The sequence below is a fragment of the Bufo gargarizans genome, chromosome 8, assembly GCF_014858855.1.
Source record: "Bufo gargarizans isolate SCDJY-AF-19 chromosome 8, ASM1485885v1, whole genome shotgun sequence".
NCBI classification, from domain to species: domain Eukaryota; kingdom Metazoa; phylum Chordata; class Amphibia; order Anura; family Bufonidae; genus Bufo; species Bufo gargarizans.
Genome location: NC_058087.1, coordinates 168825757 through 168897845, shown reverse-complemented (window position 1 = coordinate 168897845; position 72089 = coordinate 168825757). Strand labels below are relative to the sequence as shown.

Genomic DNA, 72089 nt, shown 5'->3' with positions numbered 1-72089 from the left:
GCAACCCTTTGCTCATCAGTGGAGGTCCACTCCCGATACTGCCCCAAAAATGGAAACCTTTTCTGCCAATGCAACGTCATTAGCTGAGGTGCAGTGACCATCCATTTGCTTCAGAGCCCTACACGCAGTAGGGTTAGCTAATCTGTTGGTCGCCTCCTGGTTCATTCTGGTGGTGAGCTGCTCCACTGTAGTGTGTTGGTCCAGCCCTCGTGCACTTTCCTAGTGGACAGTCACCTCTCACATCAATGGTACGTGGTGCTCTGCGGTTTCCACGTCACTTATTCACAATGCTGCCATTTGTCCACTCACGAAACACTTTCACCACAGCAGCCAAGAACAGTTCACGTTGCGCAGTGTCAGAAATACTGCCACCCTCGGCATGAAAGCCAATAATCATCCCTTTTTATAACTCTGATAAATCGCCCCATTCACCCATGACAGCAATGAGGGATATGTGTGCAGACAGCCTATCACCTACCAAATGAGCCTCTAGGAGCAACGGATGCGTTGCTGTTATACCTAGAGGCTCAGCTCTCTCTACAACTGCCACACCCTCTGCACTAGGCCTGATCACATTTACATTGCCGGGACATGTCAATCAAAGTGCAGAGGACGCTGAAGTTGCAGAGAGAGCTGAGCCTCTAGGTGTAACGGTAACTCCCCCGTTGCTCCTAGAGGCTCATTTTCATATATTAAAACTACATTTTTCTCAGCAGTGCGGGCACATATGAACATGGGACCAACACAAATGTCTTCAGCTGCCAAGTGCACATACAACAGATCATCCAGTGTCATAGGTACAAATCTGCTGACAGATGCCCTTTAATGGTGTCTTTATTGTCATATATTGTACTTATATGTGAATAAAGCAGTAATATGTATATTATCTGTGCGGTGAAGCTATAGTACATAATGCATATGACATGTAGATACTAGGACACATCTCTGCCCTCAGCATGCTGAAGTCTAGTCCTGTCAATCAAGGGGAGGGGGGAGTGTTCAGAGCACAGGGGGTGTTACAAAGCAGTGCTCCAAGGGTTCAGCTCCGCCTCCTGGTGCTCCAATTTGCTCATATGCAAATGAATTAAAATACAGATATCTCTGAAGCTGTTTAGCATACAGACAAAAGAAAGGTATGACTAGTTTAATAGGGTTGACCATGATTACAGAACTTCTTCAGTATTACAAGAGACAATGCTACAGACAAGAATGTATTTTATTTTATTTATTGCTTAAATATAAAGAAAATATCCCAAATAATCCAAAAAGTTCATATTCATTGGCATCCATATTTCCACATAATCAGTAATAGCTGACGACAGGCTTGACGCACGTGCAGCCCAGTGTGACCACCTCGGTCTCCAGTCTATAGGAGAAGCTGCAGCCTTTCTGCTCCCGACGTAGGACCATCACCTCCTGCTGGATGGGGTAGGAGATCAGGGATGGATTTTCATTGCCGTTGGCGTCTGCGCAAGCAAAAGTGAGACAATTGGCCTCCGCGATGACGAAGGGGAATCTGTTGGGATCTGAGTTGAGACTGAAAAAAGGAATTTAAAATAATAAATAAAATGTTACAATTCCACAATGTATACATTTACATATTGTTCTTTTGGCAGCTGAAGATCTATGTACCCTGCAGATTTTGGATATTTTCCTACCCGCTCGTCTAAATTTCTCCGTCCACGCTCACTAAGGTTCTTCTTGCTGATGTCAGAACTGTGCTTTCTGCTCTGAGGCTTCTGCGATTCCTCTTCACCTCTTTCCCTGAGAAACTGCAGCTGCATCTCCCTCCTCCTCTGTGTTACACTAGAAGGATTTTTTGGGGGACTGAAGACTTTTTGAAGATTTACTAGGAGTGGGATAGGGGAACCACAGTCTGCTCGAAGACACTATCTAATACCTTCTCATGTGTGGTACTCAGGGAGGAAAGAGGAAAGGCAGGATTGGTTGACTGTCGGTTTCACGTGTATTATCTATGGCTGCTGTGATTATATATGTACAGTCTATAGTTTCCAGCCAAAACATTAAAGTGTTTGTGGACTTTTCTCATAAATGTATTTTTAGATATGATGAGGTTTTGGTTGCATTGATTTGATTTGAATGTATCCTAGGGGATCTATAGCCACTGAGTGTGAATAGCTCTAATCTGCTCCGACCACAGGTTCTTCTTCTGTGATCAGGAGTAGATTAGCAAGAAGGTGATGGAGGATAACACTGCATATAGGCATTGTTTGTAGTCTGTTACCATGGAGACAGATAGCACTGCATAGGAACTGTATACACTGCATTATGTACTGCATAGGAACAGTGTATACTGCATTAATGCAGATGGTGATTTGAATCATGTCAAGGCTAAAATTCTGGGGCTTACAGAAAGTAGTCTTGTCCTGAGGACACAAGTCTAGATGAACCTGCAAATCCAAGCCCTAATAATGCGGGAAATTAGTGCTCCATTCCATAGAAGGTACACAGGACTATAGCCCTATTTCCGAAATGTGGTACGTTGTGACATTTACCTGTATTCCCAGGGTGACAAAGAGCGAGTGTGAATGTCCTCCATCTGTACCAAACTGTCCAGGTAGCTGGTGTCAATGAGACCGATGTCCACTATCATAGCGCTTGGCGAGTGGCGGTTCCTTCTTCCAGGACATCTCTGTTTGGCCTCTAGGGGGAGCTCTTCATCCTTAGATCCTTCCTGGGTATTAGTGAGGGACAAATACTCCTCTGGGAGAAAGGCCGATGAGCAGAGGGACACCAGGGCGGCCATCTTAAAGATGGAGAACATGGAGAATAATTTGCATAATTTCAAACAGGCAAAGAGGAGCAAATTGTTTATTGTACACAATGTTTGTCTTATTGGGGTTGTCCTATGAAAATTTTGAAACCAGCACCTGGACCTGAATACTTTTGTAATTGCATGTGATTAATAATTTTGTATAGTCAATGAGTTATTCAATAAAATGTTTCTGTATAGCGCCACCTGCTGTTTGTTTTTTACATATTTCTCCATCCACCTTAGTAACATTGCTGATGTGGTCACACACACTCAGTTCCATCCTTCAACTGCCACTAGCTGTATCTACTGTCAGAAGCTGTGACAGTTACAGGGAGAGAGCTGAAGCAGAAAAGACAGACCCCTGAGCTCTCATAGAGAGAGAGCTGAAGCAGAAAGGATCCTTCCCTGAGCCGTGATAAGGAGATAATTGCAGAACAAAGGACACACCCTGAGCTACCAGCCTGAAATAAATCTATTAGAGCAAATGGAGCAATGAATTGGGAGATCTCTGGATCCATGTGAGGTTCAGGGCTGGTTCTAGCTTTGTTAGAAAGAGACTGTCATGTACTTTATGTTTTTCAATTTTATACATTAATCATGGGATAAACTCTTTAATGGTTTTCACTAAAGCATTCAATACATCCTATGCAGATATTACAGTAAACTTCCATTAATCCAGCATCCATGAAACCTCTAATCTGCTCCCTTATCAAAATTTTAATGTTCTTAGGGATGCACAATGGAAGTAAATCAGGGAACACTTTCCGCCCTATTGGAATAGTCTTATTGCTGTATTCTATGATATAAATTCTACTGTCATCGTCCTTAATACAATATATACAATGGACACTTTTATACTCACAAGTATCAGTGAGGTTCTTGTATGGACCATTCTTCTCCTCCTGCTGGGTTCTCCGTATAGTTCTGGGATCTGCTGCTCTAATTCTTGGATCCCATTCCCTCTCTCTATTTATACCAGTTGTGGCTCCCGGTGGAGTCTCCATCTCAGGAATCATAGCTTTTCAAAAAGTTTCTGTAAGTTCCAGTCGTGTCTATGACCATTGAGGAATGTGGACTGTCCAGCTCTACCCTGTTATGTCAGATTATAAGAGAGAGAAACCAGCATAAGATCTCCGGCACTTCCCTAATCAGGGGCCATAATTTATCTGAACTCTCGCCGCTTATCTTGGACCATAGAGATAGCAGCACATGGTAATTATTGTCTTCACCGTTTCCTAATATAACTATGACCAAGTATATTTTTTCTTGCATTGTAACTACAGTTGTGTTCAAAATAATAGCAGTGTGTTTTAAAAAGTTAATACGGCTAAAAATCCTTCTAATAGCTTTTATTTCCATACATACAAATCCATTGGGAACACTACACATTCTATTCCAAATAAAAATATAAAGAAAAATATATCAAATTTTTGTTGTTCCTCTTCCTTTAAGAAAAGTGAATATTAGACTGTTCAAAAAAAAAAAAAAGTGTTTGTATTCTTCTTTACAAACTCAAACATTCACTATTTAAACTGAAAAATGTTTGAAGATTTTGCTTTCCTTTGAATCACTGCACTAATAATTAGTTGTATAACCGCTGTCTCTGAGAACTGCTGGACATCTGTGTTTCATGGAGTCACCAACTTGTGGCCCCTGTGACCAGGTATTCCAGCCCAGAATGATTGGACTACATTCCACAGTTCTTCTCTATTTCTTGGTTTTGCCTCAGAAACTGCATTTTTGATGTCACCCCACAAGTTTTCTATTGGATTAAGATCCGGGGATTGGGCCGGCCTCTCCAAAACGTCAATCTTGTTGGTCTGGAACCAAGATGTTGCACGTTTACTGGTGTGTTTGGGGTCGTTGTCTTGTTGGAACAGACATTTTAAGGGCATTTCCTCTTTAGCATAAGGCAGCATGACCTCTTCAAGTATTCTGATGTATTCACACTGATCCATGATCCCTGGTCTGCGATAAATAGGCCCCACACCTTAGTATGAGAAACATCCCCATATCATGATGCTGGTCCACCATGCTTCACGGTCTACACAGTGTACTGTGGCTGGAATTCAGTGTTTGGGGGACGTCTGACAAACTGTCTCCGGTCACTAGACCCAAAAATAACCATCTTACTTTCATCAGTCCACAAAATGTCTCTTTAGGCCGGTCAATGTGCTCTTTCTCTTTAGAGAAGCAGGACTCACAGGCTTTCTTTATGAGTAGGTTAGAGAAACAGGACTCACATGCTTTCTCTATGAGTGGGTAAGAGAAGCAGGACTCACAGGCTTTCTTTATAAGTAGGTTAGAGAAACAGGACTCACATGCTTTCTCTATGAGTGGGTGGAAGAAGCAGGACTCACAGGCTTTCTTTATGAGTGGGTGGAAGAAGCAGGACTCACAGGCTTTCTTTATGAGTAGGTTAGAGAAACAGGACTCACATGCTTTCTCTATGAGTGGGTAAGAGAAGCAGGACTCACAGGCTTTCTTTATAAGTAGGTTAGAGAAACAGGACTCACAGGCTTTCTCTATGAGTAGGTGAGAGAAGCAGGACTCACAGGCTTTCTCTATGAGTAGGTGAGAGAAGCAGGACTCACAGGCTTTCTTTATAAGTAGGTTAGAGAAACAGGACTCACAGGCTTTCTCTATGAGGAAGCCAAGGTTGCAGGGTCCACATACTTTCTCTTTTAGTGTGTCTAGGAAGCAGAACTTACAGGATTTCTGTATCTATGGCTGGGGAAAGCATGACTCATAGGCTTTCTCTATGAGTAATGGAGAAAATTAGGCTTCACTGGCTTGCTCTATAAGTGGGAGAAAGAAGCCGGACTCACAGGCTTTCTTTATGAGTAGGTGAGGGAAGCAAGACTCACAAGCTTTCTCTTTGAGGGGACGGAGGATGCAGGACTCATAGACTTTTACTTTGAGTAGGCTTAAGAAGCAAGACTTACAGGTTTTCTGTATGTATGGGTGGGGAATGCAGAACTTACAGTCGTTCTCTATGTCTAAAGGTTGGAATCAGGACTCACAGGCTCTTTCTATGAATGGGATGTGAAAGCAGGACTCACAGGCTTTCTTTCTTTATTTATGGTTGATGGAAGCAGGACTCAGACTTTCTCAATGAGAAGGTGAGGAATGCGAGACTCACAGGCTTACTCTCTCACCTGGCAGCATTCATACAACCTTTTATATGAAAATATTGAATCACACAGAAGAAAAATAAAACAATATTTTATGCGTTCTCCCCCTCCCTCTCTGTCCTATACTGCCCTTCAATAAGGGTTTCTATAACTATGTAATTTAAAAATCCAAGATGCACAGTCAGCCCCTGCTCGTCATTGTCTAAATGACTCTTGCAAAGAAAACAGTGCCCCCATCTTGTCCACCTGACATCATGTCCATGAGGTCACATGACCTAATTATGTTACAGATTTTTCTGTCCAGAACAGTTATTGCAGTTCGGCCATGTGTTCACTAATGACATGTAAAGCAAGTTCTATTGCCTGCTTTACTTACTATACTATACTGTACTATATAGTACAGTAGTAACAAGTGATACAACTAGTCGTACATACTGTAGCTATAGGCGGTTTAATGAAAAAAACATTAAAGTCCCATTAAATATAGATTAAAGGTATGTACAGTCGTGGCCAAAAGTTTGGAGAATTACATAAATATTGGAAATTGGAAAAGTTGCTGCTTAAGTTTTTATAATAGCAATTTGCATATACTCCAGAATGTTATGAAGAGGGATCAGATGAATTGCATAGTCCTTCTTTGCCATAAAAATTAACTTAATCCCAAAAAAAACTTTCCACTGCATTTTCATTACATTTCATTACTGCTGAGATCATTTCAGTAATCGTCTTGTTAACTCAGGTGAGAATTAGAGATGTCGCGAACATAACATTTTCAGTTCGCGAGCGGCAAACGCAAATTTCCTCAAATGTTTGCGAACGGGCGAACCGCCATAGACTTCAATAGGCAGGCAAATTTTAAAACCCACAGCGGTTTCTTTCTAGCCACAGTAGTGATGGAAAAGTTGTTTCAAGGGGACTAACACCTGGACTGTGGCATGCCGGAGGGGGATCCATGGCAAAACTCCCATGGAAAATGACATAGTTGACGCAGAGTTGGGTTTTAATCCATAAAGGGCATAAATCACCTAACAATCCTACTTTTTTTTTGAACAACATGGTTTAAAACATCCAGTGTGTGTATACGATCAGGTATGATGTTGTATCGATCAGGTAGTGTAAGGGTTACGCCCGCTTCACAGACATTGACAGACCAAACTCCCCTTTTAATGCACCGCAAACAACCGCCAGTGGCCACAGTACAGTCTGTGTGGGCCAGACACTCACCGGCTTGCAACTGCGATTATATTTATTACAGAGAAATAATAAATTGACTTGAGTTTTATCTGCAAGGTATTATGACACCCTGTATGAATGGTGTGCACACAGTACAGTCTGTGAGCCTGCAGCCTCTCATTGTCTGGCAACTGCGATTATATAAAAAAAAAAAAAAAAAAAATTGACTTTTTTTTTATCTGCAAGGTACTGTGACACCCTATATGAGTGGTGTGCACACAGTACAGTCTGTGAGCCTGCAGCCTCTCACACACGGGCAGGCAACTGCAATATATATATATATATACAGACGTGGACAAAATTGTTGGTACCCTTTGGTCAATGAAAGAAAAAGTCACAATGGTCACAGAAATAACTTTAATCTGACAAAAGTAATAATAAATTAAAATTCTATAAATGTTAACCAATGAAAGTCAGACATTGTTTTTCAACCATGCTTCAACAGAATTATGTAAAAAAATAAACTCATGAAACAGGCATGGACAAAAATGATGGTACCCCTAACTTAATATTTTGTTGCGCAACCTTTTGAGGCAATCACTGCAATCAAACGCTTCCTGTAACTGTCAATGAGACATCTGCACCTCTCAGCAGGTATTTTGGCCCACTCCTCATGAGCAAACTGCTCCAGTTGTGTCCGGTTTGAAGGGTGCCTTTTCCAGACTGCATGTTTCAGCTCCTTCCAAAGATGCTCAATAGGATTGAGGTCAGGGCTCATAGAAGGCCACTTTAGAATAGTCCAATTTTTTCCTCTTAGCCATTCTTGGGTGTTTTTAGCGGTGTGTTTTGGGTCATTGTCCTGTTGCAAGACCCATGACCTGCGACTGAGACCAAGCTTTCTGACACTGGCTAGTACATTTCTCTCTAGAATTCCTTGATAGTCTTGAGATTTCATTGTACCCTGCACAGATTCAAGACACCCTGTGCCAGACGCAGCAAAGCAGCCCCAGAACATAACAGAGCCTCCTCCATGTTTCACAGTAGGGACAGTGTTCTTTTCTTGATATGCTTCATTTTTTCGTCTGTGAACATACAGCTGATGTGCCTTGGCAAAAACTTCGATTTTTGTCTCATCTGTCCACAGGACATTCTCCCAGAAGCTTTGTGGCTTGTCAACATGTAGTTTGGCATATTCCAGTCTTGCTTTTTTATGATTCGTTTTCAACAATGGTGTCCTCCTTGGTCGTCTCCCATGTAGTCCACTTTGGCTCAAACAACGACGGATGGTGCGATCTGACACTGATGTTCCTTGAGCATGAAGTTCACCTTGAATCTCTTTAGAAGTCTTTCTAGGCTCTTTTGTTACCATTCGGATTATCCGTCTCTTAGATTTGTCATCAATTTTCCTCCTGCGGCCACGTCCAGGGAGGTTGGCTACAGTCCCATGGATCTTAAACTTATGAATAATATGTGCAACTGTACTCACAGGAACATCTAGTTGCTTGGAGATGGTCTTATAGCCTTTACCTTTAACATGCTTGTCTATAATTTTCTTTCTGATCTCTTGAGACAGCTCTTTCCTTTGCTTCCTCTGGTCCATGTCGAGTGTGGTACACACCATATCACCAAACAACACAGTGATTACCTGGAGCCATATATATAGGCCCAATGGCTGATTACAAGGTTGTAGACACCTGTGATGCTAATTAGTGGACACACCTTGAATTAACATGTCCCTTTGGTCACATTATGTTCTGTGTTTTCTAGGGGTACCATCATTTTTGTCCATGCCTGTTTCATGAGTTTATTTTTTTACATAATTCTGTTGAAGCATGGTTGAAAAACAATGTCTGACTTTCATTGGTTAACATTTATAGAATTTTAATTTATTATTACTTTTGTCAGATTAAAGTTATTTCTGTGACCATTGTGACTTTTTCTTTCATTGACCAAAGGGTACCAACAATTTTGTCCACGTCTGTATATATATATAAAAAAAAAAAAAGCAGACTGATGTACCAACCCTAAAATGGGCTTTGTGGGGTGCTGTCAGGACGCTGTCCTTACAGCAGATGAGTCTGTGGACACAGAACACTGCCCTAGCTAATGCTTTCCCTATTAGATCAGCAGCAGCAGCTACACTGTCCCTCCTCTCACTAAGAATGCAGCTTCCGAATGAATCTAAAATGGATGCTGTCCAGGAGGTGGGAGTGTCTGGGAGGGAGGGTCTGCTGCTGATTGGCTGGAATGTGTCTGCTGACTGTGAGGTACAGGGTCAAAGTTTGCTCAATGATGATGTATAGGGGGCGGACCGAACATCGCATATGTTCGCCCGCGGCGGCGAACAAGCCATGTTCGCCGGCGAATAGTTTGGGACATCACTAGTGAGAATGTTGACGAGCACAAGGCTGGAGATCATTATGTCAGGCTGATTGGGTTAAAATTGCAGACTTGACCTGTTAAAAGGAGGGTGATGCTTGAAATCATTGTTCTTTAATTGTTAACCATAGTGACCTGCAAAGAAACGCGTGCAGCCATCATTGCGTTGCATAAAAATGGCTTCACAGGCAAGGATATTGTGGCTACTAAGATTGCACCTCAATCAACAATTTATAGGATCATCAAGAACTTCAAGAAAAGAGGTTCAATTCTTGTTAAGAAGGCTTCAGAGCATCCAAGAAAGTCCAGTAAGCGCCAGGATCGTCTCCTAAAGAGGATTCAGCTGCGGGATCGGAGTGCCACCAGTGCAGAGCTTGCTCAGGAATGGCAGCAGGCAGGTGTGAGCGCATCTGCACACACAGTGAGGCAAAGACTTTTGGAAGATGGCCTGGTGTCAAGAAGGCCAGCAAAGAAGCCACTTCTCTCCAAAAAAAACATCAGGGACAGATTGATTTTCTGCAGAAAATATGGTGAATGGACTGCTGAGGACTGGGGCAAAGTCATATTCTCTGATGAAGCCTCTTTCCGATTGTTTGAGGCATCAGGAAAAAGGCTTGTCCGGAGAAGAAAAGGTGGGCGCTACCATCAGTCCTGTGTCATGCCAACAGTAAAGCATCCTGAGACCATTCATGTGTGGGGTTGCTTCTTATCCAAGGGAGTGAGCTCACTCACAATTTTGCCCAAAAACACAGTCATGAATAAAGAATGGTACCAAAACACCCTCCAACAGCAACTTGTTCCAACAATCCAACAACAGTTTGGTGAAGAACAATGCATTTTCCAGCACGATGGAGCACCGTGCCATAAGGCAAAAGTGATAACTAAGTGGCTCGGGGACCAAAACGTTGACATTTTGGGTCCATGGCCTGGAAACTCCCCAGATCTTAATCCCATTGAGAACTTGTGGTCAATCCTCAAGAGGCGGGTGGACAAACAAAAACTAATTCTGACAAACTCCAAGAAGTCATTATGAAAGAATGGGTTGCTATCAGTCAGGATTTGGCCCAGAAGTTGTTTGAGAGCATGCCCAGTCGAATTGCAGAGGTCCTGAAAAAGAAGGGCCAACACTGCAAATACTGACTCTTTGCATAAATGTCATGTAATTGTCGATAAAAGCCTTTGAAACGTATGAAGTGCGTGTAATTATATTTCACTACATCACAGAAACAACCCAAACAAAGATCTAAAAGCAGTTTAGCAGCAAACTTTGTGAAAACTAATATTTGTGTCATTCTCAAAACTTTTGGCCACGACTGTAGATACTTCTCATACAATCTTGTTTGTTACTATGAGCTCTCGCTTCAGTTTATTACTCTTTTATCTCTATCAGGTGCTTGAGAGGATTATTACTGTGTCAGCTTTTCTGGTTAATTAGTAATTGAGGGATTCCATAGCAGCAGATGTTCCCGTCCTTTAAATTCTCCCAGTGTTTCATATTCACTTCCGAAAGATTAAAATATATTGATATAAAATCCCAAGAATCATTGAAACCTGATTTTAGTATTTCAGGAAAGTCCAGAAACAACCGTGTCCCTTATATATTGGGGCCCGAAGTCAGAGTCCCAGCACAGTCCACCAGTAGAACCTCACCAGAGCACGTCTATGGGAACAATGGCCGCCCTCCGGGGAACATTAATGGTAGGAACACCTATTCCTATTTATTTTTATTAACCAGGTCCATTAAGGGGTATGAGGTGTGGGGGTTTATTACTTGTTATTATGTTCTCTGAAAGTAAAATAATCTTCCTGGGTTTACCTGAAGACTTGTCTTAAAGGGTTTGTCCACTTCTGAGCATAATTTGACAGTTTAAAAGCTGATCAACATTGTATGTACTTTGCATTACTTATGGTTACAACCTGTGTTATGCTCCAGAGTAGAGATGGCCTTGTGGTTCGCCCGGTGGTCGTTTCGCAGAGAACTTTGCACGTTCGAGATTCGCCGAATATGCAAACATATGGCGATGTCTGCCAGCGCCATAATTTTTTTGCATTGCGCCGAACTTTGACCCATGACACAAACATCAGGTGGGACAGGACAGCCAATTGAGACATTTCAGCACATGGACACACCCCCACCCTATAACAGAACTCGATCTGGCAGCCATTTTACATTCTGTGTTTTGCCAGTGTCGGGAGAGGTTGCTTTGTGGAGCAGGGACAGACTGTTAGGGACACCAAAGGCTAGCTAATAGGGCCACAAAAGTCCTTTTAAGGACTGGTATAGGTGTGCTATCGATAGGTGTGATATACTGAGGGGTGTGATATACTTATAATATACTTTTTAACATAGAAAGTATATTATAGTGCATTTGTATTGTGCAGCAGTTGTGTGCGGTTCTGCTGCGATACTGCAGCTATACAGAAGGGCAAACGCTATTGGAACAACTAATTGCAACTGGTGTGATATACCTGTTGCCCCCAACAAAACGGATTGAGGCCTGCGAGATACCTGCTTCGGCAAAATACTGATTAATGGGTTTGATATACCTGCTTCCACAAAATACTGATGGAGGGGTGTGATATACCTGCTTCCGCAATATACTGATTAAAGGGTTTGATATACCTGCTTCCACAAAATACTGATTGAGGGGTGTGATATACCTGCTTCCACAAAATATTGATTAAGGGGTTTTATATACCTGCTTCCACAAAATATTGATTAAGGGGTGCTATATACCTGCTTCCACCAAATATTGATTAAGGGGTTCTATATACCTGCTTCCACAAAATACTGATTGAGGGTAGCAATATACCTGCTTCCGCAATATACTGATTAAGGGGTTTGATCTACCTGCTTCCACAAAATACTGATTGAGGGGTGCGATATACCTGCTTCCACAAAATATTGATTATAGGGTTTTATATACGTGCTTCCACAAAATATTGTTTAAGGAGTGCTATATACCTGCTTCCACTAAATATTGATTAAGGGGTTCTATATACCTGTTTCCACAAAATACTGATTGAGGGCTGCAATATACCTGCTTCCGCAATATACTGATTAAGGGGTTTGATATACCTGCTTCCGGAAAATATTGATTAAGGGGTTTGATATACCTGCTTCTACAAAATACAGATTGAGGGGAGCGATATACCTGCTTCCACCAAATATTGATTAAGGGGTTCTATATAACTACTTCCACAAAATACTGATTGAGGGATGCGATATGCCTGCTTCCACAAAATACTGATTAAGGGGTTTAATATACCTGCTTCCACAAAATACTGATTGAGGTGTGCGATATACCTGCTTCCACGAAATATTGATTAAGGGGTTCTATATACCTGCTTCCACAAAATACTGATTAAGGGGTTTGATATACCTGCTTCCACCAAATACTGGTTGAGGTTTGCGATACACCTGCTTCCACCAAATACTGATTAAGGGGTTTGCTATCCCTGCTTCCACCAAATACTGGTTGAGACTTGAGATACACATGCTTTCACAAAATACTGATTAAGGGGATTGATATACCTGCTTCCACAAAATACTGATTAAGGGGATTGATATACCTGCTTCCAAAAATATTGATTGAGGTCTCTGATACACCTGCTTTCACAAAATACTGATTAGGGGGTTTGATATACCTGCTTCCACCAAATACTAATTGAGCCCTGTGATACCTTTTCCACAAAATACTGATTAAGGGGATTAATATACCTGCTTCCACCAAATACTGATTTAGGTCTACGATACACCTGCTTCCACAAAATACTGATTAAGGGGATTAATATACCTGCTTTCACCAAATAATGATTGAGGTCTGCGATACACCTGCTTCCACAAAATACTGATTAAAGGCAGAGGAAGAGGCAGGCCATTCTGCAGGGTTGGTAAGGGTCGGGCAGGTGCACCAGGCCGGAGCCTAAGTGGGAAGTTGGAGAAGGTACGTGCGATTATGTCAAAGGACGCCCCAGAGTTGGTTGAGTGGCTCACTCAGCCTTCCGCTTCTGCACCCTCTTCACTCTCTGCTGTGTGCACCCCCAAAGACACCACCACTATAGCCCCTTCACTCGAGTCAGAGGAATTATTTTCCCATCCATTCCCAAACCTTACCGATGCGCAGCCATTCTTAGCATCGGATGAGGAAGAGGACAGTACCCAGATCAGGGTGGTCCCCGCTGTTGCTGCCTACTCTGAGATCTCTAATGTCAGTGGTGGTGAAGGTGACGATGATGACGTGTCGATGGACGTCACGTGGGTGCCCACAAGAGAGGAAGAGGAGGGGAGTTCAGAGGAAGAGACGGAGCAGCAGATAGGGAGGAGAAGGAGGAGAAGCAGGCAGAACTCGCAGTGCACAGGAGGCAAAAGGCAGACTGCAAATGTATCTGGAGCGATCCATCCACCATGCATGGTCACATCTTGCGCTTCCAGGACGCTGGCACATGGTTCCTCAGTGTGGGCTTTTTTTTAACATGTCAGCTGCTGACAATAGTGTTGCCATCTGCAGCCTGTGCTGCCAACGCATAAGTCTCGGTAATTATGGTAAAGCTGTCCCCCTCACCTCCTTCACTACAGAAGCTTTTTCTAAGACGGCTCACGGATAACATTAATCTACAGTAACGTCTCTTCACTGCTGCTAATAAAAGATCATGGGGAAACTGAGAGAATATGCGGAGGAAAATAGATCCTCTAAAACACCCAAAAAATCCAATAAGACTAAGACTAAGACTCCAATAAACCCCTAACCTCAGTTCCATCAGAGTCTGAATATGTAGGCGGGGCCGTGAGGAAGAAAAGCAAATTCCTTCCCCCCCGAGGTCTGGGCTCGGGATCCGACAGTGAAGAGGAAGCCTTTTCGCAGGATCAAGACGACCAAGATGATCTAAGAAGGGACCTGGCCTCCCATCACCGAGTCCAGTGGGAGCAATGCCGTCAGAACCCACAAAGCCACGCTCCCGACGCTCCACGTTCTGCCTCTTCTCCTTCTCCTCTCTCCTCCAATTTGTCCTCCACTCCACCTTCCACTGTGCCTTCGTCGCGTTCATCTGTCAGAAGGCAGGCTTCCGTGGCCCAAATGTTCGAGCGTAATAAGTTGATGACGCCAGATAACCCTCTTGTCCAACGGCTGACCGCTGGCTTGTCGGAACTGCTAGCCAACCAACTACTGCCATATAAACTGGTGGACTCTGAGGCTTTTTGAAAATTTGTGGCCATTGGCACACCACAATGGAAAGTACCCGGAAGGAAATATTTCTCCCAGAAGGGCATTGCAGAGCTATATGGCCACCTTCAGCGGCAAGTGAATATATCTCTGGCACACAGTGTCGGTGCCAAGATATATCTGACCACAGACACGTGGTCTAGCAAACACGGGCAAAGAAGTTACATAACTTTTACTGCCCTCTGGGTAAACCTTCTGATGGCCATCAAGCATTTAACCTGTGGCACCCGTGTGGATTTGGTGTTACCGCCATGGATTGCATGCAGGCCTGCCTCTTCTTCTCCTCCTCATACTCCATCCTCCATCTCCTTCTCAGCTGACTTCCCCTTTTCCACTGCTACCGCCTCTTCCGCTGCACCACCCAAGCTCCCCAGAACCCATTCGACGTGCCAGGTGAGTTGTTGCCATGTTGTGCTGAGGCTGTTGTGCCTGGAAGCCAAAAGCTTTACCGGTCCTGCACTGCTTTCAGCTCTGCGGTCACAGGCTGATCAGTGACTAACCCCGCTCAATTTGACAGTTGATAAAGTGGTGTGCGACAACAGTACCAATCTGCTGAGCGCGCTGAAGCAGAGCAAAATGAGACACGTGCCATTTGATGAGATCACCAAACTGGTCAGTCGCAGCCAGGGCATTATCAGTGACATCGTACCTTACACCTTCTTTCTGGAGCATGCATTGCGTTGTGTCATTGATCAATCCGTCGAGGAGAAGGAGCTGGAAGATGAGGAAGTGGCAATGCTGAATGAAATCCCAGGGGGGACTACTCCATCTGAGACAAGTCAGCAGGCGTCTGAAGAGGAGTCAGAGGAGGATGGTGGCTAGGGGGAGGAGGAGGAGCAAGAAGAGTAGGCTTTAAGAGGGACTTTAAACTTTTCGGGGATCCCTGGTATTGTCCGTGGCTAGGAGGGAGGAGACCGAGGATGACATTCTCCTCGGCGATGAGCAGGAACCAGGGCACTTCACTGCTTCCAATTTAGTGGCCTTCCAGTGTTTGAAGAGGGACACCCGTATAAAAAGCATAAAGTGCAAGAACCTGTACTGATTGGCAACGCACTTAGACCCCTGGTACAAACACAAAATGGTGGACATGTTACCAGCATCACAGAGGGCTGTCAGAATGCAGCATTTTCAGGCCTTGCTGCGAGAGATGCTGCATTCTTCTGTTGCGGGCGCTGGCAGAGGAATTTCCACCCACAGCAAAACAGGTGCGGGTACCAATCCTACCGCGCCTGCAAGAAGACGGCGGTTTGAAGATGTGTTGGTCACTTCGGATATGAGATCGTTCTTGCAGCCAACCCATCAACAGCTGCCCTCCGGATCCAGCCTCAGGGAACGCCTAGACCGGCAGGTGTCCGACTGCATCAGGTTAACGGCTGATGTGGACGCTCTGAGAAGCGAGGAACCCCTGGACTACTGGGTGTGCAGGCTTGACCTGTGGCCAGAGCTGGCACAATTTGCCATGAAACTCTTGGCTTGCCCCTCGTCCAGAGTCCTGTCCGAAAGGCTGAAAAGACGTTCAGCGCAGCAGGGGAGATCGTGACCGATTAGCGCACTCGCCTAGCTGACGACAGTGTGGACTACCTCAAATTTCTAAAAATGAATGAGGCATGGATCTCGGAGGAATTCAACACCTGTGACGACCACGTGTAATTGAATTTCCTCATGCCAGCTCACACATATCCACCACCACCCAGAACAAAGAATGGTCATTGTCTTATGTATATACAGAGGCATAAAAGGCCTTTTCTGTCAGGTGAATGCCTAATTTTTTGGGCCTGTACTCCACTGGCCTACAGTAAAATTGTTATTCAGTGACCGCCTAATGTACCTCCAGGCACATAATCACTTGTTCTTTTTTGTCAGGTTAATGGCTTATTTTTAGGGCCTGTACTCCCATAGCCTAAAATAAATAAAAAATTAGGCTCCAGCAGGGCACATTTTTGAGAGTTTCCCTTTAATGCATAAAAATGGTCCCTGATTAAAATACATATTTTTTGTGGAAATTTTTACCATTGATCTCCCTCTGGTGTGTCACTGTCCATGTCGTGGGACTATTTGTGCACTTCTAGTAAGTATTTGGTGGCTGCAAATATGACCTGAAGGTTTTTAGGTACACATAACAATAAAGTCAATGGGGTCCACCGCGAACGCGCGGTTTGCGAATATTTGATCGCAAACGTATGTTCTCGAATCGTCCCGGTCGATGTTCGTCCATTACTACTCCAGAGCTGTAATTACAATTCTGTTGTTAGTTTAAATAGAAAGCATTAAAGTAGACACACCCTAACAGCTAACCTATATTCTATAATGCGGGGGTATGGTTAGTTTTACCTCTATCATAATATCAGTTCACCAAGTTTTGATTAAAGGCTGCTTTATCCAGAAGGCAAATTACCAGAACGAGCTCTGAATCCAGCAGAATTGTAAATGCAGCTCTAAAGTAAAGGTCATGCCTGTACATAGTGATTTCACCAGCAGAATAGTGAGTGCAGCTCTGGAGTATAATGCAGAATATAACTCAGGATCAGTACAGGCGAGGTAATGTAATGTATGTACACAGTGACTCCACCAGCAGAACAGTGAGATGCAGCTCTGGAGTATAATACAGGATGTAACTCAGGATCAGTACAGGATAAGTAATGTAATGTATGTACACAGTGACTTCACCAGCAGAATAGTGAGTACAGCTCTGGAGTATAATGCAAAATATAACTCAGGATCAGTACAGGATAAGTACTGTATGTACACAGTGACTCTACCAGCAGAATAGTGAGTGCAGCTGTGGAGTATAATACAGGATGTAACTCAGGATCAGTACAGGATAAGTAATGTAATGTATGTACACAGTGACTTCACCAGCAGAATAGTGAGTACAGCTCTGGAGTATAATGCAAGATATAACTCAGGATCAGTACAGGATAAGTACTGTATGTACACAGTGACTTCACCAGCAGAATAGTGAGTACAGCTCTGGAGTATAATGCAAGATATAACTCAGGATCAGTACAGGATAAGTAATGTATGTACACAGTGATTCCACCAGCAGAATAGCGAGTACAGCTCTGGAGTATAATACAAGATAAAACTCAGGTTCAGTACAGGATAAATACTGTATGTACACAGTGACTCCACCAGCAGAATATTGAGTGTAGCTCTGGAGTATAATACAGGATAGTCTGTATTCTTGCTTGTAACTTGTTAATGGGAATCTCTACATTTATTCCTCCCCTCTCTATATTTTGAAGAGAACATGGGGACCTTTTAAAAATTGAACCTCTATTAATTTCAGTGTTTTCTATGACTCTTCCATGAGATAGCCCAGGCTTTTTTTTTTTTTTAATAGACCCTTAAGAGTCTTGTAAACCAGAGTAAAGCAGCATTATATACTGTAGGACAAATCTGCTGCATCTTATTGCTCCATTTCTAACCCTTCCTCGTACCACTATCCTGTATAACGCTGACACCTCCATAATGCCCCCTATAATACATATCCTATAATCTGTTCTCAGGGTCTCTCCACATGGCTTCTCCTTATCGTCCATTCTTCTGCCCATGGAAGAGAAGTGCAGGTACCTGGTACAGAGGAGTGGGATGTCCGCCCAGTGTCCGGAGGTGATTGTCCATTCCAATTGGACGCCACATTTCCATCACGTCTGAAGGTTAATATGAAGGTCAACGGTGGGAGCTCTGCACAACTAATGACGGACAGCATCAAGAGCCGCTCAATGTCTCCATGGGAATACAGGTAAATAGACAGGTGATAATAGTCTAAATAATACTACTAATAATACTATTTTATGATATGTATTATTTTTTTATGCAAAACTAAAATTGACATAATTATTATGTATGTAATGTAACGTGAATTCAAATGATTTGAGATTGAATAAACTTACGCAGGGCTAAGTGAATAAATCTATTTACTAAGTCTGATTGAATATACGATAACACAAACAAATTACATGAAGAATAAGAAAATAAACATCACTAGCCTAAATATGGGGTAGGGTTCCAGTCGATCATGCTATAACACATGGCTGTCTACAAAGTTATAACACATGACCGACACCCCAGGGTGTAGGAGAGATAGGGCAAATCAATAGTTATATCCTGCCTAGGATGAAGTTCCTGTTGGAATCCCAATTAATTGTTAGTGCAGACCACAGTAATTCCCACCAGTCTTCCTCCAGTGTGCATCACGCATGTCTCTGAGATCACTCAGGAATGTGTTCTCATCAGCATAATGAGGGATGAGTAGTACATTTACAAGAAATAATAAAAGGGAATAACATTTAAGGGACAGAACCAATTAATACTTAAAATACCCTAACAATACACTGTATATGTCTGCCTATCTATATGTCTGTCTATCTATCTATCTATCTATCTATCTATCTATCTATCTATCTATCTATCTATCTATCTCATATCTATCTATCTATCTATCTAGTATCTCTCATATCTATCTCTATCTATCTATCTATCTATCTATCATTCCTATAGTTAAATTTCTCCATGTTCATGTCTGTATCGTGAGTCCTATACATTGCGTGTACCTTGTGATGTCATCTCGCAATTACTTTAGTTTCTCTATCTGCACGCTTATTTTTCCATCATGCTACTAACCATACATGGAAAATATACCGTGAGCTTAGAAAGAAGATTTTTGAAAAGCTTTAAAATAAAAATCACAATCGCTCTACACTACAAATGGAATTTCCAGGTGTGAGCTTCATGTACCATAGACGCCTCCACTGAGGTCATCTGACAACCACAATGGCTGCCCCCTGCAAAGTTTATCAGCTGCATTTAGTATTGTAAAAGCTATTTTGCTAATTTTGGCCTCTGATTTCTATCATCTTCTTCCTCCAGCTACAATGTGGACAACCACAGAGTCCCGGTGGTCATCAACGAGGCCAGATGTCTCCACCATGGCTGTTTGGACCCTGAGGGTCATGTGGACCTCAGCATGAACTCAGTCCCCATCAGACAGGAGATCCTGGTCCTACGTCGTGAGATGAGAGGATGTGTCCACGTCTATAAGCTGGACAAGCAGCTAGTCACCGTGGGCTGCACCTGTGTCCGGCCCATCACCCAGTACCTCAGATAAGAGCCTCATGGGTCACCACTGTCTCAGTGGAAGCGTTATCCATCGACCAATCAGTTGACTGATAATGTGATTTTAGGAATTAAAGCTGAATTCTGATTGGTTGTTGTTAAGGACTTCTTATAAAAACCAGTGTAAGGAAAATTGATGTTGCCAACAGGAATCAATCAAATTTTATCTACTACTGCCGACTACAAAACATGAGCAATTGGATTGGTTGTCGTGGGTGACTATTCTAAAAAACAATATGTGCAGAGACGCGTTTTCTCAGTTTTACTATTTAAAATATATTTATTTATTATGTTTTTATGGAAATATTATTTATATTTATATGACTATATTTATATTATTACCGTACATAAAATTATTGAAACTATTTAAATCAGTCTATCTTTTAATTTAGTGGAAAAGTGTACAGAAACTTGAGGTTTTTTTTTAACAGCGTTATGGCTTTTTTATTGCTCCAATAAATTTAAAATGATGAAAGACACAACCTTGTTGATCGTTTTCATGAACGGAATCCTACCATTGTGTGTATACAGGTCCCATGCAGACCTATGTGTCTCCAGCCTCCCGATCCTGTGTGCAGTCCGATACTCTAGTCATACTCTCTTCTCTTTGCTCTGTACTTGTTGGAATGCAAAAATGTTCACTCCCTGGTGACCATTTCTTGTAGGTTCTCACAGCCCCGCCCAGGGACCTGACTTTATGTTCTTGTAGTAACAGTAAGTTTACCTAGAGAACAGGCTGTCACCCATAGGAAAAAGTAACTGCCCTCCTTAAATACTCAATATTTCTGACCTTCACAACTTTTTTATATTTCTGTCTATGGGGCTGTGTGAGGGCTCATTTTTTTCTTTTTATTCAGTTTCTTTTGGAAGCAAAGCGACAAAAAATGTTCATTTGGCGATTTTTCCATTACGATATTCACAGTGCGCAATAAATATATATTTTCAAACTGGGCGGTACTCTTTATTCTTTTATTGATAATTTTTAGATCTAAAATAGGGAAAAGGGGTGATTTGATTTTGGAATTCTTTTTTTAAACATTTTTAAAACTTTTTTTTTACCTTTTTACCTTTATTTTTAGCCTCCCCTAGGGGACTTCAGCATGTCATCATCAGATCATTTCTACCATAGACTGTAATGGTTTACCATTTCAATCTATTGGAAAATTGCTATATTTCTATTAAGCCCTGAATGAGGCAGGGCTCAATTACTTGGGAATCTTCTCAAGGACCCAGGACACCATAGCAACGATTGGCTCCCACAAAGGGGCGTAACTACCATAGCAGCAGACTATGCTACTGCTATGGGGCCCAGTACGGATCATCTCCTCTTCTACTGGGGGTGAAAACTCTGTCAGGACTCTACCCTCTAAAGAAACATCTTTTTTGCAAATGAGGCAGTGGGGAATATTGGCCCAAGGGTCATTGAAAGGGATTTTGGCAGAAACCCTTCTGTCGTGTGTGGGGGGCCTGGTTTGATCCTTGCTATGGAGCCCTTACTTCTCTATATACACCACTGTCTCATCATGGGGTTTACTGGGAGCAGCCTGCTCCCTATAAATAACCCTTAAAATACCATGGTCATATTTGAGGGGTTACTGCTCAACTCCTGAGTGAGAACCATCTTTAAAGACAGGACTTCTGCCACACATGTACGATGAGTGTCAAGAATGGGTTGAATGGAGATACCTTTAAAGGAGCAATCTGTATGTAAGTGATACATGTGGTATGATTAGTGCAGGTCTTGAGAGGCGGAGTATGACACAAGCATTCAGAGAGGATACCAGTCATAGTCTGCACAAGGCATCCCACAGTAACTACCTTTATTCCTTACAGGGGTTATCCCATGATTAATGTAAAAAATGAAGCAGCATTGCCCTAACATGGATCCAGAGATCTCCACAGTCATTGCTCTGCTAGATTTATATCAAGCTGACAGCTCAAGGGGAGGGTCTTTTCTGCTGCAGCTAAGGGAGCGTGTCCAAGCTCTCCCTATCACAGCTCAGGGGGCGTGTCTCAGCTCTCCCTATCACAGCTCAGGGTGTGTGTCTCAGCTCTCCCTATCACAGCTCAGGAGGCGTGTCTCAGCTCTCTCTATCACAGCTCAGGGGGCGTGTCTCAGTTCTCCCTATCACAGCTCAGGAGGCGTGTCCATGCTCTCCCTATCACAGCTCAGGTGGCAGTTGAGGGATGAAACTGAGCATGTGCGGCCTTCTCAGTGAGCCGGAAAAAGAGCAAACAGCAGATGGCACCATACAGATACATTTTATTGAATAACTCAGTGGCTGTGCCAAATTTTTTATTACATGCAATTACAAAATAATTCAGATCCAGGTGCTAGTTTGAAAACTGTTTAATAATTTCCTTGGGATGACCCCTTTAAAATAGGTTTTCCAGCAGAACAGATATTTGTGGCTCAAAATGACTTGGAAACAAAAAGGAACGAATACCCACGGATCACCCACCGCTGCTGTTCTGAAACTGCTTAGTTTGTGCTGGTCTCTACTTCCTTCTCTGGTCTTGACCCGCAGGAAATGCCTGGAAATTCCCTCTCAGCCAATCACTGGCCATTGTTGTGATCTCCTGTAGCTACTGATTGTCTGATCAGGAATTTCCTGTGTCTTGAGTCGGGAGCAGGAAGTAGAGAACAGCGAGGATCCGGTTGTGTCAGAATGGCAGAGGTAAGTATTGGTTCTTTTATGTTTTTAAGCCATTCTGAGCCTACTGGAAAACCTCTTCAAGTAGAATACACAGAGCACCTCAATACAGAGCCAGGCACTCATAACATTGCCAGTCACACAGTGCCCATCCCCATAATAGTGCCAGCTGCACAGTGTACCATGAGTACATACGTATGCTGGGCGCTAATCTTCACTGCAAAATATCTCTTGTGAGCAGTCAGTAGAGGAAATCACTTGTATGTCCCAAGGCCTACATTGATAGCAATGCAGAGAAGTGAATAGAGCTGCAGTCTAATGACTATGTGCTGGAGGGTGTTTGGGGAAGGCCCAATTCCGATACTGCTGCAAAAATGGAATCCTATTCTGCCATTGCAACTTCATTAGCAGAGGTGCAGTGACCATCTGTCTGCTTTGGAGTTCCACGCGCAGTAGAGTTTGCTAAACTGTTTTCTTAAGCACACGTCTGGTCGCCTCCTGGTTTATTTTGGCAGTTAAAGGGTTTGTCTCATCATGGACAATAGGGGCATATCGCTGGGACCTGCTCCTACATCGAGAATGGAGCCCCGCAAGTGAAGGAGGGCTCATTCATTTTCTACGGGGCTGGCAGAAAAAGGCTATTTCCGTCGACCCCATAGAATTGAATGGGAGCGGGGGCCGTGCATGCGCGGTACGCTCCCATTCACTTCCATGGGTAGCCGGTTTGGTGGTGGTCGGACTGGAGTTCTTCCATCTCATCCATTTAACTTCTTCACAGTTGTTATAAGCCTCTGTCCTTATTGTCCCCCTTTAATTGCCAGGTTACAGCCTGTATTATGCACCATATGGTGATTTGGCATTGCTTGAGTGATATTGGAGTCTAAATGATACATTACCCTACATTATACTGCCATGACCCTGTGGTTTACACATTACTGCAGATTTCTCCCCCATGACACATAGCCTACACAAGGACAAGGACTCCTTATGGCTCCACACTGCAGAGCTGTAGGCACTCCAACCCATTGGATGTCTTATTATGGAGATATAGGGCTCATCGTGCTGATTAAAACGATACCTTTCTTTTGTCTGTACAGGGAGTGCAGAATTATTAGGCAAGTTGTATTTTTGAGGATTAATTTTATTATTGAACAACAACCATGTTCTCAATGAACCCAAAAAGCTCATTAATATCAAAGCTGAACATTTTTGGAAGTAGTTTTTAGTTTGTTTTTAGTTTTAGCTATTTTAGGGGGATATCTGTGTGTGCAGGTGACTATTACTGTGCATAATTATTAGGCAACTTAACAAAAAACTAATATATACCCATTTCAATTATTTATTTTTACCAGTGAAACCAATATAACATCTCAACATTCACAAATATACATTTCTGACATTCAAAAACAAAACAAAAACAAATCAGTGACCAATATAGCCACCTTTCTTTGCAAGGACACTCAAAAGCCTGCCATCCATGGATTCTGTCAGTGTTTTGATCTGTTCACCATCAACATTGCGTGCAGCAGCAACCACAGCCTCCCAGACACTGTTCAGAGAGGTGTACTGTTTTCCCTCCTTGTAAATCTCACATTTGATGATGGACCACAGGTTCTCAATGGGGTTCAGATCAGGTGAACAAGGAGGCCATGTCATTAGATTTTCTTCTTTTATACCCTTTCTTGCCAGCCACGCTGTGGAGTACTTGGACGCGTGTGATGGAGCATTGTCCTGCATGAAAATCATGTTTTTCTTGAAGGATGCAGACTTCTTCCTGTACCACTGCTTGAAGAAGGTGTCTTCCAGAAACTGGCAGTAGGACTGGGAGTTGAGCTTGACTCCATCCTCAACCCGAAAAGGCCCCACAAGCTCATCTTTGATGATACCAGCCCAAACCAGTACTCCACCTCCACCTTGCTGGCGTCTGAGTCGAACTGGAGCTCTCTGCCCTTTACCAATCCAGCCACGGGCCCATCCATCTGGCCCATCAAGACTCACTCTCATTTCATCAGTCCATAAAACCTTAGAAAAATCAGTCTTGAGATATTTCTTGGCCCAGTCTTGACGTTTCAGCTTGTGTGTCTTGTTCAGTGGTGGTCGTCTTTCAGCCTTTCTTACCTTGGCCATGTCTCTGAGTATTGCACACCTTGTGCTTTTGGGCACTTCAGTGATGTTGCAGCTCTGAAATATGGCCAAACTGGTGGCAAGTGGCATCTTGGCAGCTGCACGCTTGACTTTTCTCAGTTCATGGGCAGTTATTTTGCGCCTTGGTTTTTCCACACGCTTCTTGCGACCCTGTTGACTATTTTGAATGAAACGCTTGATTGTTCGATGATCACGCTTCAGAAGCTTTGCAATTTTAAGAGTGCTGCATCCCTCTGCAAGATATCTCACTATTTTTGACTTTTCTGAGCCTGTCAAGTCCTTCTTTTGACCCATTTTGCCAAAGGAAAGGAAGTTGCCTAAAAATTATGCACACCTGGTATAGGGTGTTGATGTCATTAGACCACACCCCTTCTCATTACAGAGATGCACATCACCTAATATGCTTAATTGGTAGTAGGCTTTCGAGCCTATACAGCTTGGAGTAAGACAACATGCATAAAGAAGATGATGTGGTCAAAATACTCATTTGCCTAATAATTCTGCACTCCCTGTATGATAAACAGAGGCAGAGATATCTGCGTTTTTTAACACGTTCAAGCACCAGGGGTGAAGATGAACCCTTGGAGCACTGCTATGTAACACCCTCTGTGCTCTGCACACTCCCCCCTACCCTTGATTGACAGGACTAGACATCAGCAAGCTGAGGGCAGAGCTGTGTCCTAGCATCTACATATCATATACTCTATGTACTATAGCTTTACCATATTGAGATCTAGTCGGAAAGCTAATCTACATGCTGTATTTCTGCTTTATTCACAGGCATAATATATGATTATAAAGATACTATGAATATTTGTTAGTGTCTATCAATAGAAAAAACTGTTAGGGGTCATTTATTATGAAATATACACCACTTTTATGGCTTATTTAAGGAGCAGACTTTGTCCCAAAGGGGTTTTGCAACAAACTCTGCGACTTTTCCCCCCTCATGCAACTTTTTCAAGGTGGCAGAAGGTGGTGTGACGTGGTCGGGAAGAAGGTGGGCCAGCCGACCCGTCTCATTTACCATTTTCTGCTCCAGTTTATGGTGTGGAAAATAGTCTTAAACTACATCAGCTGGGCATACTTTAAACTATGTCGCATGGCTGGCGAAACCAAGCGCCAAAATTATGTAGAGGCCTGCCCCTCTACATAACTTCGGTGTATACGCAGGCAGCGCAGGCGTATCAAGAACGGCGTATAACTCCCCTATTTTATGTGAAAAGTCTATAACTCCATGGTAAGTGGTTAGCTTTGCATGTTGTAGATCCTGAGTTCAAGTCCTATAAAAGACATATTTTTTTTGTTATTATTTTCTCTCTTTTAACCCATAATAAAAGGATATACTATAATAGATAATATATAATCATATGTTAATAATAAAGGACCTTACTGTATTGAGAATAGTGTTTTTTTTATATGATTAGAAACCTAAAACCTATTACTGGCTTATTCAGAGACACAATATATGACTATAAAGAAGAGGGAGAAAAAAATATCTGAAAGTCTCTCCCAAGATTCAAACCTGGGATGTGTACATCCAAAACTGTGCACTTACCACAAAGATATAGCATTACTACATAAATAAATAAATATGTTTTTTCTATGCTTAGAAAGCTAACACATAATACTGTTGTCTTTATAATCATATGTTTTGGTTGTGAATAAAGCAGTGATATATATATTAGATTTCTAAGCAGATCTCAGTGTGGTGAAGCTACAGTACATAGAGTATATGATATGTAGATGCTAGGACACATCTCTGCCCTCAGCATGCTGATGCCTAGTCCTGTCAATCAAGGGGAGGGGGAAGTGTGCAGAGCACAGTGTTGCTCCAAGGGTTCAGCCCCGCCTCCTGGTGCTTCAATTTGCTAATTTGCAAATGAATTAAAATGCAGATATCTATGCAGCTGTTTAGCATACAGACTAAAGAAAGGTATGCCTGGTTTAATAGGGTTGATCATGCTGACAGAGCCTCTTTAATATAACTAATCGATGCTACAGACAAGAATTTAGGATAATTCTATTTTATTTATGGCTTAAATATAAAGAAAATATCCCAAATAATCCAAAAAGTTCATATTCATTGGCGTCCGTCCATCCTTATTTCCACATAATCAGTAATAGCTGACGACAGGCTTGACGCACGTGCAGCCCAGTGTGACCACCTCGGTCTCCAGTCTATAGGAGAAGCTGCAGCCTTTCTGCTCCCGACGTAGGACCATCACCTCCTGCTGGATGGGGTAGGAGATCAGGGCTGGATTCTCATTGCCATTGGCGTCTGCGCAAGTGAAAGTCAGACAATTGGCCTCCGCGATGACGAAGGGGAATCTGTTGGGATCTGAATTGAGACTGAAAAAGGAAATTTAAAAGAATAAATAAAATTTTACAATTCCAAAATGTTAAACAAAACAAGTAATGCAACAGCTCACTGCAAACCAAATAAAGTACAAAATTGCATCATGATATCAAATGCTGAACTAATAAGTTAGAGATACTTGGCAAATCGTTTTGTACAAAATTATTTAAGCCCGTCTGCCGAACGTCAAGGCGATCTCTAGTTAGACGGGTTCCTAACACTAAATATACCTGTTATGTACCATAACGGCTATCATATAATTCAGAAAGTGCAGGTTCCACTTACATGCTGGATCCGCCTGAATTTCTGTCATTTTTGGCAGACGGGCTCAAATAATTTTGTACAAAACGATTTGCCAAGTATCTCTAACTTATTAGTTCAGCATTTGATATTATGATGCAATTTTGTACTTTATTTGGTTTGCAGTGAGCTGTTGCATTGCTTGTTTTGTTTAACAGTCCTGTTCTCAGCCATAGCAACGTGCCCCTGCGCTTTGGGATGTGCTGACTGACCCCCCCCCCCTTTTTTTTTCTCTGCAATTCCACAATGTATACATTTACATATTGTTCTTTTGGCAGCTGAAGATCTATGTACCCTGCAGATTTTGGATATTTTCCCACCCCCTCGTCTCTGTAAATTTCTCTGTCCACACTCACTAAGGTTCTTCTTGCTGATGTCAGAACTGTGCTTTCTGCTCTGAGGCTGCTGCGATTCCTCTTTACCTCTTTCTCTGATAAACTGCAGCTGCATCTCCCTCCTCCTCTGTGTTACACTAAAAGGATTTTTGGGGGGACTGAAGACTTTTTCAAAATTTACTGGGAGTTGGATAGAGGAACCACAGTCTGCTAGAAGACACTATCTAATACCTTCTCGTGTGTGGTAGAAAGGAAGGATTGGTTGACTGTCGGTTTCAAGTGTATTATCTATGGCTACTATGATTATATATGTACAGTCTATAGTTTCCAGCCAAAACATTAAAGTGTTTGTGCACTTTTCTCATGAATTTACTTTTAGATATGATGAGGTTTTGGTTGCATTAATTTGATTTGAATGTGTCCTGGGGATCTATAGCCACTGAGTGTGAATAGCTCTAATCGACTCTGACCACAGGTTCTTCTTCTGTGATCAGGAGTAGATTAGCAAGAAGGTGATGGTTTCAGAATCTGACTGCATACAGGCTTTGTTTGTAGTCTGTTACCATGGAGACACATAACACTGCATAGGAACTGTATACACTGCATTATGTACTGCATTAATGCAGATGGTGATTTGGATCATGTCAAGGCTGAAATTCTGGGGCTTACAGAAAGTAGTCTTGTCCTGAGGACACAAGTCCAGATGAACCTGCAAATCCAAGCCCTAATAATGCGGGAAATTAGTGCTCCATTCCATAGAAGGTACACAGGACTATAGCCCTATTTCCGAAATGTTTGAAATGAGGTACGTTGTGACATTTACCTGTATTCCCAGGGTGACAAAGAGCGAGTGTGAATGTCCTCCATCTGTACCAAACTGTCCAGGTAGCTGGTGTCAATGAGACCGATGTCCACTATCATAGCGCTTGGCCAGTGGCGGTTCCTTCTTCCAGGACATCTCTGTTTGGCCTCTAGGGGGAGCTCTTCATCCTGAGATCCTTCCTGAGTATTAGTGAGGGACAAATACTCTTCTGAGAGAAAGGCCGATGAGCAGAGGGACACCAGGGCGGCCATCTTATCAGAAGGAAAATAACTTTGAGCATTCCAAACAGGCAAAAAGGAGACAATTGTTTTTTGTGCACAATGTTTGTCTTATTGGGGTTGTCCTATGACACTTTTGAAACCAGCACCTGGACCTGAATACTTTTGTAAGTGCATTTGATTAAAAACTTAGTATAGTCATTTAGTTATGTTTCTGTATAGCGCCACCTGCAGTTTGTTTTTTCAATATTTCTCCATCCACCTTAGTAACATTGCTGATGTGGTCACACACACTCATTTCCAACCTTCAACCGCCACCAGCTGTATCTACTGTCAGAAGCTGTGACAGTTACAGGGAGAGAGCTGAAGCAGAAAGGATCCGCCCCTGAGCTCTTATAGGGAGATAATAGCATCAGAAAGGACATATCCTGAGCTACCATAGTAAATGGAGCAATGAACGGGGAGATCTCTGGATCCATGTGAGGTTCAGGACTGGTTCTAGCTTTGCTAGAAAGAGACTGTCATGTACTTTATGTTTTTCTATTGTTTACATTAATCATGGGATAAACTCTTTAATGGTTTTCACCAAAGCATTCAATGCATCCTATGCAGATATTAGAGGAAACTACCATTAATCCAGCATCCATGGAACCTCTAATCTGCTCCCTTATCAAAATTTATAGGCTCCTAGGAATACACATTGGAAGTAAATCAGGGAACACTTTTCAGCCTATTGGAATGGACTTATTGCTGTATTCTGGATGATATAAATTCTACCGTCATCATCCTTAATACAATATAATACAATGGACACTTTTATACTCACAAGTATCAGTGAGGTTCTTGTATGGACCATTCTTCTCCTGCTGCTGGGTTCTCCGTATAGTTCTGGGAGCTGCTGCTCTAATTCTTGGATCCCAGTCCCTCTCTCTATTTATACCAGTTGTGGCTCCCGGTGGAGTCTCCATCTCAGGAATCATAGTTTTCCAAAAAGTTTCTGTAAGTTCCAGTCGTGTCTATGACCATTGAGGAATGTGGACTGTCCAGCTCTACCCTGTTATGTCAGATTATAAGAGAGAGAAACCGGCATAAGATCTCCGGCACTTCCCTAATCGGGGGCCATAATTTATCTGAACTCTCGCTGCTTATCTTGGACCATAGAAATAGCAGCACATGGTAATTATTGTCTTCACTGATTCCTAATATAACTATGACCAAGTACATTTTTCTTGCATTGTAACTACATATCAATGACTAATCTGAACCTGATTCCATTGCCCTTCCTCCTGTGCTCGGTGTCGACCCCTGTTGGACAATTAAGGAATATTGAGTAAATGGTAGGTGCAGAGGGTGCAGTTTTCTCTGGAGCACCTAGAATGTCTATCCATCACAATTACAGCTCATTAATATAAATGGGAACAGTGTAATGCATCTTTTCCCCTGCAGAGGCGCTGTAGGCGTATTAAGCATATACCAGTGGATACTCTCTCTGATCACAACTGATAATTGGTGGTCCCAGCAAGGATTTGGTTGCTCAGTGATGGAAGGCACTTTTAAGCCACTTTATGCATGTGTATATCAAGTTTCATTCTTCTATCCTCTATCTTCTATCCTCTATTTCATTCTTCTATCTATGCGCTGGCTTTTTCTATGAATGGGTGGAAGAAGCAGGACTCATGGGCTTTCTTTATGAGTAAGGGAGAAAATTAGGCCTCACTGGCTTGCTCCATAAGTGGGAGGGAGAAGCCGGACTCACAGGCTTTCTCTATGAGGAAGCCAAGGTTGCAGGGTCCACATACTTTCTCTTTTAGTGGGTCTAGGAAGCAGAACTTACAGGATTTCTGTATCTATGGGTGGGGAAAGCATGACTCATAGGCTTTCTCTATGAGTAATGGAGGAAATTAGGCCTCACTGGCTTGCTCTATAAGTGGGAGAAAGAAGCCGGACTCACAGGCTTTCTTTATGAGTAGGTGAGGGAAGCAAGACTCACAAGCTTTCGCTTTGAGGGGACGGAGGATGCAGGACTCATAGGGCCAGATTTATCACGACTCTGACAGCTCACTCCACTTTCACATATGGCTAAAGTCAGTTTTAGCCAAGTCAGATTTATGAACGGCCCTTTAAGACTGTAATAAACGTGGTTTGACGGTAGCAGTTTATCCGTCAGTAAGCAGCATTACAAAAGTCGGACGTTTTTATGAAAAAGTCGCACGTTTTTATGAAAAAGTCGCATGTTCTATTAAAAAGTCTCATAAGATAAGCATGGTCCTCACTGGAGTGAAATTGCGACTTTTTTGCGACTTTTTAAATAGTCCCAATAGTAAATCTGTCTAGAGATTCATTTACATAAGAAAACACTCCCACTTTCAGAAAACTGGTGAGCATAGTGCAGAGCAGAAAAAAGTCGCAAATTTTTGCGCAGTTTAAGCGATTGAGCAAAAATTTGCGACTTTTTCACTCCATTATTCTGACTTGAGCTAATGATAAATCTGGCCCATAGACTTTTACTTTGAGTAGGCTTAAGAGGCAGGACTCACAGGTTTTCTGTATGTATGGGTGGGGAATGCAGGACTTACAGTCTTTCTCTATGTATAAAGGTTGGAATCAGGACTCACAAGCTCTCTCTATGAGTGGGATGTGAAAGCAGGACTCACAGGCTTTCTTTATTTATGGGTGAGGGAAGCAGGACTCACAGGCTTTTTCTATGAGTAGGTGGGTGAGGGAAGTATTACTCAGTCTTTATCTATGAGTAGACTGAGTAGGTAGGACTCATAGGCTCTCGCTCTTAATCCTGGCTGCATTCATTCAAAATTTTATATGAAAATACTGAATTACACAGTAGAAAAATAAAACAATATTTTATGAGTTCACCCCTCCCTCTCTGTCCTGTTCTGCTCTTCAATAAGAGTTTCTATAACTATGTAATTTAAAAATCCAAGATGCACAGTTAGCCCCTGCTCGTCATTGTCTAAATGACTCTTGCAAAAAAAAACAGTGCCCCCCTCTTGTCCATCTGACATCATGTCCATGGGGTCACATGACCTCATCAAGTTACTAAATTACCCTTGCTCTGTCCAGAATGTTTTTTGCAGGGCGGCCATGTGTTCACTAGTAATGTGTACAGTAACTTCCATTGACTGCCTTACTATATAGAACCATTGGGGGCCCCATCAGTAGTAACAAGTGATACACCTAGTCGTACATGGATATGACCGGCCCTAAGTTTCTATTGATAAAAAGATTACAAAGTCCCAGAACGCCCCTCTAAGGGTATGGATTGAAGGTACTGGTGTGTAGATACTTCTCATACAATCCTGTTTGTTACTATGAGCTCTCGCTTCAGTTTATGACTCTTTTATCTCTATCCGGAGCAGGAGAGGATTATTACTGTGTCAGCTTTTCTGGTTAATTAGTAATTGAGGGATTCCATAGCGGGAGATGTTCCCGTCCTTTAAATTCTCCCAATGTTTCATACTAATTTCCCCAAAATTTTAATATATTGATATAAAGTCCCGAGAATCATTGAAACCTGATTTTAGGTTATGAGTATTTCAGGAAAGTCCAGAAACAACCGTGTCCCTTATATAATGGGGCCTGGAGTCAGAGTCCCAGCACAGTCCACCAGCAGAACCTCACCAGAGCTCGTCTATGAGAACAATGGCCGCCCACCGGGGAACATTAATGGTAGGAGCACCGATTCCTATTCAGTGTTATTAACCAGGTCCATTATAGGGGTATGAGGTGTGGGGGTTCATTACTTGTAATTATGTTCTCTGAAAGCAAAATTATCTTCCTTGGTTTACCTGAAGAATTGTCTTGAAGGGGTTGTCCTCTTCTAAAGATCAATAAATGCTGAGCAACATTGTACGTACTTTGCATTACTTATGGATACAACCTGTGTTATGCTCCAGAGCTGTAGTTACAATTCTGTTGGTTGTTAGTGGAAACAGAAAGCATAAAATCAGACAGTCTAAGAGCCTATCTCCTGTAATGTGGGGGAGGGACGTAGTAAATTTTTTCTATATCATATTACTTTACAGAGTCTCAATTAAACTCTACTTACAAATTATCAGAACGAGCTCCTAAGCCAGACGAATTTTAAATGCAGCTCTAGAGTATATGTTATGTATGCACACAGTGAAAAAATAGCGAGTGCAGCTCTGGAGTATAATACAGGATGTGACTCAGGATAAGTACAGGATAAGTAATGTATGTACACAGTGACTGCACCAGCAGAATAGTGAGTGCAGCTCTGGAGTATAACACAGGATGTAACTCAGGATCAGTACAGGATAAGTAATGTAATGTATGTACACAGTGACTGCACCAGCAGAACAGTGAGTGCAGCTCTGGAGTATAATACAGGATGTAACTCAGGACATGTAATGTAATGTAAGTACACAGTGACTGCACCAGCAGAATAGTGAGTGCTGCTCTGGATTACAATACTGGATGTAACTCAGGATCAGTACAGGATAAGTAGTGTATGTACACAGTGACTCCAACAACAGAATAGTGAGTGCAGCTCTGGAGTATAATACAGATTGCAACACAGGATCAGTGCAGGATAAGTAATTTAATGTATGTACAGAGTGACTGCACCAGCAGAATAGTGAGTGCAGCTCTGGTGTACAATACAGGATATGACTCAGGATCAGTACAGGATAAGTAATGTAATGTATGTACACAGTGACTCCAGCAGCAGAATAGTGAGTTCAGCTCTGGAGGATAATACCGGCTGTAACTCAGCATCAGTACAGGATAAGTAATGTAATGTATGTACACAGTGACTCCACCAGCAGAATAGTGAGTGCAGCTCTGGAGTACAATACAGGATATAATTCAGGATCAGTACAGGATAAGTAATGTATGTGCACAGTGACTGCACCAGCAGAATAGTGAGTGCAGCTCTGGACCAGCTGTTCCTGAGCTGCGATTACCTGTGGGTGTGGTCGCCTGTGGCTGTGTGTAGCTGCTGCTGCTGCTCCTGAGCGTTTGGAGGAAAATCTATCCACCTGAGGCCGGCTCTCTCCTCCCCAGGGGGAGAGTGGGTTCTCAGGCATGAGCGAGGGAAGCAAGCCCCAGGCTCCTGTTCCCAGCGGCAGGCCTTCAGGGGACAGGAGAAGCCAGCGTTTGGCCTGCATGGAGGACTCAGGGGTAAGAAGATCTGGCAGGAGTCGCAGTAATGTGGCTTCTGTCTCCCCTGAGTCTGAGGGTAGTAGGAAGAGCCGCAAGGCTGGATCCGCTAAGGAGGACCCGAATGCCAGCATGGGTGAGAGTGGCCCTTCCGGGGCCCAGCAAAAGCCGAGTGTTCACGGAGGTGAAGCAGATCTTGAGGAGGAAGGCTGGGGCGTACTGAGGGCCCGGGAGTCCATTTCCACCTACGGATCCCGGGTCATGAGCCACCTCCGTGAGTACGAAGACGCGACTAAGACCCTGAGGAGGCTCCGGGAGGAGCTGCGCGGCTTGAGGTCTTGTGTTGGAGTGGCCCCAAAGAGGAAGAAGCAGGGGCTGGAGAACCAAATAAAGCAGCTACAAGCTGACATTGGCGAGATTGAGCAAAGGCGGACTGTACTCCGAGATAAAAGCGGCCCGTTTAAGGAAAAACTCCTAAACGAGGAACGTTTTCGGAAGATGGCGGAGGAGAAGGGGCAGATGGGGCAGCAGCCTGACAGCCAGGTGGAGAAGGAACCAGTCGTGCAGGAGGAGGATGATGATGATGACCAGCAAGATCCACCTGGCAGCCTGCAGGAGCAGATTCCGTACAGTGGGCCCCCTGCACGCCAAATAGCAAGGTCACCCAGCTGCGGCTCGGGGGATGAGTATGAGACCTGCAGGCCCGGGAGGGGCCCTAGTGGAGGAGATCCAGCTCCTGGAGTCCCCAGTGCGTTTCCAGGACTTATGCTTTGGTGATGAGTTGCCACCGGAGACGCCTGGGGAAGGAAAGAAAAAGGCTAAGAAGACCAAGCTCCAGGAGCAGGTAAGATATGTATACACCCCCCTCCCTGGGACCCCCGGGTCGACCGCAGGGCCGGCTCACTGTATTAGCCCCTCTTCTCAGCCCAGCCCGTGTCCTGCAGTGGACTCGGTGCAGGAGAGAGGGGAGAGCGAGGTATCCGATATGGTGGTGAGCTCCGTCTCTGTTTGCAGTAACGGGGATGGAGCTGGTGCGACACCGGCTGAAAAGCCGGACAGGAAGGTTACTGCGGAGGATGAGAGAAAAATCTCTGGCGCTGGAGTTTGCTCCCTGATGGGAGGAGGGGGTGGCTCCACGCCACAGATGGCTGCAGGAGCTCCGATGGCTCCAACCGCTGATGACGCTGTTCCCTCGGGCCAGCAGAGGCATGAAGGAGCTGTCGGAGCTATGACGGTTACGCCTCCCAATGAAGGTCAAGAACTGAGGCCAAAGCCTTTGTTTTGTATTGGCGCTGCTGGTCCAGATGAGCGGCGCCATGAAAGAACAGATCAGCAGCGTTTGGATCAGCGGCGCCCGGTAATGGATCAGCGGCGCCCAAAAGTTGTAAATGGTAGTACTGAGGAAGCGGAGGGCAATGATAAAAGTGGGGTTGGGGCTGTGGCCTATCTTTTGGGGGCAGCTCCGACCCCAGGGCCCAGTGATGCTGAGGTACCAATAATTACACCAAAACACACCGGTTCAGCCAGTATGAGTGAGGGAGCAGGTGGGGGGCAGAAAATTATTTTTAATAAAAATATGTCTGGGGGTTTGGATGGTGGAGTGAATGGTGTTAGGAGGGAAGGAAGGGAGGTCGCAGAATCTGTTGTAAGTAAGGCTGGTTTGGGGATGGAAGATATGGAAGTGGGTGGTGGAGGGTCTTTGGTAAGTGGGGAGGGTGTGGAACCTGGTCCGGTTGCCCCCCCGGCTGTGGCAGCCCCTGTGCGCAGTTTTGCTACTGTCACAGCCGGGGTGAGTAGGGGACCCTCCTTGTCCTCTGGCTCTGGGGACGGCGTTTTGCAGCGGCGTCTTCTGGAGGCTCTAAAGAGAGGGGAGAGCACAATCAATGTAGAGGGGAGGGAGGTTGATCTATCCTTTTGGATAGATAGGCATGGCCTCTCAGCCTTCCGAGAGCAAAGGAGCGGGGAGACCACGTGGTCCCTCCCGACAGCTGGGCAGGGTGCTCTCCGTAGGAATGTGGTCCGTCTGAGGTGGAGGGGCAGTGATACATGTCCTTCAAGATCAGAAGTTGTTGAGCTCCTTCTAAAGATGGGCTTCAAGGCGACAGACATCTACGCCTTGATACATCCCTATGGGACCCCTGAGTTCGATGTCAGCTTTGTTCGGCCGGAGGGACTTGAGCTCTTCTGGTCGAACTATGAGATGGCAAAGGACGAGCCCAGCTGGCGAGATTTTGCCGTCCAGGCAGTGTCTCGTCAGAACAATGTGAAGAGGGTGACCGTTCTAACCCGTAACGAGTCACTCTCGTGTATTGACATCATGACGTGGCTCGGCCGATATGGGGAGGTGGTGGAGGTTCCCAAGAAGAACAGGGATGAACATGGCATCTGGTCTGGGGCCTGGACGTTCATGGTAAAACTTAGGCTTTTAGGAAACACAGTTACTCACATACCATCTGCCACCTTCCTTGGAAGGGATCGCATCCAGATTTTCTACCAGGGTCAGCCGAAGCTCTGTCACAGATGCGGCAGCCCCACACACTTCAGTGCTAACTGCACTGTACAGAAGTGCGCGCTGTGTGGGGAGATTGGCCACCTCGCTGCATCATGTGCAGAGATTAGGTGTCACCTGTGTGGTGACTTAGGTCACCCATTCAGTCGCTGCCCTCATTCCTTTGCCAATGCGGTCAATGCCCCGGCGGGAGGAAGCCGTGAGGCCAATTCTACTGGGGCAGGGGCTGGCAGAAGTGAAGGAACAGAGGGGCCAGGGAAGAAAAGTAAGCAAAAGACGCCTGCCCAACTGAGGCGTCAGGAAAATCGCCGAAGGGAGAGGGAGATGGGTGAATCCCGGGAACCTCAGGCAACTGGGGAAGCTGGGATGACCCCTGATCTCACCCCTGAGACTGCTGCTACTGCTGAGGCCCAAAGGGACAGTGAGCTGGATGAGGAAATTAGGAGGATCCAGGAAGAGGAAGGTGCCATCTCCTCATTATCCCCCCATGACGGGGGAAGTGGGGGATGGCAAAAGCAGGGTAATAAACGTACAGGGAAAAAGGGAGATTTAAGATCTTCTCCCACCCGCCAGATGCCAAAGGAAGGTACAACCAACCCCCCTCTGATTAGTCTCTCAAACCGGTTCCAAGCCATTGGTGACACCTCCCCCTCCTCAGGGGAGGGAGCCGGTGGGGAGGTTTCGGGAGTCGCGGTGACACCTGGGCCTGCGGGGGACGCCGAGCCTCCTTCTACTGGGGAAAACATGTCCTCAGGGGTGGGGGCTGGCTTGGAGTCAGAGCACAAGGGCAGAGGTGAAATGGACACATCTGTTTGTTTGAAGAGGGGTAAGCCATCATCTGATGAAAAAGTTGGTGGGGGCAGTGGGAAAAGAAAGCCATCTAATTCAATCACCCATGATGGCGGCACTCACTCCGTTGACGCTGGCGTCCATTAATGTCGCCAGCATTAAGTCAGATACGGCTAGATTTGCGGCCTTTGATTTTTTCAGCCGGGTTGAAGCTGACATTTTGTTTTTGCAGGAGACCAGGCTGCCAGATTTGGCATCTGTATTTAAAGCTAAAAGGGAGTGGCGACGCGGATCCTCCTACTGGTCTCTTGCGGCCGAGCCGTATAGCGGGGTGGCAGTCCTTTTTACTGCACCGGTAGAATGCCGACGGGTTATTGAATTAGAAATGGGGAGGTGCCTGATCCTGGATGTCCTCATGAGGGGACAAGAACTTCGTCTAATTAACATCTATGGTCCCCAGTCCAAGTGGGACCGTAAGTGTCTCTTCATGAGGATCAAGCCCTATCTTTTTACAAGTCGGCAGGTGGTCTTTGGAGGGGACTTCAATACTGTCACGAGGCCCCAGGATAGGGGAGGTTCCAGGGACAAGCTGACTTACGACAGCGTTGCGCTTAATAAAATAGCTAGTGAGGCTCGTCTGGTGGATGTCCACATCCGGCACACCCCAGGCCACCCGGGGTTCACCTATCATAGGGCTAGTTGTAGGTCTAGAATAGACAGGTTTTATTTAAAGGAGGAAGCCGTCTCTTCAGCCGTGTCCGCTGTGGAGGTGGAGTTCTCCGACCACTGTATGATTTTGTTTTCTCTGAATGTTGCAGAGACCCCCCGAATGGGAAGGGGCTACTGGAGGCTCAATTCGTCTCTCTTGGAAGAAGCGGAGATAAGACAGTCCTTTGAGGATTTCGTTCAGAGCCAGGTACCATTGCTGGATCTCTGCGGCAGTAAGTCTGAGTGGTGGGAGATCTTCAAGGAAAGGGTGGGGAGATTCTTCCGCCAGCTCTCGAGCCTCAGGAGTCTGAGTAAGTATCGCCTGTATCAGGGCCTGAGGAGGAAACTCGAACGTCTTGTCTCGACTGGGGGTAGCCGTGAGGAGATCTCCAGAGTGAAGTCTTTGCTTATGAGGTGTCAGTACGATAGGCACGCATCTTTGGTTTTTGAGAGGGATTACGGGAAATACCGCTCGCCCGACCCTTACAAAAACTGCAGGATGTCAGTGAGTAGTAAGATTGTGTCAGGACTGATTGATAGTACGGGTTCTCTGAGAAGGTCCAGATCAGGGATCCTGGAGGTTGTCAGATCCTTTTACTCACATCTCATGGCAAGGAGGGATCTTGATCGTGATAAGATATCGGCTTTCCTGACTGAAACTGTCCCTGAACCAGGGGTAGACCCCTCTCTCGACGGTTTGACGGAAATGATCAGTGAAGAGGAAGTCAGTCTGGTGATTGAGGGGCTTGCTCCCAAAAAATCACCTGGTCCGGATGGCTTAACATCTGAGTTTTACAAGACCTTTAAGGACACCTTAGTTCCCCTCTTGACTGAGGTATTAAATGAGTGTCTCTCCTCGGGTACTCTACCAAAGTCAATGAGGAGGTCGGCCCTGATCATCCTGTCAAAGGGTAAAGATCCTTTCCACATTGAGAATTGGCGTCCCATAGCGCTCCTCGGTGTGGACAGAAAGATTTTGGCAAAGGTGCTATTTAATCGGCTGGTGAAGTTTGCACCCCAGCTCCTTTCTGGGGCCCAGCATTGCTCTGTTCCCGGCCACAGTACTTTTAGTGCTGTGCTCAGTGTCCGGGAGGCCGTGGAGCAGGGCAGGGCAGGTCACTGGAAGGGGTACATGCTGTCCTTGGATCAGGCAAAAGCATTTGATCGTGTTAACCACGAGTACCTCTGGTCTGTCCTTCTGAGATATGGCCTGCCCGGGGGGTTTGTTGATTGGCTTAAGACCTTGTATGCAGGGGCAGAGAGTTTCCCGCTTGTGAATGGTTGGATTGGGCGTCCTTTTGGGGTGGGATCTGGGGTTCGCCAGGGTTGTCCTCTGAGCCCGCTTTTGTACGTGTTCGCGATCGATCCCTTCCTTAGAGGGGTTGATCGTGGGCCGTTGGCGGGCATCGGGATGGACCGGGCGGCTCCGGAGACTACACTGAGGGTGGTGGCGTATGCTGATGACGTAACTATCTTTGTGTCTTCGAGAGGGGAGGCAGAGTGGGTACTGTCTGAGGTAGAGCGCTACTCAGAGTCATCTGGGTCCAAGATCAACCGAGATAAGTGTGAGAGTCTCTGGCTGGGAGGTGGAGATCCTGGTTTTGATCTCCCGGACACCCTTCCAGAGCCCCAGGAATCTACAAAAGTCCTCGGCATTGAATTTGGCCAGGGGGATTACCCCCATCAAAATTGGGATAGCAGGCTTAAGATTGCCGCTCAGAAGGTGGACCAGTGGAAGGGTTGGTCTTTAACCCTCAGGGAAAGGGTGAACATTATCAAAACCTACCTGATCCCTTTGCTGTTATATCTGGGCAGTGTGTGCGTCTTGCCGGAACCTTTCTGGACTCGGGTCTACAGTCTGTTCTTCCAGATGTTATGGGGAAACAGACTGAACCTTGTCAAGAGGGAGGTTACTTACCGTACGAGGAGACTAGGAGGGTTGGGTATGGTCAACCCTGTGGTGTTCCTGGTGAACACCTTTATTAAGATTAATCTCTCGAACCTCTGGCAAGAGAGGGCTCCTCTGTGGGTAGCCTCCTGTCGGGGATGGTTTCGGCCTTTCTTCCAGGAATGGGAGACAGGGGGGCAAGTGAAGGATCTCCGCACACCACATGGGCATCTCCCGGCTTATGCTGCCCTGGTTCTGAAGGTATTACGTCGGTGGGGTCTGGGGATGTGGGAAATCAGGACTCAGTCAAGGAGACTCCTTGACCAGAGGGTTCTGTTGACCCATTTCCAGAAACCTCTGGCCCTCAGGGACTGCCCAGGTCGGGATCTGAGGGTTGGGTTACGGCTTTTAAATTCCAATAGGATCCCCTTGAAGTTCTTTGACTTGACTTGGCGCTGCTTCCATGGGAAACTGTGTGTGAGGGACAATCTGAAGTGTAGGAGCTCTGAGGACAGGGGGTGTCCCCGTGAGGAGTGCGGTGGTGTGCTGGAAAGCATGGACCACTTCCTGCTTCATTGTCCCTTTAACACAGAGGTTTACACCAGGGTGGGGACCTCCATTGGCTGGCCTAGGCTGGTCACTCTCTCCTATGCGGAATGGGCCTATGGAGCATTCAGACACCTGGGTGGTAGGGACCTTTGCACTTTATTCCTAGTCAGCTCAGTGGTCAGGTACTACACGTGGCATGCACGGTGTTTAGTTTCGACGCAACGCAAAATCCTCCCCGAGGATGAGGTGGTTAGGAACATTCTCGGAGACCTGGTGAAGGTGCGCTCTCTGGAGTACGAGAGGTTGGGGGCGGGTAGAGCCTCTCTCCTCTGGAGGGGTTTTGCCTTTAGGGTACCCTAGCCTGTTGTCTCCCCTCCCGGTGGTGGGCTGAAGCTGACACTGTAGATTTTTGTTTTGTTTGGTGGCTGTATGAGGACATAGGGCTTGCAGGCGCCAAACTTGGGCTTTAATGGGTTGTGTGTGGCTGAAAAGCCTCACGGTGGGTGGTGAGGGTAAGGTCTACTATGTAATGTACTATGTAATGTAGTTTATATGTCTTTATGTCTATATATATATTTGTATATTTGTATAGGTTGAGTTGTCGGGTGTAGTGTTAGGTTGGGTGGTGGGTAAATGGGGGGAGGGTTCCATGGAACATTGGGGACTTTGGGACATATAAGAAAATCCTGGGCTGGTTCATGGACGTCTGTTATCATGTACTGGGGGCATGGGATGCGGGACCAGCTCAGGGACCAAAAAAAAAAAAAATAAAAAAAAAAAAAAAAAAAAAAAATATATATATATATATATATATATATTATAAAAAAAAAAAAAAAATTGTGTGTTGCATTGGGGTGGTGGTGGGTGGGCTTTTTGTAAGTTTAACTTCTGTATTTGTTAAGTGTAGGTAGGTGCAACCGGACCAGGAAGGTTAGTACATGTACATAGATATTGTAAATATTGTACATAGCTGGTGTTCTGTGGCGAGTGGGCTGGACCGGTGCTGTCTGCGCCGCGCTGAGGAGCATCATGTCCTGTATGGTTGGTTTGGTCTCTGTTTTATATATTTATTTATCTGTTTGTTTTAAAATTTTAATAAAAGAAATACAGGATGTAACTCAGGATCAGTACAGGATAAGTAAGAAGCATCTGGTGCTCAACATAGTGAGCCACGGAACCGCGTGGAAACAAACATTAAAGCAATACAATATCAAACACTTAAGAAAATACATATAAAAGAGGACATTAGACAGTGGGAGGGGGGGATGGGGAAAATGGGAAAGGGTAGGAGGGTATCAATAGCTAGATATGTAGGGTTTACATTTGCGTCTTCCGGAAGGTTTCTGAGGAACAAAACGTGCCCCACGGACCCCAAGTCTTCAGGTATCGTGAGACATCCAAGGGTGTCACGCTAATGAGATCCCTCCATCCTCTGGTATAGGGCAATCTCCTCAAACCATTCCTCCAAAGAAGGAGGAGAGATGGATTTCCAATGTTGCGGTATTACTACTTTTGCTGCCTGGATCATATATTTCAGTAGTGACTTCTTATAGGCAGAGATATTCAGGTCAAGTACAAACAATAGAAGAGCTTCAGGGGCATTTTGGATGGGAATGCCCGATACCTTTTTACCTATCCTATGTACCAAGTTACAAAAAAGACGTAAAATGGCACAATGCCACCAGATATGGCTCATCGTGCCCTCCTCCGTATGACATCTCCAGCAGCGATCTGACACTGCGGGGAACCATTTATGGAGCAACGCAGGCACTCTGTACCATCTAGATAGGATTTTATAGCTCGTTTCTTGAGCCTTAGTAGAGATCAATGCTTTGTGAGAGAGAAGAAAACTTGTATTCCATTGGGATGGGTTGAGGTGAGTACCTAAGTCCTGTTCCCAGGCCTGACAGAATGGAAGAGGACACGAGGAACGTTGACAGATCAGCAATTTGTATATACAGTAGTTGATATGTTTCTAAAAACCGCTCAAGGGGAGATGCACATCTGTTCAAAAGTTGTAAGGTCTGCGACAGTGTGTGGGTCTTACACATGGAGGAGTGGAAGTGCTTAAGTTGCATATATTCAAAGGAGTTGCGAGTTGATGGACTGGGGATCCCAAGCAATTGAGGTAGGGATTTCAGTGAGGATCCTGAAAGGACGTGATAAAACCTCATTGGGCGAATTTTCGTGCCCTGGAGAAAGAGCTAAGATGAGCGCCCCGAAGGGAAGCGAGGATGGTCTGTTACTAGGACCAACGGACCCCTAGGGTCAATTAATGAGGTGTGGCTAATATTGCAAATGTATGATGGGCTGTGAAGGATAGTTTAGAAAGAGTGGGATGTGAGGTGCCTATTAGCCACAGAAGAACTTTTTTGGAGCAGGGAGAGGAGTCACGTGCAATATGCACCCAGGACCTGGATGTGTCAGTGCGAATCATGTCTAAAAGCCGGGCATAGGTAGTAGCGTGGTAGTATAATCGACAGTCAGGGAGACACCCCCCCCCCCCCCCCGTCTCCTTGGAATGGGTCATTATTTCCCATTTGATTTGTGGCTTTCCAGGTGACCACACAAATCGTGTGAAACATCGGCATATTTGAGACCAGAATGTGGATGGAATACAGAGGGGGATGGTCTGTAGGAGATAAAGTAATTTTGTTAACATAGTCATTTTCAGGATGCTAATCCTGCCAAACCAGGAGAAATCCCGACGGTGCCAGGCTTCCAGGTCCTTCTGAAATTGTTGGAGGAGGGGAGTAAAGTTTAGTCTCAAAAGCCGCGTCAGGTCAGTGGTGATTTTTATGTCTAGATATGTTATTCCATTAGACGGCCAGGAAAAGGGAAAGGAGGTTTTAAGGGAAGAGACTAGTGCACTGGGTAAGGAGAGATCCAAGCCCTCAGACTTGGACATGTTAATTTTGAAGTTGGTTCAGTGACCAAAACGGGAGATCTCATGGAGCAGAGAAATGCAGGGGTTGGTTATGTAGAGCAAAAGATCATTTGCGAAAGCCGCGCATTTATATTCTCACTCTCCGATCCTTATTCCCGAGATGTCTGGATTGGCTCATATGGAGGACATAAGGTGCTCCATGACCAGAATGTAAAGCAGAGGAGACAACGGGCAACCCTGGCGCATCCCGTTATGTATAGGAAAGAGTGCCATTCATTTTAACTCGCGCCGAGGGTTGTTGATACAGACTGAGAACCTTCGACAGAAAACCCGGGCCTATGCCCAGATGAGAGAGGACAGTGTGAATAGAGTGCCAGGAGATTCGGTCGAAGGCCTTCTCAGTGTCTAGGGATAAAATCATGAGGTGGATTCTACTTGCCTTTGCATGGTGGATGATATCCAATGTTTTATGGGTGTTGTCCCGGGCCCCCCGCCCCAGCACAAACCCCGCCTGGTCAGGGTGGATAATTGAGGGTAAGAGTGCATTTAACCTGTTGGCCATCAGCTTGGCAAATATTTTGAGATTTAACTTAAGGAGAGAGATAGGACGATAGCTAGCACATAAGTGCGGGTCCTTACCAAATTTGGGGTGACCGCGATATGAGCCTTAGTGGTCTGTGCCGGGAAGGGAAGCCCAGGAGACACCGCGTTAAAGACCTGCAGCATAAAAGGGCAAAGAGAGACTGCAAAGGACTTGTAGAACCTGGCTGTGAGACCATCAGGGCCTGGGCTCTTGCCCTGTGGCAAGGATTTGAGACCCATCTGGCATCTCCAAGCTAGCAGATTCTAGTGCAGATAATTTGGGGAGTTGGGGGGAGGTAGTTCAGGTGTATGATCTGCTTGTATTGGGGAAGCTCAGGGCAAATTGTAGAGTTCCGAATAGAAAGAGTAGAAGGAAGACGCAATACCTGTGGTGGTGTGTAACATACGGTCCATGGGGTTTTTGATAGCGGGGATGCGTGAAACAGACAGTTTTTCTCTAAGGGCTCTCGCTAACATGCGTCCACTCTTGTTTCCATATTCGTAGAATTTACTATGACATGTTTGGATCATGCGTTTATAAGATGCTTTTAACAGGTGTTTGGCGTCTAAACGTGCGTTTTGGAGATCACATAAAGTCAGCCAGGAGAGTGCTCGCTTGTGGGCAAGTTCCAAAGAGGCGACTTTTTGTAATGCAAGTTTGAGGGAATGTGCTTTCTCCTTCTTGAGACGGGAATCATGTTTATTACTCCGCGCAAGATGCATTTCAAGGCTTCCCATTTCATTGGGAGGGGAGTCTTATCCGAACTGTGATCAGACAGAAAATCTGACACAGTGCTGGTAAGATCAGCAGCGCACACCGGGTCAAGAAGGAGAGATTCATTTAATCGCCAGGTCCACTCCGTTTTGGTGAGAAAGGGACGTTTTAGGGAACAAAATATTGGGGTGTGGTCCGACCACAGGATTTTGCCTATTTGTTTGCAGTCCATCCATGATAGGGCCGATTGTTGGAGGAGAATGTAATCTATGCGGCTGTAGGAAGAGTGAGGGGCAGAATAAAAAGCATAATCTTTGTCTGCAGGGTGTTGAAGACGCCATGGGTCGCAGAGTTGCAATTGGGGTAGTGCCCGTTTCTTTTTTTAAAATAATGGAATAGTGAAGAGAGGCACTTCCGATCGAGTTGTCGAGTGTAGGGTCAAGGGTAAGATTAAAGTCGCCGCAAAAGACTACCGTTCCTCGAATCAGGGGAAGGGCTTTGTCAACTAGGTCCAGAGTAAAGGAGGCCTGGTTTTGGTTGGGGGCATAGGCATTAAGAAAGGTGAATATACGTCCACCAATTAATAATGAAAGAATCAAATACCTGGCCCCGGGATCGACAGTGCATCCTAGCACCTGGTAAGGCAAAGACCTATGGATCGCTATGGCGACCAACTCTGTCTCATTCACCGGGTTATTTGCAAAGTGCCAGGTTGTGTAATGCCGATGTTGTATGCCAGGAGCCTTACCCTCTTTAAAGTGTGTTTCCTGAAAACAAATAATAGAGAACTAGCATGACCAAAAGTCTAAGGAGACAGTCACCGGGACAGAAAAGCCCCAAAGGAGTGTCTCAGATTATTAGGGAAAAGTAGCAGCCAGAAAAGAGCAGGCCTGCCACCTTCCCTATCATATAACTGACAAATCTGTAACACCAACTACTAAAAGGGGGCAAAAGCAACAGAAAAAATGCAAGGCATAAAAAGGAGCGAGGCCATTGTGGCTATGGGTCAACCGTCCCAATTTGGATCAGCAGGTAATCCCTCGGGTGATGGAGTTAGATGGGGATCCACGTCCAAGGCCCGCTAATCGTCGCTTTCTTCTTCCACGAGGCGTCGGCATGATCGGCCCAGGTGATTCAGTATTGCCGGCACGAGAGGGGCGAGGCTGTCTCTGTAATGTGGAGGCAGGTGGGAGGATAGATGGTCAGGGGCCCAATTTGATCAGTGGGAGGTCTAGTTGTAAAAAATGTGGTAGGTCTGAAGGGTTATGGAGAGCAACAACATGTCCTTTGGGACCAGCAAATAGAGCAAAGGGATAGCCCCAGCGGTAATCAATGCCGACATCTTTGAGGAGATCCAGTAGCGGACGCAAGGCGGCTCTCTGTGACAAAGTGTGACGTGAAAGATCCTGCAGCAGTGCAATGGAGACTCCTTCATGCAACAGGGGGGAAGCTTGTCGAGCCTTGTTCAGGATCTGTTCTTTGATAACGTAAAAGTGAATTTTGCAGATGACATCTCTTGGTTTAGTGCCATCAGGGTTAGGAGGTCTATGAGCTCTCTGGGCTCTGTCAATTTCAATGTGGGAGTTTGGCGGGTGACCCAGGATTCCATTAAATATTCTCACAATCGCGGGTAGCAAATCCATTGTCGACATTGACTCTGGAAGGCCTCTAATCCGTATATTGTTATGGCAACTGCGGTTTTCTATATCGTCCAAATGTTGTAGGACATAACATTGGGCATCATGAGTTTGGACCTTGTCTTGTAGAGCTTTAACGGTTGCTGACAGGGCTGCATGCTTTTGTGTGACAGAGTCAAGTCTGGTGTCAAGCGTAGCCATCTCAGAGTGGACTTGAGAGAATTCTCGCTTACATTCTTTCAGGATGTTGGTAGCGAAGCTAGACAAATCTGCCTTAGAAGGTAGAGAGCAAATAAGAGTACGCAGGTCCGCCATAGTGGGCGGTCAGGAGTCCTCATCAAATAAAGCGGCAGAGGATGGCGGTTTCAAAGAGGGATGCAATGGGGAACTCAGGGGAGGCATTGCTGTAGGGTCAGTTATGACCTTAAGGTCCAGTGGGGATGGCTGCGGATGGGAATGGGGATCGTCCCAAGACGATCCTATTGACCAATGTGGAGATGCTGCCAAGGATGGGCTAGGGGAGTGAGAAGGAGGACAGAAGGGTTCTTGTGCAGCAGGAGGGGAAGGAGCATTAAGTACAGGTCGACTGGAGGACCTCTGATGGTGGTCCAAGGGCTGAACTTGGAGGTGGGGGCCAGAGTATGGCAATAGCTGGTCACAGAGAGGCTCCTTTTGATTGCCTGGGCCTTCCAACACTGTAGAGGCATCGGGTGCGTGCCTTCTGGGCCAAAAAGAGCCAACTGAGGGCCTCAGTACATGGCCCCCTGGGTAGGCAGGGCTGAAAATCACTGGTGCGGCTTTTAAGAAGATGGGAGAAGCTCCTGTACTGACCTGGGACGCCACAGTGAGCAGCAGTGGCGGGGAGACAGGAAGAGGCTCTGGCAGTTGCAGGCAGTTAGGGCTGTTGCGCACTTCCAAGAAGTGCGATTCAGATGTGGCCAGAGGGCTCTGATCCCGGCTGATTGTCCACTCGTGCCGCTCAGTGCAAGCAGGTAGGGAGAGCACAGATGCAGAACAGCACCTCCCTGGGGATGGGTAAAGGTTCCTTTGTGCGTCAGGGAGCGCTTCTGTAGGCTGCGTGGTCTGGATGCCTGCGCCATCTTGGGAGCGCATGACATGAAGATTCGATGTGGGGCCCGGTAAAGCAGGCTGCCGAGCGAAAGAACGGGGCAGGTCGCCTTGGGGGGATGCCAGGGGAGCCGATGGTCGGGCTCTACCCTTTTTTGTGGTCTTGCCCATCATAAGTAGTCGGTATGGAGGGCAGTTTGCTCAGGGTGTAGAGGAGCTTTGACAAGGCACGTCTTTACTCTCTCATGGCTGGCCATGCCCCCTTATTGCTCCATTTCTAACCCTTCCTCGTACCATTATCCTGTATAACGCTGACACCTCCATAATGCCCATATAATACATATCCTATAATCTGTTCTCAGGGTCTCTCCACATGGCTTCTCCTTATCTTCCATTCTTCTGCCCATGGAAGAGAGGTGCAGGTACCTGGTACAGAGGAGTGGGATGTCCCCCCAGTGTCCGGAGGTGACTGTCCATTCCAAGTGGACGCCACATTTCCACCACGTGTTAAGGTTCATATGAAGAGCAACGGTGAGAGCTCTGCACAACTAATGACGGACAGCATCAAGAGCCGCTCAATGTCTCCATGGGAATACAGGTAAATATACAGGTGATCTATCTATCTATCTATCTATCTATCTATCTATCTATCTATCTATCTATCTCATTCTGCCTATAGATAATTCCTGTAGGAAAATTTCTCCACGTCCATGTCTGTATGGTCATCCCTATACATTATGTGTACTTAGTGACATCATCTCACGATTACTTTGGTTTCTCTATCTGCGCGCTTATTTTTCCTTCATGCTACTAACCAAACATGGAAAATATACCGTGAGCTTAGACCGAAGATTTTGAAACACAATCACTGTACACTACAAAGGGAATTTCCAGGTGTGAGCTTCATGCACCATTGACGCCTCCACTGAGGTCAACTGACAACCACAATGGCTGCCCCCTGCAAAGTTTATCAGCTGCATTTAGTATTTCAATAACTATTTTGCCATTTTTACAGTAATTAAAAAAATGTACTAATGTTACCAATCTAGAATTTATCTATATAAATAGGTAGCTGGTGGGACATGTACCCTCTGTGCCAAGGGACCCAACAAGCCTCTCTGCCTTGGCCAGAGTATTTATATATTGGAATAGGGCAGCTGCCCAAACCTTTCTGCTGGGTGAAGGACTAAATTTTGTTTGATGTTTTGACCTCTGATTTCTATCATCTTTTTCCTCCAGCTCCAACATGGACAACAACAGAATCCCGGTGGTCATCAACGAGGCCAGATGTCTCCACAACGGCTGTTTGGACCTTGAGGGTAATGTGGACCTCAGCATGAACTCAGTCCCCATCAGACAGGAGATCCTGGTCCTGCATCGTGAGATGAGAGGATGTGTCCCCGTCTATAAGCTGGACAAGCAGCTAGTCACCGTGGGCTGCACCTGTGTCCGGCCCATCACCCAGTACCTCAGATAAGAGGCACAACTAGAATGGAGCCTCATATGACTGTGGAGATGCCCCTGGTACTTCTAGAGGCTAGGACCCGGAACGGCTTCTGTGTGCTCCTGGATCCGTGCCGCAAAAGATAGGACATGTCTTCTCTTTTTCCGCATCTTGTGGATCACTGACCCATTGAAGTCTTTTGCCCATGTTTTGTGGAACTGTGGTTTGCAGTCCATAACATAGACACAGGGGTCCCACAGAATTGATCCAATTCTACGCTCATCCCGAACCATCGGGGAAGCTGCAGCCAACTATAAGTTTCTCCTGCAGTGGCCACTAGAGCGGAGATGTAGTATTACATGCTGGCCACTGAAAGAAATAGTTGAACATATGACATATGAATGGCCCAGGTCTGCCAGAGTGAGAAGAGCCTTATGTTAGTGGCTCACCATTATTGCTCCTAGAGGGTATCCTGAGCGGGAGACCCTCTTCTATGATTGGGCACAGTATATGAAGAGGGATTATCTTTTTTGTGTGAATAAGGCTACTTTCACACTAGCGTTCGGGGTTCCGCTTGTGAGCTCCGTTTGAAGGGGCTCACAAGCGGCCCCGAACGGATCCGTCCAGCCCTAATGCATTCTGAGTGGATGCGGATCCGCTCAGAATGCATCAGTCTGGCAGCGTTTGTCCTCCGCTCAGCAGGCGGACACCCGAACACTGCTTGCAGCGTTCGGGTGTCCGCCTGGCCGTGCGGAGCCAAACGGATCCGTCCAGACTTACAATGTAAGTCAATGGGGACGGATCCGTTTGAAGTTGACACAATATGGCTCAATTTCAAACGGATCCGTCCCCCATTGACTTTCAATGTAAAGTCTGGACGGATCCGTCTGACTAACTTTCACACTTAGAATTTTTTCTCAAATATAATGCAGACAGATCCGTTCTGAACGGATCCAATCGTCTGCATTATAGGAGCGGATCCGTCTGTGCAGACACCAGACGGATCCGCTCCGAACGCAAGTGTGAAAGTAGCCTTACTCTGTAAGTTAATTTATGTATTGGCTCTGTAATAATATTATATATTTACATATTTATTTTGTCTCTATTTATTAAATAAAGAGGTTCCCACAGAATTCATATTATTTGCTATCTATTTGACTAACTACATTTTCAAAACTTTTGCTGTAATGGAGACCATATTGTTGCCAGTGGGATACTCTTAGAGGACTACAATAAAGGGTCTTATTTTCTTTCAGAAACAGCGCCACATCTGTCCATTGGCCATGTCTGGTATTGCAAGTAATTTTCATTGAAAATTAATAGAGCTGAACTGCAATACTAGACAAAACCCATGGGCAGGGGTGGTGTTGGTTCTGAAAAAAAAAGCACACTCTTGTTTTTTTTCTAATCTTGGAAAATCCTTTAGAGGGTTATTCCAATTTTAACTCATGAGAACGTAGAAGCTTTGGCCCCTTGGCTTTTGTTTGCTCCCATCTAAGTCTTTTCAGCCCCTTATTCTAGTTCATCTACCTTACGATGCAATGAGTGGTGGTCCTAGTTATATGTCGTCTCTTGCTTCTATCGGGAGACCCTATAACCCCCATGATAACCCCCACTCCCAAACAATAATCATTCTGCAATAATTTCATTATTAGTTTTTGTATGATTTCTCTTTGCTCAAAAACAAAAATGTTTTAACCATTATATATAACAAATTGACCACCACTGTTTTTCATAAAAAATAGGAGGTTGTCACAGCTCCACCCATGTTATTTACATCACAATAGTAAAAAAAAGGCTTGTAGAGTAACAGTGCAACTAAAGGGGTTGTGTCATCTAGGATATACCATCACAGTCAGATAGGTGCAGATCCCACCTCTGAGACCCACAACCATCTCTAGAACAGGCCCCTGAAAGTGAAGGAGAATGCACAGCACATGCACGGCATGCTCTCCAATCATTTCTGCGAGACTTCTGAAAATAGCCGAGCGAGAGCGCATTCTGCTACTTTTGCCAGTCCCATAGAAATGAATGGAGAGTGCACCGCGCAAGCCATTCACTTCTATGGGAACGCTGGAGATAGCCAAGCCAGTGCTTGTCTATATTCTGCAGTCCCCTAGAAATTAATAAAGGGCGTGCTCTCCGCTCACTTCGGTGGTCTCATTCTGGAAATAGGATATTAAACAAACAATACCCCTGGCGCTCACTTTAGTCCCTGCTTTCTTACTTGGCTGCAGGTGTCGCAGCGGTACCGCACAAACCGTTGCAGGTATGTGTACTTAAAAAATCAATAGATATGACACCGCGCTCTTCCCAACCTAAGCCAGCTCACTTATCATACACTGAAGGTGTCACTGACACACTTGCCATTAGGATATACAGGCTAATATTGCTGTTAATTTTAATTACCTGTTCCTTGGCGTTTCCTTCGTGTCTATTCCTTCCTCTTTGAGCGTGAATGAACGTGATGCTGGGTATCAGGTTAGGATGACTGGATTACGGCTCGCGCCCCGGCCGAGTGTATGTTTCGTACCTCGCGTGGATAGTGACGTCACTATACACACTACGATGAGTAGTGGGTACCAAAATTCGTATCTACGCGTTTCGGACAGTACACTGTCCTTCGTCGGGAAGAGGTATCCGGCTCTGTTGCTTGGTACCCTATATTTATACACTCTCATCCATAATCCTAATCCTTTCATTCCTCCATTCCACGTCTTTTAGTTGAGAAAACCCTAAATGCACATTCTCCATAATTCCCTACCTTATTCGAATGCAAACAGCTCAACCTCAGAATTTAACCCTCCAGGTATCAGTGTGTCCATGTTAAAAATCAATTTTGTTTCTGCTCTCGACATGCTCTTGATTAGATCACCCCCTCTAGATCCTAATCTGATCAATTCGATCCCACAGAAGGTTGAGCCATTAAATTTCCCCTCATGCTTTTCCATATAATGCCTCGACAGGGGGTGGCCCTCAAATTTTTTCTTTATGTTATATATATGTTCCCCCACTCTTTTCTTTGTCTTTGTCTTTTAGTCCGGCCAATGTACAGTATATCTTGTTGCAGGGGCAACTTGCAGGATAACAGGCCGAACTGGATGGACAAATGTCTTTTTTCGGCATTATGTACTATGTTACTATGTTATTGTTTGATATCTTGCACCCTGCGCATTTTTTGAACAGGAAAAAGCCATTTTGATTGCTTATACCTCCAAAGGCGAAGCTCTTCTGTCCTGGGTGGCAAAACCCATTGGCCTGACAGATCACCCAATTGGATCTTTGCTTTGTGCTCCCCACTTCTGTATGCCCCATTGTCCATCAGCCTTTTCATCAGCTTTAGGTTATTTGATAAAGAGTCTTTCAGATACAGGGATGGGTCAATGATCTGATATGATGAAAATAATATCCTATGTATGTATGTGTCACACCCTTGGAGAGCCGGTCTTGTATGAGACGCGGTTAGCTTTCCTTACCTGGATGGTTGGCTGTATGCACCTGGGGCTTTCACTGGAATGGGTGGGTTCCTCATATTAGGGACCACACACTTCTCGGTGGGCTTGGTATGGTTGAGGACTTCAACAGGAGACAACTTCTGGGGAGCTGGTCAAGTGAGTTATGTACAAGGACTATTCTGGTGCAAGTATGGTCCTCCAATTTGGGGATTAAAAAGGCCTGACTCGGTATGAATGGGCATTCTGCTTCTCATACAGGACAGCCCCTAGATGGTTTTGCAGCTAGCCTGCCACAAGAATGTAACAGCTTTCCCCAGACCTATTGTCTTATGAATCTCCTCTATTATGCATGCGGAGCTCTCATTGTGGTTTCCCTTATTTCCCTTACCGTCTGCCTTCACACTTAGTTATCTATTTATACCTAATCTCTATGGCATTTTTGCTCCACAGAGCAGCAGGAGGTATTGGTTACCTTCTGTCCGACCCCTCTAATCCTCTCCTGCTCCTCATCTGACCCCCTTCCCACCGATAACGTCCCCCACCCAGTGTTCGGTCCCCCTTTAACCATAATAAAACTCAGACACCAGTTGGAATCAATCGGCAACAGCAGCCGTTTTTATTAACATAAAACATATAAACCATAAACACTTTTAAATAATAATTCCCTCCAAGGAGAGGTCCTTGAAGCCCCAAACAACTGGAATTACCCCACTGAGGTGAGCCATCTTGCCTCCAGCCGTTGCCCACCAGCTCAGAAGCACCACTGAATGGCCCCTTTTAATTCCGCCACAACTGGGAGTCCAGCCCCAACCATGGAGTCCTCCCATCATTCTCCCCTGTGAATATAACCAACTTCAAGGACCTCCCCCCGCCACCGACGCCTAGACTTGACCCCTTAAGTCTGCGTGTACCTCCATAAATTCAAAGCCGTCTCGATGCAGTCTTGTACCGCCAGACTCCACATATCCAAACCGACTGCATTTAAATGCACCCTGTCAGACCTCCAAAACTCCCCAACACCTTTATAGAGTTCCATATGCCTCACTGCCACAGCCCCATTCCTGGCCATGAAACGACCCATTGCCAGTTCACCTTAACTCTCGCCCTGTTCACACCCTCCACAGATCTGGCACCCCTCCAAACCATCCTCGGGACTATATCCGACCATACCATCACCATTTTAGGAAACAGCGCCCATAGCCTCAGCAGGTCAAACTTAATATCCCGAAGAAGCTCACGAAAAGGCTGTGCTGCCAAATCATTGCTGCCCACATTCAGCACTAACACATTGGGTGCCCTATCCTGCCTAACAAACCGATGTATTTCCGGCAACACCCCGGCCCAAACCATGCCACTGCGACCCAACCACTTTACCATCACTGTAGACTGTGGAAACCCCAATTGCTGACCGTCTGGCCGAACCGCTGCCCGGAAACCCAACTAACCCAATACCGCCCCCCCATGACCCGACTTTTTCCATTACAAGTGATTTAATCTATGTAAGATTAAAAACAAATAGATTCCTAACGCCCGATCTGCTTTATAATCTAATCGCCCAAACCCCACCTAGCCGCCTCCGTCGCCACTCAAATCCTGAAGGAATGACTCGAATACCCCGCATGGCCCGACCCTAAATGATCCAAAGATTTTGAAAAAAACGCGTGAACTGAAAATGGGACAGAAAAGACCCATCAATGTGTACTAACAACGGTAAAACCCCACTCCGCCCCATAATCCCGCATACATTGCACTGGACACATGCCCAGAATGCAGAACAGTACCACTCTACGCCCTCTACATCCGTCTTCGAACGTCAGATGATGAATTCCACCCTATCGTGGAACAACTCCATGTTTTCCTTAAGCAACCACCCCACTCGTCTAACCGTCGGACAAACCAACTCCCCCAAGCGTAACGCCACCCAAAAACGCCAATGAAAACGCCAATCTAAATAACCGCTCCTCCTAATCCGAACTACAAACCTCCCTTAATTGTTCCCCTAACTTCAACATTAACTCAAATGACACCGGTCTACTACTATCTTTCCCTGCCCGTAACCGACGCCACCCTTTTAACGCCCATACCACAAAAAAGGACTTCGTAACGTCTGGCAACTTCCTCAACTTGAACCCAAAAGCCAACCTGGCTATGCAACTATTCATCTTTGCCACCGACCAACCCTCCTCTCTACAATGACCCACCAACAATAACAGTGGAACTTCCAACTCCTCGTCCCCAATACCCAACCTACCACACCAATCCTCCCAATACTGCCACACTTTTAAGTATGTCGCCCACGTACCAGGCGCCAATGATGCCTGAATGAGCCCTGCTACGGACCCTCTAGTAGCTCCCACAGACAATTTGGGCACTCCCTCCCAAACTCTTCTGCCTCTGGGGCCAGCTGCAGAAACGATCCCACTGTGAATGAGAGAGAGCGTCATCAATGCAGTTGTCAATCCCCGGTACATGCACAGCCATCACCCACATATTAAGCGACAAACTATTTAATACCAGCCATTGTAGCAGCCGCACCACCAACGACGATGAGGCCGACAACCCATTTATCGCCTGAACCACTCCAAGATTATCACAGTGGAACGGAACCTTTTTGTTCAGAAAAACTTCTCCCCACAACATAACTGCAACCAGTATGGGAAAAAGCTCTAACAATGCAAATTTTTTAACCCAGCCCTTTTCAACCCAACTATCTGGCCATACCCCAGCACACCACTGACCCCCGCAGTAGGAGAGTGATCCTGCTCACAATTAAGGACGACGTTTTGCATGTGGAAAAGGTGGAAATGGTGGAAGACATTGCACAGGGTGATAGCCAGACCACCCTCAGTTCGTCTTCTCAGTGCAAATCTGACGATGAAGAGGAGGAGGAGCAGGAGACGGTTGCCTCCGCTACAGAGGGTAGTACCCATGGAAGTTTAATTCCATCTGTTCAGCGTGGGTGGGCAGAAGAGGAGGAAGAGGATGAGGAGATTGAGAGTGATCCTCCTGATGACGACAGCGAAGTCATGCCTGTTGGTACTCTGGCACACATGGCTGACTTCATGTTAGGCTGCATTTCCCACGACCCACCCGTTATACTTATTTTAGATAACATGTCGTGGCCAAAAGTTTTGAGAATGACACAAATATTAGTTTTCACAAAGTTTGCTGCTAAACTGCTTTTAGATCTTTGTTTCAGTTGTTTCTGTGATGTAGCGAAATATAATTACACGCACTTCATACGTTTCAAAAGCTTTTATCAACAATTACATGACATTTATGCAAAGAGTCAGTATTTGCAGTGTTGGCCCTTCTTTTTCAGGACCTCTGCAATTCGACTGGGAATGCTCTCAATCAACTTCTGGGCCAATTCCTGACTGATAGCAACCCATTCTTTCATAATCACTTCTTGGAGTTTATCAGAATTAGTGGGTTTTTGTTTGTCCACCCGCCTCTTGAGGATTGACCACAAGTTCTCAATGGGATTAAGATCTGGGGAGTTTCCAGGCCATGGACCAAAAATGTCAATGTTTTGGTCCCCGAGCCTCTTAGTTATCACTTTTGCCTTATGGCATGGTGCTCAATCGTGCTGGAAAATGCATTGTTCTTCACCAAACTGTTGTTGGATTGTTGGAAGAAGTTGCTGTTGGAGGGTGTTTTGGTACCATTCTTTATTCATGGCTGTGTTTTTGGGCAAAATTGTGAGTGAGCCCACTCCCTTGGATGAGAAGCAACCCCACACATGAATGGTCTCAGGATGCTTTACTGTTGGCATGACACAGGACTGATGGTAGCGCTCACCTTTTCTTCTCCGGACAAGCTTTTTTCCTGATGCCCCAAACAATCGGAAAGAGGCTTCATTGGAGAATATGACTTTGCCCCAGTCCTTCACCATATTTTCTGCAGAAGATCAATCTGTCCCTGATTTTTTTTGGGAGAGAAGTGGCTTCTTTGCTGCCCTTCTTAACCCCAGGCCATCTTCCAAAAGTCTTCGCCTCACTGTGCGTGCAGATACGCTCACACCTGCCTGCTGGCATTCATGAGCAAGCTCTGCACTGGTGGCACTCCGATCACGCAGTTGAATCCTCTTTAGGAGACGATCCTGGCGCTTGCTGGACTTTCTTGGACACCCTAAAGCCTTCTTAACAAGATATGAACCTCTTTCCTTGAAGTTCTTGATGATCCTATAAATTGTTGATTGAGGTGCAATCTTAGTAGCCACAATATCCTTGCCTGTGAAGCCATTTTTATGCAACGCAATGATGGCTGCACGCGTTTCTTTGCAGGTCACCATGGTTAACAATGGAAGAACAATGATTTCAAGCATCACCCTCCTTTTAACAGGTCAAGTCTGCCATTTTAACCCAATCAGCCTGACATTATGATCTACAGCCTTGTGCTCGTCAACATTCTCACCTGAGTTAACAAGACGATTAGAGAAGAAAATTGCGATGGCACACTCTCATTTGGATAAAATTATTTAATGTTTTTAGTTAAAAAAAAATTGGGTTTTGCGATAAAACTTCTCTATATAATAAAATTTAGCTTCTCTATATAATAAGATTTAAATAAAAATGGTAGCGGGAGTTCAAAATCTTTTAAAGAGTCTCTTCAGTGGATCTTGGATAGTAGTATCATATAGGAAAAAATAGGATAGTTCGCTTTTGTGGATTGGCGTTGTCCTTGTAGAAATGTGCAATGTAGTTAGTGTAAAAAAGTCCAGTATATCAAAAAGGTAGTGCAGAAAATACTAAAAACATAGAAACATTTTCAGTTGATTAAAATATAAGACTTGAAAAAAAAGGTGCTCAGTTGAGACAAAAATTGTGCACAACAAAAAGTTGGTTGGTATCTGTGTGTTGTCTGCAGACTGGTGGATAATATATCTTATATTAGGTCTTCCTGTGTTGTAACACTGACCGGTGATTATAAGTATACGTACCACAGTGTTTGTTCGTATATTCACCGGGTTTCCCGGTGTTGGGATCTCTGCCTTATGAGGAGATAGCAACTCTGCTAGAAAATGTTCAGTATACTTTAAAAACCTCTCCCAGTAATGTATGCTCTCCCAGTAATGTTTTTTTATATGATCGTTACTGTTGGCAGTGCATATAATTACAATGTGGAGGAACAGTAAAGATGATACTGTACTTTACCCTTCTTCATCTCTGCCCAAAGGAAAAGTACCGCAACAGATGGAGAAGGGTAAAGTACAGTATCATCTTTACTGTTCCTCCACATTGTAATTATATGCACTGCCAACAGTAACGATCATATAAAAAAACATTACTGGGAGAGCATACATTACTGGGAGAGGTTTTTAAAGTATACTGAACATTTTCTAGCAGAGTTGCTATCTCCTCATAAGGCAGAGATCCCAACACCGGGAAACCCGGTGAATATACGAACAAACACTGTGGTACGTATACTTATAATCACCGGTCAGTGTTACAACACAGGAAGACCTAATATAAGATATATTATCCACCAGTCTGCAGACAACACACAGATACCAACCAACTTTTTGTTGTGCACAATTTTTGTCTCAACTGAGCACTTTTTTTTTCAAGTCATATATTTTAATCAACTGAAAATGTTTCTATGTTTTTAGTATTTTCTGCACTACCTTTTTGATATACTGGACTTTTTTGCACTAACTACATTGCACATTTCTACAAGGACAACGCCAATCCACAAAAGCGAACTATCCTATTTTTTCCTATATGATACTACTATCCAAGATCCACTGAAGAGACTCTTTAAAAGATTTTGAACTCTCGCTACCATTTTTATTTAAATCTTATTATATAGAGAAGCTAAATTTTATCATATAGAGAAGTTTTATCGCAAACCAAAAAAACTTTTTAACTAAAAACATTAAATAATTTTATCCAAATGAGAGTGTGCCATCGCAATTTTCTTCTCTAATACTATATATTCTCACGGTTTTAGGTGTACCGGCGAGTGAGCACCTCTATCCATATAGATCGACAGGTGAGCCTCAGGAACTATTTCATTTATATTACTGAAATGATCTCAGCAGGTCCTTTAATGACAGCAATGAAATGCAGTAGAAAGTTTTTTTGGGGATTAAGTTAATTTTCATGGCAAAGAAGGACTATACAATTCATCTGATCACTCTTCATAACATTCTGGAGTATATGCAAATTTCTATTATAAAAACTTAAGCAGCAACTTTTCCAATTTCCAATATTTATGTAATTCTCAAAACTTTTGGCCACGACTGTAGTGTCTCAAGTAGGGAAACATTTTGGAAGATGGTGAAGGAGTACATAGCAGACTGTGTCAGCGTCCTCAATGATCCCTCAGTGCTTCAGGGTGTCCAAGCTGGACACGTGGCCAGATTGGCGCTCCTCGTCTTGGAGGTGCCCGCCAGCCCTGCCGCCAGCGTTTTTTCTGAGCGGGTATTTAGTGCAGCTGGTGGCATTATAGCAGCTGTCAACTGAAAATGCTGACAGGTTGACTCTTATAAAAATGAACAAGGCCTAGATTGACCATTACTTCTCGACTCCACCAGAGGAGAGCTGATGAACATAAAGGCACTTTAAATATGTTGTTTATATTGTACTGAATACACTGTATTCCCATGCACCCCTTCCACCACAAACAAGGGTATATGGTTGAGTCTTCCTTTTCTCATCCTCCTCCTCCTCTTCCATCATATCAAGATGCCTATTCGTCGCATATAATGCCCTCGCATATATGCCCTTCACATTTTTTTTTTTGTATTAACAATTTTATTGTTTTTCAAATAATAATAAACATATTACAATGGCAGTAAGACAGTGCCAATATAAGAGTACAAACATGAAAATACATGGTATTAAGTCATACCAGCACAGCATAACATTTCCATTCAAGTAACAATGCCATAAATTCACATAAAAGGGAAAGGGAAGTTGAGTAAACAGTAAAACAAATGGTATAAATCAGGCTAGGTATAAATTATAGCACACATGATGCAGCAACAGATTATGGTAATAAGTCAATTATATGTCCTATACATAAGAGAAAGGGTGAGAAGGTAGTAGGGGGAAAAGGAAGCTAGGAAAATAAGTATCAAGGGAGGGCCCTAAATACCTTCCAAGGAGCCCATATGTCCAGGAAAGTACTTCTAGTGCGGGTTTCCCAATGGGAGAGTTCCTCCAGTCTATACAATTGGTCTATTTTATGTGTCATTTTAGCCTCTTCCGGGGCCTCCGTGGAAAGCCTAAAATTCTAGCCACGGCTAAAAGGATAAGTAATAAGGACCTGACTTTCTTGTGGATCCCATCCAGCCCCAAACCATGAAGGGTCAGTTCTGGAGAGCATACTAAAGAAGTGCCACAAATTTTATTGTATTTAATTATTATAGAATTCCACCATGTTTGAATAATTGGGCAATCCCACCATATGTGGTAAAAAGTGCCTTTGGAGGATTTGCATCTCCAGCAGGAGTCGGAAACGTTAGAGAAATATTGCGCAATATTTTCTGGAGTTTTGTACCACCGCATCATAATTTTATACCCATTTTCCTGGACACGGACGCACCTCGACATTTTATGAGGAACAGAAAACATAACCTTAATTTCAGTGGGGGTCAGGGAGCGATTGAGATCTTTTTCCCAGACTCTCACTATTGCTGGTTTAACATCAGTCACCAGGGACTTAATCTTTTTATATAGGAATGAAATTAGTCTAGTAGGCGCTTGCTTAGATCCAATTAGCTCATCAAACCAAGGGGACAGAGGTGGCACCGTAGGAAGGTTCTTTGTCGAAGACACTTCAGACACAATAAATTTGTGTATAAATGAAAGAGACATAGACTCTTTCAGGTTGCTGAAAAGGAGAGGAAGAGGAGGAAAATTAACGTTCTCTTTTAGGATATCCGAGATGAGTAAGTTAGACTGCCTAATCACCGGGTTACAAGTCTCCTTTAAATCTAAGGGTGCTAATTCGATGACATCTCCCAAAGTCAGAAGTGAAGAAGGCGTAGTAAGCATTCTACTATGAGAGGAGAACCATTCCCAAACTGCTAATGAACATCTTATCATGGGATTTTGGATTTGATGAGAAAGGGGAAAGGGTTTTCCGGCAAGCAAAACAGCTCTGGGAGTGGAGGGGAGAAAGCTACTTTCCATCTGAACCCAAAATTTATGGGGGGGAGCTCTAATCCAATCAACCACTCTGGCTAGATGTATGGCCTTCATGTATATTTCAGGATCTGGGAGATTGATCCCTCCTAGCTTCTTTGGTTTGGTGAGAGTGTCCAATGCAATTCTAGGCCGACGCCCCTTCCAAATAAAATTACGTACTGCTTTGTTAAATCTGTTAAAGAAGGATTTCGGAATTTTGATAGGCAGAGCCTGCATGACATAGGTCAATTTGGGTAGAATCAAGGCTGATACCATGTTTTTCCTGCCAAACCAAGACAGGAAAGGGAGGTCCAACGAGTCCATCTGGTCAATAACCGACCGTAAAAGTGGAATAAAATTCAGTTTGTATAGGTCTTTAGTGTTAGGGGAGATTTTCACTCCCAGATACGTCAACAATTGTGTGGACCAGTCAAAGGGAGATTGGATCTTGAGAGTCCTAATTGTTGAGGGAGGAAAGCCACTGTGAATAAGTTGTGATTTAGCAGGGTTTACTTTAAAATTGGAGAGTGACCCGAATAAATCCAACAATGATAGAATAGCAGGAAGAGACTTTTTCGGATTGGTTGTGCAGATCAAGAGATCATCAGCGAATGCAGCCAACTTGATTTCTTGCTCGCCCACTCTGAGTCCTATAATATCCGTTTGCTGCCTCAGGGATTGTAAAAGCGTCTCCATAACCAATACGAAAATGAGCGGGGAAAGGGGGCATCCCTGTCTTGTGCCATTCCTTATACTGAAGCAGGAAGATAGGGTATCATTGACTAGTACCGATGCCGAGGAGGAGTGATACATAGCCCTGATTGCATTCGAAAATTGAACAGGAATATTGAATTTGGCAAGTGTAAGACTAACCAGTCTATTCTGTCAAACGCCTTCTCGGCATCGGTACCTAGGAGAACTATAGGTATTTTTTGGAAAGAGGAGAAGTACAAGGCATTTAGAACTTTCATAACATTATCCTTACCTTCTCTTCCCTTAACAAATCCGACTTGATCTGGATGAATTAGGGAGGGGAGTAATTTTTGTAGTCTGGTAGCCAGCATTTTAGCCAGTAATTTAAGGTCAGTGTTAAGCAAAGATATAGGACGGTAGTTTAAGCAGATTGAGTGATCCTTGCCTGGTTTGGGAATAATTGTTATTGTAGCTCTGGACATATCGGATGACACAGGGGAGTTATGTAGAGCATTATTGCATATTGGGAGTAGGTGGGGAAACAAAATATCGGAATAAGCTTTATAATAGGACAAAGGTAAACCATCTGGGCCGGGGCATTTCCCGACTGGAGAAGAATTAAGTGCTTCCTGAATGTCCGCTACGGTAAACGGAGCAGCCAACTGGTCATGCTGGTTCTCCGTAAGAGTAGGAAGATGAAGTGAGCTAAGGAAGGAAGAGATATTTTGTTCCCTATCCAGTCCTGGATTAGGAAGGTGGGTAGGGGGAAGGTTATACAGGGATTCGTAGTACAGCTTAAACTGTTCTGCTATTTCTTCCGTTTTGAGCAACATTGAACCTTTTGGAGAGGTAATTTTATGTATAAAGCTGTTCAATTTTCTACGTTTAATTCTTTGCATTTGAAACTTTGTTGCTTTGTCGCCATGAGCAAAAAACTTTTGCTGTGAGCTTAAGAAGAACTTCGCAGAGCGCTCATTTAGTAAGTTTTTTAGCTCTGTTTTAAGTAAAAGAAGTTCAGATAAGTGGAGTTGCAGTAAAGAAATTTTGTGAGTCTTCTCTAGATTATTAATCTTGGAGAGAAGGGAGTCCATTTTTTTGTCGAACTCTTTTTTCAGATAAGAGCAAAGACTTATCAAATGTCCTCTTATATAAGATTTGTGGGCACCCCATAGGGTATTCGGGGAAGTGTCAGAAGTATGGTTAATTTGGAAGTATTCTTTTAAAAGAGACAATATTTTATTTTTATGTGTGGCATTATCCAAGATGGACTCGTTGAACCTCCAACCAGATTTCTTACCCAAACCTTGTGAAGGGCGGATGGAGCAGAAGACTGGTGAATGGTCTGACAGCGTCATGGACCCTATCCTCGCCGAAGAGCAAAAATGCAGATGTTCTTTGGAGATTAATACATAATCAATTCTGCTATATGAGTTGTTGGCTGCAGAAAAAAAGGAATAGTCAATACTGTTAGGATTAAGGCATCTCCACACATCAATTAAACCAAGTTTGAACATTTTAGCCAGAGTAGCCTTGATTGCCTTAGAGGGAAGTGCTGACTTTTTCGAAGACGTATCCAAGAGGGGGTTAAAGGGCATATTCAAATCACCTGCTAATATTAGTATACCTTCCCTATGCTTCTCAACTAAAGATAAAAGTCTGGCAATCCATCTAGTCTGGTCAACATTGGGGGCGTAAGCATTAGCAAAAGTATATAAGGTTTGCCCGATTTTCCCTTTTAATATTATGTAGCGACCATCAGGGTCTTGAATATGGGTCAGATAGGTGAATGGGGTATTACGCCTGAAACCAATGCTGACCCCCCTAGATGCCGCCCCGTCTGCCCCACAATGGTACCAAATAGGGTATTTAGAGAACGAAAGGTCTGGAAAGTTATCTTGCTTAAAGTGAGTTTCTTGCAGGAAGATCACTGTACTTTTTTCCTTCCAGAGGAGAGAAAAGATTTGACTGCGTTTAGAGGGGGATCGTAGCCCTTTCACATTATAAGAGACAATCACTAATTCAGACATTTCTTGACCATACTAACATAGGCAGCATAATTGTGCATATTGAGCATGATAAGATCTATAGGCCCTAATTTATACCATATTAACAAATGAACAGAAACTTGAGACCACACTGAGTGGTATAACATCAACATATGAAGTCGCACGTACAGCAACTATCTAATGGGGTAGGGGGAGAGTGAAACAAGTTCACAAGTAACCTGCATCAGGGAGGGAACAGGCCAATAAAATAAAGCATAAAACCATAAGAGACGAAAGCATAAATCAAGGCTATAAAAGGAGGGTGACAATAGAGCAAGATTAAAATACCAGTATTTGAGGACACTTTAGGGAACTACAAAGGGAGAGGGACTGACAGGACAGTAGGAGAGTAGAGGATAAAGACAGAGACAGATGACATCAAGAATTCAGGAACTATCCTGAGAGAAGTGGGTCTTTTTTGGCGTTGAGACATCTTTGGACTTCTTGGATCTCAATTTTTTCAGTGTTGCAATATTTTCCCAAGGCTGGGGGACAGGTAAAGCTGGTAGAGCTGTAATATCTTGAACTTTGTCCCAGTCTGGTATGTTTAAAGGGGGAGAGTCCAAAGCTATATAGACTTCCGATAAATCCGAGAAGGAGGATATCATGATCCTTTTTCCAGCAAGTAGAAAGGACAGCCCAAATGGAAAAGACCATCTGTAAAGGATCTTTCTCTCTTTAAGCAATGTCGTAAGAGGTCTTAAAAATCGCCTTTTTTGCAGGGTAGATGGTGATAAGTCCTGGTATATCTGTATCTGTAACTCCTCCAGGAGAATCGATTGTGCAATTCTGGCAGCTTTTAGTATTGCTTCTTTATCCTGGTAGTTCAGGAAACGACATATTACGTCTCTAGGGGGATCAGTGTCTTTTGGACAAGGGCGTAAAGCTCTGTGTGCCCTTTCGATTACTAGCATGGCTGGATCAAATTCTCCTAGTAAGGAAGTGACTATTTTTGTAATGGCGCTTGGGATGTCTGAGGTGGAGACCATCTCCGGGATCCCTCTAAACCGGAGGTTATTACGCCTTCCTCTGTTCTCCTGGTCTTCCAGGGAGGAATACAGCTGGTTAATGTGAAACTGACAGGCAGATAGCGAGTTAGTGACCGCAGCGCAGTGATCAAGCGTCGCTGCATGCGCAGTTTCTAGCGCATCTACTCTGTGGCCTATCTGTTGAATGTCCTGAGCCACCTCCTGTAATTTCGAAATTATAGGGTGCATTGCCTCCTCTAAAGCCTGCTTAATAAAGCGCCGTGAGACCGGGAGGTTGCGGGACTCACCCTCTTCTCCCGTGTCTTCCTCACCTTCAGAAAGGCTTGAAGTGCGGCCTCGTGGAGCACTGCTGGGAGCCGCGGCCATCTTGGTTTCTTTGGCCGGGCCGGGCTGCTTGCTGCTTTTTCAGGTATTTCGTCATGTCCGAAACTGCAGACGAAGGTTTAGCTTGTGCAGCTAGGTCACCTTGTTTCTGGCCACCGTACTTGACCATTTTAAGATCTCTGTGCCAAAGATAGCCGTTCCCTCAGCAGGTTGAAAGCAGGAGCTCTAACCGGACGCTTCCATTCAGTTCAGGCGCTAGCTCTGCCCCCCTATGCCCTTCGCATTTAATGTTTTACAGGGTCAGCTCACCAGCAGGCCCTCGCATATAATTTTTTAGCGGGTCAGCTTACCAGCAGGCCTTCGCCTACATTATTTTACAAGGTCAGCTCACCTGAAGGCCCTCGCATATAATGTTTTAGAGGGTCAGCTCACCTGCAGGCCCTCACCTACAACCTTTTAGAGGGTCAGCTCACTAGCAGGCCCTCACCTACAATCTTTTACAGGGTCAGCTCACCAGCAGGCCCGCACCTAAAATCTTTTACAGGATCAGCTCACCAGCAGGCCCGCACCTAAAATCTTTTACAGGGTCAGCTCACCAGCAGGCCCTCGCATATAATGTTTTACAGGGTCAGCTCACCAGCAGGCCTTCACCTACAATCTTTTACAGGGTCAGTTTACTTACAGGCCCTCGCATATAATGTTTTAGAGGGTCAGCTCACCTGCAGGCCCTCACCTTCAACCTTTTAGAGGGTCAGCTCACCTGCAGGCCCTCACTTACAATCTTTTACAGGGTCAGTTTACCAGCAGGCCCGCACCTAAAATCTTTTACAGGGTCATCTCACCAGCAGGCCCTTGTGACAAGGGCATGTGAACTATTAGTTAGACCTCAGATATACCTCTCAGAGAGATCATAAAGTGCTTAAATAACTTGAAGTGAGAGTACAGATACTGAAGAGAGAAATATATCCACCATTTTATGTTGAATGACAAGATTGAACAGTTGGACCACCATCTTATGCATACCGCCATTTTGTGATATCTTTTCAAAACGTGTTTTGTACATGGACTATCTGCTGCGGAGGCGGCAGTGTTATATGAAGAAAAGTTGAAGTTAATAAAGAAGTTATTTCAAGCATTTGGTGTGCTCTTTAAACCTACTGTTTCCATAAAACGGCGCTAGAGGAATTACAGAGTAATGGACAGTCTGGTTAGACTAAAAAGTCAGAGATACCCAAATTCTTCTAATGCCACAGTGCAAAAGGCACTTCATAGTGCTGCGCCTGCCACATCACGATGTGTTCAGCCAGAGCACCCGAGCACTTTGGTGCTCGATCAACACTAGTCAGCACTCTTTCTAAGGGGGGAACATGATCGATAATGCGAAAACGTTATTGATGCTCACTATGTTTCAAATCAGTAAAGTGTTTGGACACAGGTAGATCCAATTATCTTTTCCGGATAGTATTTCTGTGCTGATATAGCCGAGTTTTCAAATCAAGAGATGTCTCACCCACATACCATAAATCATATAGCCAGGATAATAAATAAATCACATGGTCGGAACTACAGGTCAGATAATGTTTAATGGTGGAAATCTCACCAGTTCTAGGATATGTGAACCGTTCCCCTTTAAAAAGTACCCGTTGTCTTTACTACAGAAGCCGAAACGTTGCATCCTGCATCGGTGAATAAACTCTGTTGATTATTTTTCTATTTGAGAGTGCTGCCTGTTTTCATCTTCAGTAACAAGTCTAGCTATGTACCACTACACTTCCCACAACAAGCCCCTCTATATACCACTACACTATCAGTGCTGCAGTATTATTTCTACTGTTGAGATTTACTGTACTGTACCTGGGGCTCCTGGCCACTTAATGAACTGTTGGAATTGCTCCACTGACCCATTAATGCTGCTAAATTATTTACATTTTTGGTTTAGATAGCCTTGTCACCGATGGTGCAGTGGTGTATCAATAGGCTTGTCTCTGTTAATAGAGTAGTATATATGGCCTTGAGTGTAGTGGTGGAGAAGTATATATGGCCTTTTGTGTAATAGTGAAGCAGTATATATGGCCTTGTGTGTAGTGATGAAGTATTATATATGGCCTTGAGTGTAGCGGTGAAGTAGCATATGTAGTCTTCAGTGTAGTGGTGGAGAAGTATCTATGGCCTTTTGTGTAGCAGTGAAGTATTATATATGGCCTTTTGTGTAATAGTGAAGTATTATATATGACCTTGAGTGTAGTAGTGAAGTAGTATATATGGCCTTGTGTGTAATAGTGAAGTATTATATATGGCCTTGAGTGTAGTAGTGAAGTAGTATATATGGCCTTGTGTGTAGTGATGAAGTATTATATAGGGCCTTGAATGTAGCGGTGAAGTAGTATATATGGCCTTGAATGTAGCGGTGAAGTAGTATATATGGCTTTGTGTGTAGTGGTGAAGTAGTATAAATGGCCTTGAGTTTAGCAGTGAAGTAGCATATGTAGTTTTGAGTCTAGTGGTGGAGAAATCTATATGGCCTTTTGTGTTGTAGTGAAGTAGTATATATGGCCTTGAGTGTAGTGTTGGAGTAGTTTATATGGCCTTGTGTGTAGTGATGAAGTAGTATATATAGCCTTGAGTGTAGTGGTGGAGTAGTATATATGGCCTTGTGTGTTGTGGTGAAGTAGTAATTAGATCGCCTTGTCCCTAGTAGTTGAATAATGTATAGATGACTATGTCCCAGGTAGGGGAGCGATATATAGATGATCTTTTCCCTGGTCGTCGAATAGTACTTAGATGGCCTCATCCCTTGCAGTGAAATGATTTATAGTTGACCTTGTCCCAGGAGGTGGAAATGGTAATTAGCATCGGACTGAAGTTCCTTGCAGACACCAGAGAAAATTTTTGTGCATATAGGACATGTGATCATGATTCCACAGTAATTTTTGTTATCATTTAATAGGATATCTGGTTCAGATACAAGTTGTAAAGAACCCCTGTGCAAAAAAACATATGTGAGCTCCTTGTTATGCAGCAGTAAAATCTATGACACTCAGTAGCTAACAGTACTGTACTGTACATGTAATGAAATATACATTGAGAAGCATTGGTGTTTTCTTGATTAGATGGTGCAGCTGCACAGACTGCCCATATGGTGTATCCAGTTAGCTCAGATTGAGCTTTTGGTGCCTTGTATTAAGGGTTTGGTATTGAGTCCAAGCTTGGGCCCACCGGAGGATCATCTGGTACTATGGTGGGCCCGTCCGACCCTGATGGTAAGTAGGTAGAAGATGATACATACAGTAGATAGATTTGTCCCTGATGGTGCAGTAGTATATGGGATAGATTTGTCCCAGGATCTAGGCATGGTAGGTTTGTACTCTGGTGGTAGACTGACCCTTATATAGACTTGTCCCTGGTGGTGTAGTAGTATATTGATATACTTGTTTCCAGGGGTAGAATGATACATAAGTTGATTTGTCCCTGGTGGTGAAGTGGTACATAGATTGACTGGTGGTAGAATGATACATAGACTAATCCCTGATTTTGTAGTAATAGGTCAATGGCCTTGTTTCTGGTGGTGGTGAGATACATAGATAGCATTATCCTTTATGGTATTGATAGTATAGTGCTATATAGATAGACTTGTCCCTTGCTGGTAGAATGATACATAGTTAGACAAATCCCTGGCGGTGTAGTGGTAGGTTAACGGGCTTGCTTCTGGTAGTGAAGAGATACAGAGGTATCATTGTCCCTAGTGGTGTAGTGGTATAAAGATAGACTTTTCCCCTGGTGGTAGAATTATACATGGATAAACTAATCCCTGGTGGTGTAGTGGTACGTCAATGGCCTTTTTTCCGGTGGTAGACAGATACAGAGATAGCATTTTCTCTGATGATGGAGTTATAACATTATTGCCGAGTCTTGGTGCTGGGGAAAACTATAGTTAGCATGCTTAAGTTTGATGTCAACATTTTCTGCATATACTGTACATTTTCAGCTATCTCCTGGTCTTGATGGGACATTGTCAATCTGTATGTGAATATTCTATGTATTTTCTTTAATAATTATTTTTGGATATATTTTTTGAAGTCACTCTATGTCTACTAGTTCGTGTCCAGTATATCTTACCTTCTCTCTGTTTGGACTTTTAGCAAGGCAGTCAGACCATGATTCAGACCAGAGAGAATTGAGAGTAGTGACTGAATTACAGCATCACATTTCCCTATGCTCTCCGAGTAGTGTGGTTGTTCAGGGCTCCTCACATTATACTGATCAATGTACTGCTCCTCTGGTTGCATGTTATCTAGGCCTATCAAGAGCATAATAGAGATGTCATACTGGTCAAGAACATGAGTGGAAGGGTAAATCGTCTGTAATTTTTTTGCCTAGTTTTTTAATTTTATCTTTTCCTTTCACCGGCTTGGGTTACTGGGATTTAGATTTCCCTTTTACATAGTGTTCTAATAGCCTGCCTTATGTCATGATGAGCGGCATACGGTGGTAAACCTCCAAAGCCCCATAGGAAAGATTAAAGTTGGCCCATCTAATGATGCTGGTTTCACCCACTCAGGAAATATAAGCTTAGTGTTCATTACCCCTCCACACTCTATCCATGACCCTTGGGCCAATTTTCCCTCCCCTCCCTCACAAACAATGCAATTGTAATGGCACTGGGGAGACCAAGCAGCACTGTGGATGGAACCAACCAGAATTGGGCCCTTTTACCAAAGAGCCCCAGATCAGTCATATGGTCTGTCTTTATGGTATGTACACCTTTTACATGTCTAATGGTCCACCTTCTCAGAATCTGTATGTACAATTTATAGCAAATGAAGGAAGCAGTAGACTAGTGCACAGCACTAAAATATGAAGGTCTGCAACCTAAGAAAAATGGCTGACCACAAGCCAACATGTGGTCATTTATCTGAAGATCTACATAATCAGGAAACACCAATAGCAAAAAGTAACGGCCTGAAATTATTCTTAGCAACGTAAGTGACCACACCAGAAGAGAATTACGTAATGGTTTATCATTTATGGAACAAAAAAAAATTTACAAAAAAATCCAAAATAGCACAGGTCGGAGGATCCTCTACCATTATAATTACATGTTTTTCTATACATTTTAGGATTCTTATAATGAATCTTACAGATGATAGCTGACGACAGGCTTGACACATGTGCAGCCCAGTGTGACCACCTCGGTCTCCAGTCTATAGGAGAAGATGCAGCCTTTTTGCTCCCGACGTAGGACCATCACCTCCTGCTGGATGGGGTAGGAGATCAGGGCTGGATTCTCATTGCTGTTGGCGTCTGCGCAACTAAATGTAAAACAATTGGCCTCCGCGATGACAAAAGGGAATCTGTTGGGATCTGAGTTGAAGCTAAAAAGATGAAAAACACTATAGGTCAGAAGAACAGGCAGATACTTGATGAGAGAATTTTAATATTCTGAGATACTTGTATAAGGGTCAGGTTAGGGTTAGGGCTCTGACAACTACTATGTCATTTTGGTGAAGTGCTATATTTCGGGTATGGTAGCAGAATTGGATCATAAAAGGAGAGACATTATAAAAGACAGATTTGACTTTTCCACTTTTTCAAATTCCCTCCGGGTTTTGATTTCCAAAAACTGAATCAGGAAACCTGAACATGTGAGTGTACCTTTAAAGGCTGTTGATATTGACCAATTACCGGTATCTAGCAGTTGGATGGATGGTCCTGATGAAATTGACAATCGGAGCCTTTTCAGCGATATTACAGACTTCCAATTGTTTGTCAGTGGTTTGCATTGTCGTTGCATGTGAGGCCCAGTGCAAAGGTTTTATGAGTAACTCCCTCCGACCTCGTGAACATTTTTCATTATCTCCTGATGTCTACACAATCAATTAAATTCTATATTAAATTCTATCTATTTAGGTACATTCATAGGAAAGTTTGACATCCTATCTGATTGGAGAAGTTTACTTTCCCCTTTATTCTCTGTCCAGCCCAGATCACTATAACAATGTCTCCTGGTTTCTACTTGTCTCTGCAGAGCTTGCTGTCCAGACATCTTTGGTTCCTTGCTTTTTCAGAACCCTCCCCACCTATACCCACGGACATGATACTGTTACCCCCAAAGCTGTGTCTCTAGCTGCCCCAGTATTGTTACTGCTGTATTTCAGAAATAAATAGTAGCACCAGATAGTGACCAAAAATAATAGTGCCAAATAACTAGTGTCTCCAAGGACAAATAGATAGGGCCCCTAAATATGGTACAGAAAAAAATAATGCTCCACATGAAAATAGAGCCCTACCCAGTAATAGTACCTAAATAGTTCCTCACACAGTAATGTTACACCACACAGTACTGGTGCTTTAATGGTGCCCCACACAGAAATAGTGGCTAAATGGTGCTCTACAAAGCTTTAGTTTCCCACTTTGTGCGCAGTAATATTGCCTCCCTTAGGCTCCACACATTTTTGTAGTGCCCCAGAAACCTCATTACACCGGCCTGGCTATGCAGCCTGATCACCTGCCTCCAGTATGTGGCTTTAGTCTTCACCTGAACTAATGTTTTTGGCCCAGTGCTCTGCTGCCATTTCAGATTCCCATAGTGGTTGCCAAAGACATGGACACTTTCTCCCAATCACCTCTCTCCCTTGTTCCTGTCTTTCCTTATTTTCTATTCTACCCTCTTTTGTCTGGTACTATTCCCACTCTGCATCTTTCTATCTCCATTCTCTTGCCGCTCCAGATACTTCCTTTCTGGGTCTTCCTCTAACCTCACCCAATCGTTCCTGTGCGGTGCTATTTTTCTTCCCTTTAACTGCTCCTGTACTACTCCACATCCACCATTTTCCTTTTTGGCTGCCAGCTGCTCTTGCTGTTGACTGGGAGATGGTACCAGCCGGGATTCCCCTCTGCTCGCCACCTGATTTTTACACTACCCCTGATCCATCATACTTAACAGCTGTGTTGGTGTCTAGAGAATGCAAACATAACGAGTCACCATCAGGGGGTTCACTGCCAGAGGGTCTGGTGCAAGTGCACAGTGTGGCCTATGGTTTAAAAAGGTACTGCTGTACATTTAAAGGGGTTGTCCCACAAAAAATATTCAGCATCTTTTCAAGCAAGCACCTGGTTCTGAATACTTTAGTATGGCCACTGAGTTACTCAATGAAATATATGTGTATAGTGCCACCTGCTGTTTGTACTTTTCCTTATTTCTCGGTGCACCTTGCTGAGGTGGTCGCACATGCTCAATTCCAACCTTCAACTGCCACCAGCCACATATTCTGTTAGAAGCTGTGACAGTTACAGGACAGATCCCTTGAGAAAGGACATTCCCCCCTAAGCTGCCAGATTGAAATAAACCAAAGAGAGCAATTGAAGCAATACATGGTCAGAGGTACAGGGCTTGGTTCTAACTGGTTAGAAAGAGATTGTCATGTAATGTCTAATTTTCCTTTTTTACATTAATCTTGGGATAACCCCTTTAACTTTGATAGCCATGTTGGTGAAAAACGTGATCAGTTTAAAAAATTTAAGAGCCTTCAACATAAATTTGACTTGTAGTCCCACGGTGATAAAGATCAGATGTGAATGTCCTCCATCTGCACCAAGGATGGTGCATAGCTGGTATCTGCATAGCTGGTATCTATAAGACTAATGTCCAAAGTCATAAAGGTCGGCAGGCGCCGATTCTTTCTCCAAGGACACCTTTCTCTAGCCTCTAGAGGGAGCTCTTCATCCCTCGATCCCAACTGAGAACTGAAGTTGGGTAGGTAGTCCTCTGGTAGAACAGCAGATGAGCAGAGGGATACCATGACAAAAACCTAATAAATACACATGAACATATTGGAATTCCAAGAATTGATGAAGAAAAGCAAATTTCTCTCTCTCACCTCGATTTTAGTAAGAAGAC

At 44.3% G+C, this 72089-nt stretch overlaps 3 protein-coding genes across 3 annotated transcripts; 2 read left to right on the top strand and 1 right to left on the bottom strand.

The window, feature by feature from the left end:
* The first annotated feature begins 18352 nt into the window (after nt 1-18352).
* Nucleotides 18353-19797, top strand: LOC122945478 (interleukin-17A-like). Its single transcript, XM_044304544.1, has 2 exons — nt 18353-18432; nt 19560-19797. Exons 1-2 carry the CDS (start codon nt 18353-18355, stop codon nt 19795-19797), a joined length of 318 nt encoding a protein of 105 aa, XP_044160479.1.
* Nucleotides 19798-26721: 6924 nt separating this feature from the next.
* LOC122945476 (interleukin-17F-like) lies at nt 26722-28672 on the bottom strand. The gene is made up of 2 exons (XM_044304543.1): nt 28422-28672; nt 26722-26956 (listed from the first exon to the last, which is right to left on the bottom strand). The coding sequence occupies exons 1-2, from the start codon at nt 28670-28672 to the stop codon at nt 26722-26724; spliced, it is 486 nt and encodes a 161-aa protein (XP_044160478.1).
* Nucleotides 28673-46847: 18175 nt separating this feature from the next.
* LOC122945475 (interleukin-17A-like) lies at nt 46848-48584 on the top strand. The gene is made up of 3 exons (XM_044304542.1): nt 46848-46883; nt 47470-47705; nt 48347-48584. Exons 1-3 carry the CDS (start codon nt 46848-46850, stop codon nt 48582-48584), a joined length of 510 nt encoding a protein of 169 aa, XP_044160477.1.
* The last annotated feature ends 23505 nt before the right edge of the window (nt 48585-72089 follow it).

Coding starts and splice junctions, on each gene's coding strand:
- LOC122945478 (XM_044304544.1), top strand. CDS start 18,353: ATGAAGGTCAACGGTGGGAGCTCTGCACAACTAATGACGGACAGCATC. Junction 18,433..19,559: donor ATGTCTCCATGGGAATACAG/GTAAATAGACAG, acceptor TTCTTCCTCCAG/CTACAATGTGGACAACCACA.
- LOC122945476 (XM_044304543.1), bottom strand. CDS start 28,672: ATGGCCGCCCTGGTGTCCCTCTGCTCATCGGCCTTTCTCTCAGAAGAG. Junction 26,957..28,421: donor TTGTCACCCTGGGAATACAG/GTAAATGTCACA, acceptor TTCCTTTTTCAG/TCTCAATTCAGATCCCAACA.
- LOC122945475 (XM_044304542.1), top strand. CDS start 46,848: ATGGGAGAAGCTCCTGTACTGACCTGGGACGCCACA. Junction 46,884..47,469: donor TACTGACCTGGGACGCCACA/GTGAGCAGCAGT, acceptor ATCTGTTCTCAG/GGTCTCTCCACATGGCTTCT. Junction 47,706..48,346: donor ATGTCTCCATGGGAATACAG/GTAAATATACAG, acceptor TTTTTCCTCCAG/CTCCAACATGGACAACAACA.